We start from the raw sequence: 72,089 nt of genomic DNA, 5'->3' as shown, positions 1-72,089 counted from the left end.
GGGGTGGGGAGACAGAGAGAGACACGGGGTGGGGAGACAGAGAGAGAGACACGGGGTGTTGAGACAGAGAGAGACACGGGGGGTAGGGAGACAGAGAGAGACACGGAGTAGGAGACAGAGAGAGACACGGGGGGGGGGGGGGGGGTGGGAGACGGAGAGAGCTGCCGTCTCTGCTGCCGAGTCATTAGAGGCTTGCATAGAGACCCGCTGGTCGACCGGTCGAGGTTCCTCCCCTGCCTTCATGCACAAGGACACAAGTCAAAGCTTTGATGCCTTTCATCATCGTCGTCGTCGTCATCAGCCACGGTCAATCCACTGCTGGATGAAGGTCTCTCTAAGCTGCCGCTACTTCTCACAGTCATTGCGTTCTCGTGATCCACGTAGCCTCCTGCACACGAACTCATTCCATAGCTCCATCTCACCCCTATATACGCACACAGATACAGTATTTAGAGTCGTCATTTACGTATACTTGAGCGGTGTTTAAATCCATAGGCTTGTTGGCTTGCCACGCCAAATGTAATTCGGCAGCGACTCGTAACAGGGAGCGAACTCTGTGAACTGGTTCGACGCCTTCTTTTGAGCGCTCCTCGCGCAGCAGCCGGAGGCCCAGGCTCTTGTGGCACAAACGCTCCTGGTGTTGCCACGTGTTGTTGGCAAAGACACTCCCGTCGAAAACTATTGCGAACTTTTTTTTGTTTTAACAGGTAAGGCCCACCCAGCTACGGAGCTCGATTAAGTGGCTTATCACGTCGATTTAGCCAAATACTCCAAACGTACGTTGATTCTAAATGTGGAGTGTAAAACCGCGACCACCACGGGGAGAGAGAAATCCAAACACAAAATAGAACGGCGTCAGGGTCGTGGTCGAACCCACGACCTCCTGTATTCCAGGCGAGGTAGTTAGCACTTTTGTTGTCAAAAATGTGGTTTCGTATTACCTCCACAGCGCATGGCGTGGGGGATGGGCGGATGTAAATATTAAGATGACGCACAGACTCATGGCTATTTAATATATATTTTTTAAATATCAAACCTCGAGGCGACTCACCTCCCTCTGCCTTGTGAGTCACATGTGTACATTCCATTCCACATGCTGGTGCATGAGTCGACTTGTAGAGCCAACAAACCATTGGCTTCCCCCAACATGGTACTGATTTTATCGACCTCAATGGATAGGTAATATAGATGGAAGGCCACCAAGGGGATAGAAGGCCACCCCGGGGGAACACGACCTGACCTTGCACGTCTTTAGCTTGTGAGTCGCATGCGTTCACCATGTGTCACTCACCACATGTCACCCACCACGTGCTGGGCTCAGGTTTCGCTTCCCATTAGATTCACTTTCGAGTAAGTCCTCGTTTAACGTGGTCGACGCGTTCCTGAAAAGTGCAACATTAAGCGAAACACTCGTAGAGCGACAACAATTTTCCCATAAATAATGTAACGATAAAGTTTGGAGAGATACGATGCACGCACGCAGAGTTGAAGTGGCAGGACAAATCACTAAGGGTACGTCGTCGTGTTACTGTATCATATCGCTCAGCCGTGCAGCTTAAAAAAGTCGTTCATCATCGAGCACTCAGAAACTGTGTTATAACGGGCGCGTGCCGCATTTTCAGAGGTATTCCCGAATGGAAGAGCTGCTTTATAGCGAAAACGCATTATAGCCAAAATATGCGTTAAACGAGGACTCACCGTTCCCGAGTCCAATGAGCCAGAACAGACACCGGAACTACTTAAAGTAGTATAGACGTATTTACATGGCTAATAACCCCACTAAGTTTAAGAGATTATTGCATAATCCATTGTTTATTGGCCACATAGAGAATTTGTAACCGCTAAAATCATGCTAGCCCAGGTGGCACTGACAAATGAAGGGTCTGGTCTGGGCTCATGGACTAACATTACAACGAATGCATGGGATCGCACATAAAACGTCTCGTTCACCAAACCGCATTGACCGGCGTAAGGGGCCGTCCATAAATGACGTCACGCGATTTTGGACGATTTTTGACCCCCCCTCCATCGTCACACGGCGTCACAAAAAGTCAGACCTCCCCTCAAATATGACGTCACAAAGCTTTGCCCCCCCCCAAAAAAAAACATGCTTCAAATCGCCTTAAACTATTGTCATTGTAGTGCGTATTTAATGTCGCGCTGCACTCTGATTTTGTAGGAGAAAACATTTATTAAAAAGTCTATTTAATTAAGTAGAACGTGTTGTCTATATTTATTTAAAGTTGCACATTTTGATGTGACGTCACATTTCTCAAACCCCCACCCCCCCTCGTCACACATCGTCACAAATGTCTGACCCCCACCCCCCTAGGTGCGTGACGTCATTTATGGACAGCCCCTAATGAGGTATGGTCAAATTATATCCACGGATCCGTGAGGAGGTGGGGAAGAAGGAGGGCGGGGCGACTCTCATCCAGCAGTGGATTGACAATCGGGATGCATTTCTGCTTGTTCTATGCAGCAACCCCCCCCCCCTCGCGCATTTAGCTATCGAGGTTTTGCACCCGATTGATCGAGGTCAACTTCTGCCGATCGCGCCCCTGTGGCTCCACCATTCGAGGTCGACCGCGAGATTCCTGCCCGCATCGTAGCGGCACTGCTCGCGACGATGCTGCCGCGGAAGAAGGCGCTCGCCTCGCCTCCCGCGTGGACCATCGTGGGTCATGTCGTGTTTCCAGCCTTCGGTGCAGAGGCGGTGAGGTGCAGCCGCACGCGATTTTAAAATCCTTTATATTAAGTTCACTTGCTTGCTTGCTTGCGAGCTTACGACCGTGCAAATCTTTCGGTCGTTTTTTAACCCACTTCCCGTGATCCAATCGAGCTGACATTTTGCACACAGACTCGTTGTGCGTGACAATTTATTTTCGTGAATTTTTGTTTCAAAATTTTCCACTTTTTAGGAATGTTTTTTCTTCATATTTTATTGAAAATACCAATGTGATAAAAATGAAACTCTTACTCAAGAAAAACAGAAATGAATAATAAAATAAAACCGATTCCACGCATATAAAGAATTTATAGTGAAAAACTTTGTTTTTACGGGTTAATTTTTTATTCCTTTACAGTCCTGGACAAGGATATGTGTACAGTACTGTGCACTACATGCATTTGTTTAATTATATTCATTTAGCTTACAAGTTAACACGAGAAAATATGAACCATATTCCACATAAAAAATACAGCATCCCCTTGTTATTCGCGTGGGATACGTTCTGGAGATGCTCGCGAAGAGCACAATTCACGGATAATGATATTGGCATACGCATATCGTACGCGCAACGTCTGCAGATGCTTCTATCGCTTCTAGAAGTTATATCTCTCTTTTCATATCTCATCTCTTTATCTCGTCACTGTCTCTCTCATCACTTTATCGCATCGCATGCTCTCCAATCACATTTTATCTCATCACTTTATCTCTCATCAAATGATATCTCATGACTTTATCTCACCATTTCTCTCTCATCACGTTAGCTATTCACTTTCTCGATGCAGTCGTGTAGAGTTTCGGTTGCGATTCGCGGATAGCCAAAATCGCGGATAACAAGTTCGTCAATAACGAGGGAATACTGTCCTTGGGTTGATGTAGGCTAACATGAAACAAAAAGAGGGGGTGTCGTATTGTGAACGGTGAACCAAAACCGAGTTTTCCCATTTGCTTTTGAGTTTGCGGATGACTGTTTTTGCCAATTACGGCTTTTCTCAAGAACGTAACCCCCGCGATGGGCACGGATTTGCTGCACTCGCTGTACGTTGCCCTGGAGGATTGTGGGTAATACAAAATCCCAACAAAACGTCTATCTCTTCTCATTAAAACAACAAATGGCCTGATTGTACTGATTAGTCTCAAAACGTTGAAAGCCGGTCCAGAGTGTGCTACCTACACAAACAAATGCCAAAATGGGAAAACTGTGATCTGAAAGCATGATGGTCTAAACAAAAAGTTATATTTTATGGCAACCGCAAGGCTCTTGACTATTTACGCTTTTACTGCGTGCGGCATTTTCCCAGATCTCTCTTTCTCTCTTTCAACAGAGGCTCCCTCTCAAACGGCCCTCTCACTTGGTTAATCCCAAGTGTTCTCATTCATACCCGCCCATTGTTGTGTCTCGTGTTCTCTGCACACACGGACCGCCGCCGCGCCTCGTGCACTCCGAATCGCAGCCTTGGCCACAGCGCCTCTAGTGGCAACCGCCCGTTCAGCTCTCCGAATTGAAATTGTGCGGCAAACCGTCTAACGATTCAAACCCCCATCAAACAATCCCGCTCGGTCGATATTCGATGATTTTTCGCAACTCGTGGTAGCCGCTACGCGATTAAAAAAATCGAGAATTTTAAATAAACATTGCGATCGTTGTAGCGGCCACTAATGGCTGCGGTAAGAGTCGTTTGAACGCATGACAATGCAACGCATACACAACGTTAATATCGTCGAGTCTTACCCGGCATTCGAACCATGTATTATCTATATTTAGAATCGATATCATAGTTTCACCGATACTTCACAACACAGACCATTCTTTGAAAGTACGTACGCGGGCCATGCTATCAAGCTTATTTTTCGATGCAGGCGAGCGTGTTCGTAAACCCATCGTCACAATATCTCTGCTCGATGGTGCTCTTTTTCAGCCAGTCGACTTGTAACGTACAGCCGCTTGGTTTAATCCACTGCTGGATGAGTGTCTAACCCACGCCGTGCGAGTCGTGGGGTTGCTTGACCATACTTTACACCATGCTTGGCCAGTGCGTGGTTGGCGAAGACGTCGAGCAATAGTCATTGGAGCGCAGTACAGTCCAACAATTGATATTGCGGCAGCAGCAGCCAGCACGTGCTATATGCATGGCATTCGCCTTTTCAGCGTGGTTCAGGCTGAACCTGCTTAGCTTCTGACGAGATCGGACGAATTGCTCTTCATTTGGTAATGGGCTCTTCAACCAATATTCCATATTTAATATCCCGTTCTTTAATCCGGTGCCAGGACATGCTTGCGGTGAAGATAAATACCGTGCGTAAATGCATGACTCGTTTCACAGTGTCTAGATTGCTGCTGTGATAGATAAAGTGGAAGGCTGAAGTACTTTCTTCTTTTGTTTACTTAAATCAGGGTCCTTTAAAATGTCGGGCCCGTGGGCCGGACGTGACCGGCGAAGGCTCTCCGAGTGGGCTCCGCCGTGATTTTAAAGAGATGCCGCAGATGATTGAGATGAAAGAGGGGCTGTGGAAGAGATAGATGAGAGGGAGAGTTGTAGATAACGCGAAGATTAGCGAGACGAAAACGAGACAACAGACACACACACACGAGTGGGTCGCTTGTTTAGACGTTGCGATGCCGCGTGACGTCACAACGTCTGTGCACGTGGCGCGTGACAACCACGTGGCCCGCAGGCGCACAACTCATTTGATTGAGGCCCGTTGGGAAACATAGTTGCATAACCCTGGCTTATAGAAAGACAAAATTAATCTGAAAATCAAACATCTCGTAAATGTAGATACGTAGCTTATAAGTTTGAAAATACTTTTAATTTAGTGAGGTTTTCCAACAGAGGCACTCTTAATTTTTTTCTTTGCCCCCCCCCGCCAAATGGGTTAAGCACCACCAACTCTTTGCACCCCCCCCCCCCTTATTGTTGATATAACCAGAGACGGCCAATGTCGCGGAGCCGCAGCGGAGGTAGGAACCCGCGCCTGCCATTCTCTGCAGTGGACATCGGTGTCTGATGAGACAAGAGGCGTCTTTGTTCAGGAGGCCCGGTCGCCTTGCCGAGCCGAGGAGGGTAAGCGACAGCGCGAGGTAATTGCTAACGCTATAAATTACAGCGTCTACCGAATAAAATCCCTCCCTCCGTGCGTTTTCTTTAATAAAAAAAAATCCCAGTCGAAACAATTATTATATTACCGTATTCTCAGGATTATAAAGGCGGTCCCGAAAAGTGTCTCCCGGTGCCCAAGAAAGTGGTACTATTTATAAAGTCGTACTCATCTGGTCACACGCCTACACACGTAAATACACAACTCTACCGGATGATAAGACGCACGGTTAACTGTCTTTATTCTTAAAATACTGCGGGGTGTGGGGTGGGGGCGCGTGTTATAATAATGTAGAGAATGCGAAAATATCATGCGTTGTAAACTCTATACACGATGGCGAGGCAGAGGATGCTTCATCATTGCCACGGTGGCAAAATGTTAACTACCTCGCCTGGTATGCAGGAGGACAAGGGTTCGATCCCGACTCTGACGCGTGCTGTATATTTGGAGTTTACGTGTCTCTCTCCCCGTGATCGCGTGGATTTTTCTCCGGGTCCTCCGTTTAGAGTATTTGGCTGCTATAAGTGTCCACGTGATAAGCCACTTGGCTGAGCTATCATTTGTGGCCAGGTCGCTTCTGAAAAAGAGCTATATGGCTCGGTGGGCCGTACCTGGTAAAGTGTAAATAGAATAAATAATAGATCATTGGGCACAGCTTCATTGCGAGATTGATTTGAGTAAAGATCGGAGGAGGGGACAACGTGCATCCTGCGAAGGGACCGCCATGGCAACGGAAACTCTTTGGAGGTAGGCTTATTATATTCCATGTAGCAGTCGGTCCCATCATCGGTCTTACCTGAATACACGCAGGTAGGGAATGGTGTGTGTGTGTGTAGGGCGTCGTGGAGGTAGTTACAGCAAGGGGCACAGACATCGTGCAAAGTTGAGGGTGGCTTCTGTCATTGTTCTTCGAAGGAAATTCGTGCAAAGGGCAAGAGACGAGGGGCAAGACGGACAAAGAGGAGGAGGGCACGGCTGAAGATGAGGGCAGCATGAAGGGAGGAGGGGGATGAGGGCGGTGAAGGGGGAGGACTGAGCGGGCCAAGACGTCGAAGATGAGAGGGTGGTGATGAGAAGGGGACGGAGAGAGAAGTACGAAGCTCAAGTGAGATGCACGGAACAGCATCTGTTTTCACAGGAGGCGGAGGGAGAAGGGAGGGATTCAGAGTGAGTGTGCCCACGCAGCCATCACGTGATTTACGGAGGCCTGAACTTATTTAGATGTAGAGATATCGTTGTGGCGTGTAAATTGCATGTTCGCTTTTCTAAAAGCAGTTCGACTGGCTCTTGTACGGATTTTATATGGATGATAATATCCCAGTCCACCTACAAACACTGCCCCAGGTTTAAATACTCCGATGTGTTCTCCAGCTCTCTGTCTGTGTCCGACTTTTGTTTTGATCAAATTCGTCTTGAGAACTACGCAGGCGTCTTCATTAAGTTATTGAACAATACTTTATAAAATCAATTATCATCGGTTATTATAATGTCAGTGCTATTAGAAAATCCATGATGATATTTGTATTTATTTATGTTCATGCCTTTAAATTTTCTGGAATCCAAGTTTAAGAAAATATCGTCTAGCTTCGTTGTAAATGGCCAAATCTCCCAATCTCCTCTTCTGATTTCTATACACATTATTTGACGATGCCGTGTCGCCATTTTCAAAATGTAATTCTCATCAGCCCCATGGGGTTAAGTGCAGTCCTCAACGCTCACTAACTCGACCTCTCTGGCCTCTTTCTGTTAGTGTGATTTGAAGAAAGGCCATAGCCCAAAAGGTGACCGATTGAAAATGTTTTCTTTCAAGGCCACAGCGTTGTTGACGAGTACTTTCTGCGTGTCGTCTCAGTACGGCTATTTCATGTTTAGCAATGCCTGTGATAGTTTTTATTTATTCGATATTTGGTACTCTTTGGTTCTTTCGGTAAAGTCACGTAGGTGACATAATAATAATAAAATTAAATAAACTAAATTAAATCACGACGTTTCAGAAGCAACACAAGCCTCCGTCATCAGGTAGGTCAGCCACAGCAAGAAATGATGACGGAGGCTTGTGTTGCTTCCGAAACGTCGTGATGAAATAGAGTTATTTTTTATTATACTTTTTATTATTATTATTTTCACCTCCGTGACTTTACCGAAAGTCACGAAAACTTCAAATCTCGATATTTGGTATTTAAAGATCAGAATCACAATATTAAATGCATTTTGTTGTTTGGCATTGTGAGCGGGCCACATGGTATTCGTGGAGGGATATTGAATACAAATATCAAACACAGAATCATTTGTGGTAAAACAGGCCACAACCAGCTGATGACTCAGACCAATGGGAAGCGGCCCATATCTATTTTTGCACGTTTAAGCACATACTGCTCCCCATTTGGTTGATGTGGCAATGCTATTTCGTTTTTTTCGTGATTAGACAGGCCGTAGTGTGAGTTTGTATTTATTAATGTATCGATTTTATGTTTGCGATCATCTGTTGGCAGTGGTGCATTCGCACAAATGACAAAGACACATCAATACATTCGAGATAATCTCTCCGACTATGACGATGGGTCATTACCCAAGATGTCACCGACATTATCTCCCTGCCATGAAGACAGGGCAATTGCCCGTGACGCTGCTCATATCATCACTCTGTTACGTGGGAGATCCATTGTCCGAAACTTCGCCTGCTTGATACATTTCCAACGTTATTAACGGACGCGTTGAGTTTTGTTGTTGTTGTTGTTGCTCAACACACAATAGCAGCGCCCACAGTTTGACTACGCAGTTAGTCGCACAAGCCGAGCCGGAGAGGGCCTTGCGTGCACGGCGAGGCGGGGTCGGCACCGCCGCGTGACGCACGCCTCCCCCCTTTGTGATGCGAAGTGGGCGGAGGAGACGCGGGGCGATTGACGGCGCTGATTGCGACGTGGACCCGGATTGCCGTGTATTAGAGCCATCACTCGCATGGCTAATTAGGCGGCGGGGGGGGGGGGTATGGGGAGCTGGCACCACCCACCGGTCGGGGCTGTCAGGGGCCCTGCGTGAAACGCCGCCTGGCACCCAGCCTGCGTAAATGGTAAATACACTGCGGGTTAGACGCACGCGGCAGACAGCCGGACGCGGCTTTTAAATGAACAAAAATAAACCCCTCGAAGGCGACGATTGCGGGTGTTGAGTTGGTACGTCGCACGTGTGGATGCATATAGGGCTTGTATAACGAGGGTGGGGGGGGGGGTCAGAGCGGTGGCACGGTGGTTAGTGCACTGCGTGTTACGAACACGGCGTACTGAGCCATTTTGCTTGGTAACACAAGCGTAATAACGAGCACATCAAGCAGGCCTCTCCCAGGTGGATGACAACTGCTGTGTTCATTCATTAGCGTGCTGTGATCTCCGGCTCACCGCGCAGCGATCCCGGTCTACTTGAGTTCGATCCAAGGCCGCGACTATGAACAACACCGGTGGCGATTGAACATCTCAATCTTGATTTGAAGCTTTCGTGACTACAGGAATCCAAACTTTTTGCTTCCTTCGGTAAAGTCACGTAGGTAGAAAATAAAATAAATCACGACGTTTCGGGCGCAACACAAGCTTCCGTCATCAGGTGGGAAAGCACGTGACTTTACCGAAAGAACCAAAGAGTAAGTGAACATCTCATTCACTTCTGACATGTCCCTCCACACCAACAACCCCCCTTCACCAACAACCCCCCTTCACCAACAACCCCCCTTCACCAACACCCCCCTTCACCAACAACCCCCCTTCACCAACAACCCCCTTCACCAACAACCCCCCTTCACCAACAACCCCCCTTCACCAACAACCCCCCTTCACCAACAACTCCCCTTCACCAACAACCCCCTTCACCAACAACCCCCCTTCACCAACAACCCCCCTTCACCAACAACCCCCTTCACCAACAACCCCCCTTCACCAACAACCCCCCTTCACCAACAACTCCCCTTCACCAACAACCCCCTTCACCAACAACCCCCCTTCACCAACAACCCCCCTTCACCAACAACCCCCCTTCACCAACAACTCCCCTTCACCAACAACCCCCTTCACCAACAACCCCCTTCACCAACAACCCCCCTTCACCAACAACCCCCCTTCACCAACACCCCCCCTTCACCAACAACTCCCCTTCACCAACAACCCCCCTTCACCAACAACCCCCTTCACCAACAACCCCCTTCACCAACAACCCCCTTCACCAACAACCCCCCTTCACCAACAACCCCCTTCACCAACAACCCCCTTCACCAACAACCCCCCTTCACCAACAACCCCCTTCACCAACAACCCCCCTTCACCAACGCGCACTGACCAGCATGGTGAAGTATGCGCTGTCCGGGGGAGGTGGGCACGAGATGCCGAGCCCCCCACTTGTTTGCGTCATCGGGAGGATGCGAACCGTCTCATCTATCGCGTGCACTCCCCGGCAATGGGTCGTCTCCGCTCTTGCGACGAAATGGAAAACAATCGCCCGAGATTCGCCTCCATGTCTCGGTTCCTCCCGTGTGGCGACGGCTCGGCAGCGAGGCATCCAGCCTCGCTGCCGAGCCGTGTTTAGGCCGCGCGGCCACGCGTGGTAGTAGTAGTAGTTCTAGATTTGAAGCTTTCGTGACTGCAAGGATTCATATTCTTAGGTTTTTTAGGTAAAGTCACGTAGGTAAAAAATGTAAATTAATAAAAGTAAAATAAAACAAAATAAAAAATCACGACGTTTCGGAAGCAACACAAGCCTCCGTCTTCAGGTGGAACCGTCACAGCCAACGACAGCTGTATCAATTAGTAGTAGTATATATATAGTCTCGTGTCTCTTAGAGTTCTCTCCACTTGATACAGTAATTTTGCAGTGATGGTGCCACCTGAATACGGAAGCTTGTGTTGCCTCCGAAACGTCGTGATTTAATTTTATTTTATTTTTACCTAAGTGACTTTACCGAAAAAAACAAAGAGTATGGAACCTTGCAGTCACGAAAACTTCAAATCTAGAATTAGTAGTATAACTATAGATTATTTTTTGTTTGACCAGGTAAGGCCCACTGAGCTACATGGCTCTTTTTCACAAGCGACATGGCCTCAAAAGGTAGCTCAACGAAGAGTCCTATCACGTCGAAATTTATAGCGGCCAAATAGTCTACGTGCGTGCATGCTTTTTTTTTAAATGCGGAGACAAAAACGGGAGGAGAAAAATCCACACGACCACGGGGAGAGAGAGACACTGCACATTTCAAATATACAGCAGGCGTCAGGGTCAGGATTGAACCCACGACCTCCTGTGTGTACCGCAGGAGCTGCGCCCGTGCGTGTCCGCGCAACGGGGCCTCAAAGGGGCACTTCCAAGTTCAAGTTGATGTTGTTACTCTCTGGTTCTTTCGGTACTCGACTTTATCGCAAGAACCAGAGTGTATGGATTCCTGCAGTCACGAAAGCTTCAAATCACGATTGATGTTGCTAATCCCGTGCAGGCGAGAACTCGAAAGAACCAGGATGAGTCTCATTTGCAAAGGGTGACCTTGCATTGGACAATACATTTTACACGAAAGAAAAAAAACCAATAACGTACAGCAATTAAGTGGATAGACATCGGAACGACAATAAAAAAACAACAACAACGGCGTTATACGTGAGAAATCGACAATATTTTCACAAACTGTAGCCTCAAGGCGTCAGATCAAGCAGATGATGTTTGACTGGTCATAACACAATTACAAAATTTAAGTTACAAAACCATAATATACATGTAGAGGGTGACTATTGTACTAATATGTAAACGGACAATTATACGTGTCAAATGCACCTAGCCTGGCACGAGCACTGCGGTGATATAACCGTCACTTTAGTGGCGATGGCTGCTGCTGCGGCTGCTGTTGTTGTTGCAGGGGGTTGCCACTCGCTCCCTTTGTGCGCCCAGCCCACGTGAGACCCCGACTCGTTCCCGTGGCAGGGAGGCATGGCCTCTCTCCCTTCTCCTCCGCGGAGCGAGGGGCAGAGCGGTATGAAAAGAGAATAAATGGTTTCCAGCGCCGAATTGTGTGGGTAATTGCACACTCTTTCGTGCCATGCATGGGGAGGGAAGGGAGTGCGGTGGGGAGGGGGTGGAAATAATAAAATTAATGATGGGCCCCTCGGAATTGTAATGCAAAGTGGGGCGCGCTCGCACACAAAACGAACGAGGCGAGTTGGATTTGAAGCGCACCGCAGCAGCGCGCGGTGCAAAGTACAATTTCCATTCACGGGCCAAAAAACTGAACGCAAATTTCGTACTCGTGGTCGCGTGGGCGGCCTCGGGGCTTTGTTTACAAAGGGCGGTGGGGGAGGGGTGGGGAGGAAGAACTCTTCCCCCTTCCCTCCCTCCCTACCTCCCTCCCACCCATCCACCTCCGATTGTCCACGGCCACATTCACACCGCGGTCTCATCTCGGCTCCCATGAATGCAACGCACGGGACGCGATTACGGCAATTAAAGCCATTTCCCAGGGTTAATTCTGAGCCGAGTGGGAGGTGATGGAGAGGATAAGGAGATGTTTAAATGAAATATTCCGCGTCTCGCGAGAGCGACAGCGGCAGTAAATAAGGATACACCTGCGCGGATTTAATGAGCGAGCAGAAGATAATTGACGCGCAAAACTTGAACGTAGGCGCCCGGGCGAATGAGCAAAATTACACCAACAAAAACACACTACACAGATCCCCACGCATAGCGCGCTCACGACCGCTGCTTCTTGAATCGCAGTGTTTGGCAGTCGTCCGTTGGTGCAGTGACACGTGCAAGAGATATAACTCCGTACGTATGATTTCGCGACCAATATTCTGTCTTCGTAATTTGTTTCTTTTGGGGTTGGATCGATGACGGACGCTTGTGTTGCGCCCGAAACGTCGTGATTTCTTTTATTTTATACCTACATGACTTTACCGAAAGAACCAAAGAGTTTGAATCGTGTTAAGAAGTGTACAGTTAATTAGTGCTCTATAGCACCCAACATGGGCAAATGTGCCGAATGCTTCTGTTTTTTTCATCAAAACCAATCAGTTTTGAAAAGCAGGAAAATAAAAAAATGTGCAGACGCGAGGGTTTCGCCGCAGATTGCATCCCAGCATCACCGGGAGTGAGCAAAAGCTCAACTCTCGCGAGAGCTTCCTGAACGCTAAAGCCGAGTCGCAATGTCCCAGCGAAACGTCGTGCTGCGACATCGTTAACAAACAAAAATGCTGCTCGCTTTTCAACGCTGAAAAACAGAATCGATAGGCACGTTTGTTCCACGCGACATCTTGATTTGTTTGGCTGTGTCGGGTGGTGGAGGGTGCACAGCTGGTGCATCTGCCAGGAGTCGTCTCAGTCAGTCAACCCGTAACACCTGAGTCTGTCCCGCGACCTCCTTCTAGCGAGGCTTCGACACTTCACGCGACAGGCTTCAAAGTGCACCTAGCCGGGCACTAGCGCCGTGGTGACGTCACCACCACTTAGTGACGAATGGCGGTTGTTGTCATAGTTCTGACATTATACCTACACGAGCGAACCCAAAAGTGAACCGACTATGAATTATGGAAGGGCTCTCTTTGGACATCCAATGGTTGGCATTTTGGCGCAGTGAGAGGCGGTTTGTCTCGTCAATCAATACTGAGACTCAAACCACGACTGAAGCGCACACTGCTTCCCTTTCCTTCTTCAGTTTGCTCACGCCGACACTCGCAGAGCAAAGATTGTGAGTCTCGGGTACAAACTCACAATAAACTGAAGTTGCAAGCGAGTCGCATGAGAGAGAGATGCGTGTCCCTGTGTGAGCGCACGTGACGTTTTACACGATCTTCGGTTAATTCCCGATGTGTGTTTGGCACGATGTCCGACGTTTCGCTCCACGTGCTGGGAGCTATTTCAGGTACGACCCAAACGCAAATCACAGAGCCACCGAGCACAACCTCGACAAAACAAGCTGGTATTCACCTGCAGAGAATACCAGCTTGAATTGACGACTGTTGTTTTATCTGTATTCGTAAACTAATATGTTGGTATTGTTTTATTCAAAAGAACCTCTATTAGAGTGATGAGTTACAAAAACGTTTCGTAAGAATATAATTAGAAAAAGGCAAGTTAGATTTCTTGGACGTGGAATGAGAAAAAATGAACCTGAATATTAACATTGTTTTGACTGGGAAATTATAGGCACAACAGTAGCTGGAAAAATACAACGAATTCAATTGTATATAGCAATATCAACAATTGGATGCAACTGGTAGGAGTATCTGATGCACAGCTCTTGAGTTAATGCCATGGACAGAGCTGAATGGGAGGAAGGTAGTGATATCCGATGTCTTTGGGATGAAATCGGCAGTGTTCTCATGTTTATTGCCATGTTTTTTGCTATATTATTTCAATGTAGCATGTAACACTTATCATCAAATGCGCAATTTTTAATAATGCAAAAAAAACACACAAGTGCTTTTAAAAATTACTTATCAGTTTATTTGGTGTTTCATAATTGATATTTTGTTAAGGCCCACGTAATTATCTCACCAAATGTGTGTCGTTTAGACCTCTACCTCCCGACACAGTCAAACACGTGATATTGTCGAGTGTACACGCACTTAACGCACACAGCCATTATTGTTTCAGCTCACAACCGAATTCATCAATTGGACTTTAAAATCATTAAAATCCACGAAGTCAGAATAACCGTGTCACCTGACCCGGATTCTTGAATTAAGTGTCATGGGCTCACAGGGACAACCAATGAGAGTTAAGCTAATATATTAACGATTTACAAATTAAATGTTTGTAATTTATCATTTATCTGGGACAACGATTACCATTATTTTCATTGTCAATCATAGCTACTCAGGTATATACTAGCCTGTAGCAAATATGCTAACTGAAGGCTAAATTTAGAGTTAGCATTATGACAATAGTAGATTATTGTAACACAGGCATAATAACAAGTACATCAATTTGGTTGGAAGCATGATATTAACCTACTTGTTCTTGGTTCTTTCGGTAAAGTCACGTAGAAGGGAAATAAAAATAATATTTAAATAATATTTTAATAATATTTTATAATTTCTCTTCTACGTGACTTTATCGAAAGAACCAATAATATGAATCCCTGCAGTCACGAAAGCTTTAAATTAAAATGTAATACCATGTTTCCAACGCACAGTTATTTTATGACTATCAGCTCAATTAAAGCATTTTTTCAATATTTTTTAAAATCTCAATGGATGCCCTCATTACTCTTTGCCCATGAAATTGGTTTTACAGAGCAGTTTCACACTGTTAGAGTCAACTTGGTGGCACGAGGTTGATTCTCATACCACTGATGTTAGCCGTGAGTGGGACTCAATGAGAATGAGAATCTTTATTTAGACTGGAGGAGGAATGTAATGAGCTATGAAGCTCTTCCTTTTACATATGTCCAGTAGGGGCAGGTCAGAAGGTCACAGCAATACAAACACCGAGAGCGGTGCAAAGTATAGGAAAGGTAAGCAAGTCGCTAAATAGAAACAAGCAATAAATAAGGTATACACGTAGACATTGCTAAAGCGTATCAATTCCTGCCGATGTTTCAACAATAAACGCAGGTGTGCTAGGCTCATAGCACAGTGCGCTAACCACTGCGCCAACCTCCCTTTCTCCTCCAGTCGGCGAACTTGATTTCATTTGATTTGCAGATGTCAGATTGAATTTGACCTTTCTCTTTCAAGAGGAAGGGCTCCTGATTTACATACGCAGCAGAGACGGCCTCCAGGGGACACGGGAGTTAAACTATTGGCTACAGTCGTAGTTTCATGGCTAAGGCGAGAACATTACACCCATGGTAAAAAAAAAAAATTGAGCACGTAAAGAGAATGATGCGTTTCTTTGTGCAGCACAATTAAGCCATTTGCCGCAATTATAGTGTAACAAAACCCTCAAAGTAGCACTCTACGTTAATTACCCTCAGGGATAACGCCGCGTGAGTGCGAATTTGTGCTCCAAACATGAATGATCATTAAGTGGAGAAGATTCTTGCGTTCATTAAAGAGGGCCCAAACAAAAGGGGGGCACAGAGAGAGAGAGAGAGAGACTTCAACGCAGCAGGTTAACAAATGGATTGCGCCATTGTACCTCAATCGCTTAGCCCCCACCCCCCCCCCCCCAAAAAGGGGGGGGGCAGGCGCGGCGGCATACGAAGTCGCCTTCGTTTTTGTCGCGCTGCACCTGGGCACTAGACTTGTGTTCGTCTTACTTAAAGCAATCGTCATCATTTAAATAAAGACTGCGGGCTAAACAATTAGCGCGTGCAATAATATAGTGGCCCCCCCTCCCTCCCTCCCCACCCCGTGTGTAGTCGCACACTGATTAGTGGCGGCGATGAGCCGGGCTTCCCCGCGTGAACACGAATGCCGCCTTAGGAGGTTCACGGAAATGAATGTTACATCTCACGCTCGAGGCCATGTTAGAGGACGCCATGCGTTAACATTGAGTCGGCGGTGCAAGTGGTTTCGTGCGCTGATTTGCGTTATGAAACCGGCGGACTGAGTTCGATTCCCGGCCACGGGCAACATCAGGGCTGTGTTGAGTAATTTCTGTGCTGGTCCTGAGTGCCCCCCACCACCACCACCACCGGTCCCCACTGACTTGTTAATACGCAGGAGGCTTTGGCGACCAATATTATCCATAATAGAGGTGTTTGGGTTAGATCGCGTAAATATAAATGTGTCGTTAAACCCGCCACCACCCGACACAGCCAACTAGTAAGGTTTGTCATGTAAACAGAACGTGCCAATTCGTCACTAGTACAGCACACCGGTGTGTTAGAGAGTAAATGTTGTGGATTTACCTCCAACACAAACGGTGTGTTGAGATGAGCTCGCATGCAGGAGACGAGTGAATTGTTGAATCAGCCGATGATTGATGACAGCAGCTTGCCCAGGCCTTCGTCCAGCAGGGGATACATCACGGCTGCTGCTGCTGCTGGTGGTGGTGGTGCTGATGATGATACAACAACGTCGACCTCCTTTCTATGGCTGGGACATTTAAACATCAACTGCTACCAATGGCAAACTGAGTGGCGGTGACATCATCTAGCTTGTGCCAAGCTAGGTGTACTTTGAGGCCATACCACGTGATAAACGCTCACCCAGATATACATGGACACTGTGTGTTTTTCTCATTATTTTTTCAAACGCATCCTTTAAAAGAAATATTTGAGACCACATGATATACATATATATGTTTTTTTATTAATCCACGATCATAACCGTGAGAAATGGCGACAGCTTGGGCATGCCTTCATCTAACAGTGGATCGATCATGGCAGGCGTGGTTAATGACAGCATCGTTGTTGTGCTGTGCCCTGCCAAGTGGAGAAAGCTGTACAGGTTGGAGTTCCATCGCTGGAGAGCCAGATTATTATGACGCAGTATTCATTATCACTCAATGCCTCTCTCCCACACACATCACACACATAAACCACATACACAACACACACACTACACACACTACACACAAAGATCCCCTATATAGCCTAACACACTGTTGGAGCAAGTGCTGTTAGCGAGCACCTATGAAGGCCGGCACGGCACACAAGGCGGTGGGTGGCCAGCACTAAGCCCGGCCGTTTTTGTCTCCCCAGTGGCGATGTTTGCACACCACATCAGGTACTGATTTGAGGCTGAGTCGACCTGGGGGAGGTCCAGCACCGATTCTGATAATCGTCACTGGTGTTGTCCGTGAGCGTGAATCGAACCCGGGTCTCCAGGTTTGTAGCGCAGCTTGGTAACCGCGACACTACCACTCCCGACACACATACGTACACACAGACACCACATACAACCACACACACACGTACACACAGACACCACATACATGCGCGCGTGACCATGTTAGGTACTAATGCAACGACATCATCTCGCCCAGAGACACAATAATTTAAACGCGGTCGCAATGGATTTTACTCAATGCTCCCTCTAAAAAGCTTTGCTCATTCGCAGAGTAGAAGCTGACATAATTCTTACAGTTATCCATAGTTTCAATTAATCGTTAGGATTGATTGCATTCGCTGAAAAAAGGTAGCGACGATTGGAAGAGGTCATAAAATAACGAGGGCATCAATTTCAACTCAAATCTGCGTAACTTTTTCCCGCACATTTAAAAGCTTGGATAATGTGATGCAAATTGCACGATGCCAAACAAATAAATGAATGCTCTTATGACACATTAAAGTGTACTATTATACGGCAATCTAGGGCTTGCGCTGCTGTACAGCATCATGACATTAATAAAAAAAGAAAATGTACAAAAAATAGATTATCTCAAATATATATATGTATATGAAGAAACGGAGCATTTTGCGCCTGAATTGTGATGCAGTGAGAAGACAAAACTGAGAGCGCGAAGTGACTGCGAAATTCTGAAAGACGAGCGCGTCGGCTATCGCCACGTGTGTAATTCATCTTGTCATCCGCAACTGAAAGGATGAACTATGTGGCCGTGCCCAGCCATCGCTTCTGTCGGCAGAAGATTTAGTTTTGAAGTGGCTGAAACATTGCCGCGTTGAAGACAATGCGTGGCACTTTGTGCTGAACAAGAGACGCCTCTTGCGGCAGCGGCTGCACTGGGACAGGGGCGGTACATGAGCCAAGCTGCTTCTGAGATATGAGCCATTGTCGAGATAATTACGCGCAACTGATTTCTTTATTTTTAAACATATATGCGTGAATGATATTTAGTGCCGCTTTTCGCCGTAATTCTCCAGCTTTATGTGTCCGAGACATTGACGCTTCATCGTCCTTGATTTGTCGACGTCCGCTAACAACATTGATCTCCCTCCTTTAGCCTCGTTATATATGTTTTCACCGTAAGAATGCAGCAATATAAAAACTCGGCCACTATCTATTCATCCGGAGAGTATTTCCATCATAATCGTGACATTCCTCTTTACTGACATAACGCAAAACCGCGTGACATCACCGCCGAGGTCGGAGGTTGGGCCTCACTGCTCCGGAACCGGCCATGATGACAAACAGATGGCGCTGAGCGTGACCCCTAGGGGTCACATGTTGCCGCCAAGTGGAGCGGCGGTCTGATCTTGGGCTCTTTACATTGCCTGGGGCATTTGCAGGCAAAAATCAGTGTGAAGCACGCCAGGCCACAAGCCAGGGCAATTTTTTTTCTCGCTTTCCCTGGTTTCCTTAATCTCGCTTTTATGTTCGCTGAACGCTCGGTTAGCACGCAACCGCTCACTTGCGTGGCCCTGGATCATCATCTGCTGCCGCTGTTGCTTGCTGTTGCTGCTTTCTGCTGCTGCTGCTGCTGCTACAAGCCGGCTTTGCGAGCTGCTGATGGGAGTAAAGTGGTGGCTTGAGCGGCAGGAAATGGCCAATCTCCACAACATGCCCTCCCCACACGCAACAGGAACCGCACGCCCATCACGGGGCATCTCGGCCGCGCGGAAGGTCATGCCGCACAAGCGCCAGATCTGAGCTGCCACGCTCTGGCTTTAGTTGAAATCTTATTTTATTCAGGATTCAACATTTTGCGCAAGGTTTCATACGCATCTCAACTTGGAGAGGTTGAGAGACGAGCTTGTTGTTGTCATTGTCTTAACGCTGGGGTAAGCAATTTTATATTTGTTGTTGTTGCTGAGATGTTGTTGTTTTGAGTGAAAAAAGCTTTGGAAAATGTATTATATTGATCATATATATATAAAGCCATCCACCATGATGAATCAAAGCCTCCCCAATGCAATGCCATCCCTCACGATCCTGCGATATCATACAAACAAAAATCACACCTTAAAATAAATAAAAAATGCCCTCTCATTAAGGGTGCACAAAACGAGAAAGGAATAACACAACACGTGCACTAATTTCAATGATTTATCCTTATATTTCAAATTTCAAACCCAGCATGGGTACATGTACATCACATTTTGTCGATCCATTGCTGGATGAGGGCCTTCCCTTGCTGCTGGGTTCATGTGGGTTGTCCCATGCCGCATGCAGCCTAAGGTGCCCGACTGAATGTGTATGTTCTGACCCGCCCTCATTGAACGTCTGTGAAAAAATAGTTTTATAGCTCATCGGATTCCCCCAGAATAAAAACTAAATATTCAGATTCTGATTGACACACGCGCCGCTCCGTGATCTCCCAAGTTCGTCGCACGCCGCACACGCAGCGTCGCCACACAAGAGCCGTGCAATAGCTGCCGCGCGCCGGTGGGAACAAGGCAGTTCAATCTCAGTGTCAGATTAACAACAAAAAAAAACACACTCGCGCTGATCTTTATCGCGATGCCACGAGACCCTGGGGCTTCCCTGGCCGGGCTGTCATCAGCTGGAACTGGCCTGGCTCCACCGAGGTCCCAGTCTTCGCGACGCGCACAAAGGAACGGCGCCCTTCTGATCACCCATCCGTCCCGCGCCCACGTGGGATAAACACTGGACCCCTTATGCTTTAGACCTCCCCTCCCCGCTCCTTCTCCCTGGCTATTTGGATTATTGCCTGAGATGTGGCGATATTGTACCTGCGTTACTGCTTAAGATTGTCGTACCACAGTGGCACATTGCGAGTTTAATAGCGTGTAGCATGAGCATTTTTTTCCAACTTTTACTTACCACGGCATATGCAGAGATTTGTTGTCCCTCCCCGGCACCTCCGATTAGCATGGTTGCCTACGTACGGTAGGAAAGAAGTTCAACATACGTACATGCATACAACTGTCCGATGGAGCGGTGGCGCAGTGGTTAGCGCACCACGCTCTGAACCTGGCATCCTCTTGTGTTTGATTTCCGACCGCGAGCTAACATCAGTGCCAAGTGATATCTGAATCGGCCAACACCCACGAGCCCTTCTCCAAACCCACACTAACCAGGGTGGTGAAGTATGGTCAAACGACCCCTATGACCAAAACGGTGCAGGGAGACCTTCGTGCAAAATGTAAAGTTGCAGCCGAGGAATCCCTCGCTCGCTCCATTGCAGGCTGAAGGGCCTCCAGCTGGAGGAAGCTCTCTGGAGAAGAGGGAATTTTGGCCTTCTCTTCCACACCGATCTCACAAAACGAGCTGCAATAACAACTCCAACAAAAAAAATGCGTACGGAAAGGTTACTCGTCACCACCTCTGCGTTGTATTTATTTTGATTTCCACGCCGCCCCCGCCGCCCGCCGCCGTTCGTCAAACGTACATTCTTCGACGCCTTTGAAGAGTTGCGAAGATTTGTTGCTCAGATTTCGTTCGGTGCCACGGCGGGGCTCGCCGGGGAGGGACACCCCCCCCAGCCCCCCCCCCCCGCGAGCTATCGCCCCCTTCGCGAGACGCTGCTTCGGCACAGCAGCCAGGGGCACAGCTGGCGCAGCGCGCATCAGCCCCGTGGGGCGGGCGGGGTGGGTGGGGGGGACAGGTGGGGCAGGTGTCTGTCCAGAACACACACACACAGAAAGACACCCTCCCAGTCCGGCAGGAACCCACCGATTCTGCGCCGGCGTTGCGGAGACGACTCGGACTTTTATTCTTTTATTTTTGTCATGGAGCAACGAGCATTATCGGCCCCCCCCTTCTCTCCATCCCTCCGCCCACCACCACCACAGTCGAAGCCTCCTCTCGCCGCCCCCTGCCGTGACACTCGAGGCTGACTCGCCCGCACCACTCGGCGTGAAGAGAGGTTAAAGTGCTGGGTAGGGACGCGCGCATTGTGGCCGTGTTTGGAGGAGCGCGGGGGGTGTGGGGGGGACTTCTGGGCCTTAAAACGTCGCACCTGGTTGCAGCAAAACTTGCCCGAGCGTTGCCATTTACACCGCCACCCCTTGAATTTGTCACATTCACAAATGCCTTTTCGGGTTAAGTTGTCCCGATTATTGTACTGCAGCGCCGGGAGATATTCGAGCCTGTGTATTTGTGTGTTGTTTTATAGCAGAAAAATACAGACATTACGTGCGTGGTGTGTGTTTGCGTGTTTGTCTTTGGTGGCGCGGCGGTTAGCGCGCTGCGCTATGCGAACATGGCGATCCGAGATCGATTCCCGCTCGCGGACATGAACCAGTCCTGGGCCACCTCAGAGTCCACTGAGCCCCAAATGAGTACCCAGTGCGATTTGTGAACATCGCCACGAGGGAGACAAATATGGCCGGGCGTGGTGCTGGCCACTCACTCCCTCGTGTGCAGTGCCGGCCTGCACAGGTGCTCGCTAACAGCATTTGTCCCCAACAGTCTACAGCATTAACGTCTGGGTCTTTGTCGCGTTGCATTGAGGCACCCGTATTGTTGGGGCAGAGTCACAACTGCCAAACACGAACTTGCAAATTCTAAATTAGCGTCTTGGAAATTCTTTTTTTAAGGTCATAACACGAACGTCAAAATTGGGGCTCATGCTTCCAGCTCGCGTGAAGAGAAAAACCAGACCCCTGTAGATTTAAATGCGAGGGTTTCGCTGAAGATAGACAGAACAGCTGTCCCCATTTCAACGCATTGTGACTCAGCCACGCTTTTAGAACGTAGCTCGCACGCGCACTCTGTCCTGCAATTAGGGCCCAGTGCATCCCTACAGCGATAATAATGACAATTTTTGATGTTACTCAAAAGGCCGTTCCTTTTTTTCTTTCGTTATTGTTATCTACTTCTTGAAAAAAAAACCCTATAAATAGTCCGATTTCAAAGGAGCACGACTTAGACACTGATTGCAGAAATCATCCGCGGTGCCCGTCATGCACTGCGATATAAAACGCAGCATTGAGCTCATTATGTGTTTTCCACATTTTTATGCAACTTGAAAAATGTTTGTCGCTTATATAACGCGTTACGTACACGATGTTTGGGTCGGCAGAATAGACACGCACGGTTAAGGAGCTTATCAGTGCAAAGATGTAGCTTTGTGTGGTCAGATTATCAGCTATTATACCTTATTACAGGATAAGCCTGGTAACGGCCGAGTGATTTTAATCAATGCTTCACTTTGGAGAGCGGTGCACGGAACCTCATTCGCTGGCACCAGTGTCCGCTGTGATGTTGCCAGTTTGGAAGTGAATGGCGTCAATTAGCGCTTGCCTTCGTTTGTAGCGAAGCACCCCCCCCCCTTTCCCCCCCCCCCCCCCAACCGGCACCCGCCACTCTTCCTGTCACCTGCAGGACGGTTGTCATAGATTCCACGTTTTTGTCGGCCAATCCCAGCTCGTTAGTGGACTGCACTAATGACCCGGCCATGTGTACGCTGCACGTCTAGAAACGAGGGGGACCATTCTTTCTCTCTTTCTTTCATCAAAAGGTCGAAGTCAACTCGACATCGACCACAGATCAAGTTAAAATCGAATTCACTCAGTGTGGGGAGCGGTGGTGCAGTCGTCTCACGCGCAGGCGCTATGAACCCAGCGACCCGCGTTTGATTCCCAGCCACGGCTAACGTCAGCCGTGACGTTTGAACCGGTCTCGTCTTACGCACGCCCCTTCACCAACCCGCGCTGACCAGCACGGTGAAATATGGACAAAAAGGCCGCATGTACGAGACACGCCATGGGGAGGCCTTCATCTGGCAGTGGATTGACCAAGGGCTGCAGATCCCTGTGCGAAAGGTGGCTCTGAGGATTGTACAGGCTGCTGTGTATATGGGCTATACGTGGGGGGGGGGGGGGGGGTGTGAGCATTGATTAGAGAAAAAGACTGCTCCAGTGAGGTTTGAAGTCTCCCCCTTTCTCTCCCCACCACCGTGGCCAGGCAGGAGCGCTGGGACCCGATCGAGGCTCCGCTACGATAAATAAGTCTCAAGTCGGCGCGTCGGCGATACACCGTCGAGCAGGTTGATGCCTTTCTATGCCCGAACGTGCGCGGCGCACACTTTGAAATGATCCCACGGGGACGGAGAGGCTGTCAAGTGCGAGGGCAAAGGTCAGGCTCTGGCTATAAATCTCCACACAACGGCGTTCATCAGCGGTTATTGAAATGTACGTGCAACGCGTTACGAATGGACATTTCACGTTCCCCAACTCAATCCGCCACGTTCAATGCGCGTGTACGCCTTGACAGTGTCAGGATGAAATCATAAATGGAGCACATTGGAAATCAAAGGGGATTGTGCGGACCTGTGTGACAAAGGAGGGTTAAGTTTTAGCTTAAAACGAAAATTCTGATGCCATGTGCAATTCATTAGCTATTGGGGAAAATTCATTTTGACGTAACGCGCTGCGTCCTACCCAGGCCGAGGGTTCTGCTGGACGTTTAATGCGTGAAGCGGCAGCAACAGCTGGGTTAACGCGAGCATCGAAGTTCACCACACTGCACTGGCATAATCCATTGTCGCGCAAACATGATTTTATATTTTAAAGAGGACGCTATGAACCTCGGATGCAAGTGAATGCATCTAAAGACTTCCTCAAATGCCTCCGTCAATTCCGTTAAACGCATCGCAAGTTAACTTCCTCCTATTTACTCGCGGTGAAAATGCCCGTGTATATAGCTGACACAAAAAACATAACCATTTGCACTGAATACTCGGTGGAAATATATGGGTTTCATAAGTGGATTGAATAGTACTGTATTTCTGAAAATGACATTGTTATGCAGTGCATTTGTCTCCCCACGTCAAAATAAGTCAGACCCACAGTTAAACAAAATTTATATTGGAAATCTATGTAAATGTTTTTTTTTCCAATGGATGTGTGTGCTATAGATTATCGCTCAGCCAAGTCACTAAAAATTTTCATTCAAAGCTTGGACCAAAAAAAAAAGCAAAACGCCGTAAACTGTTCACGATTGAGGATTTTATTTGGTACTAGTTTTTAAAGACTGCACGTTTGTGTGCAGGTTAGACAGGTTTTTTTTTCTTAAATCACCTAACCCAGAATCAGTCTGATCCTCCCGCTAATTCCTCCGTGCCGCGATGTTTATACGGCATTTCCACCTGGCCCGAAACAGTGCACACATCCTGATAAACACATGACATCACATATGTTCTCATTGGATGTTTTTCCCTTCCTGCATCGTGTTCTGGTTTGTTATGAAATTTCACTGGCTTGTCAGAATACACTAAACAAAAAGCGTTCATATCTCAAATCTTGTCTTTATCGTGTGATTTTTTTAAAGTGATCTCGTAAATATTCTCAAAAGTATCTGAAGTTATTCGCTTACATTTAAAATACATTTTGGTGAGACGTACACAACGTTGTATGCTGTAAAAAAAACATTGTTTACTTACATTTTACGCGTGGCATGGTTGTTAAAGGCACTAACGTAAGGGATAGAATGAGGTCCCCTATCCTAATTCTCCCACTGCTCATCAACTGCCACCTTGGCCCCTACGGCCAGCCGTGGGAGCCTGGATGGTGCAGTTGCATCGCCTACACTTCGGATAACTATGCCACTGATCTTACCTCTGGTATTCCTTACCAGCGACTTGTTGTTTCAGTGGACTCTGCTTTTAGAAACAAAGCAAACCTGCTCGCGTAAATTACTCGTGTTACCGTGCTTACCGAATAAATCATATTTTTAAAGCGTGGTCGTAATTGCAATTGATATAGTCTCATGGCCGACTTTTTTATTTGCCATGCGTGACAATTTGCAGGACTCTCACCGCCTCTTCCTATTTTTTTTGTGTTTCAGCCTCGGCGTAACTTTTTTTTCTTGAAAAAAACCCCAGCGAGAGGCTCCACGTGTGGCGACACAGCGGCACGCAACACTGCACAGGCCAGCCGCGTACCTGCCAGCAATTTGACAAACATTGGTCCCATGTGTGTGTGTGTGCGCGCGCGCGGCGGCGGCGGCGTGGTGCCCTGATCTGATGTGAGTTACGAGGTGCACGGTGCCGAACGTTGTATACGGTAGGGTGGGGGTTGGGGGTTTGGGGGGAGGGTGCAAACTCTGTCCATGTGTGGGGCTGTTGTGGGAATAATCTGCTGGGAGACGTCGGCGAGGATTAAATGGGGCCTGAAGCAGTTGCACGTGTTGCAGGGCCGGCTCCGATTTCCGTGGTTGCAATATTTGACATTGTATTATGTAAATTTCTGACGCCACGGGCAAAGCTGACGCATTGCTCGGAATTATGCTGAGCGACAGAAAGAGCAACACGTGGATCAGAGAACAAATATAAAATGGGAGACGTTATGTTTATGAAGGGGGAGTACATGGGTTTTAAGGAGGATCGTGATGGTGGAGATTGGTTATCGGAATGGGAGGCAAAGTAGGGGACGGCCCCAAACTGAAAACCAGATTGGAGGTGAAGCAGGAGTGAGATGGATTGAGGTACCGTACGTAGCCGACCGCGCTAAACGACCACGAGGAATGACAGTTGCACGGGGATGCCTCAATCCAACAATGGATTATTGATCATAGCCGATGATTGTGAAGGTGATGAAAGGTCATCATTTGTGCTTTTAATTGTCCATTCACTTGGATGCAAAACCACAACCATGCTCATCTTCGCGTGCTCTTCTTTGTGAGCCCATTGTGCCGCAGTGCAAGGCGTCTTCTTCAGGGCGCGCGCTTTCCCCTCCACACCGCTGGAGCTGCAAGGGCATGACGGGGCTCTGGGTGGCCGCTGTTCCACATGATTGCGGATGAGGAGGGCAATTTATGAAATGCGCCTGCCAGGAGCCAGGCAGCCTACTGTACCTGCCTCAAGGCAAATCCCTCTCCCCCCCCGCTCCCACACCGAAAAAAAAATATCTCTTAAGCATTTTAATGTCAAAGCTTCGCATGCTAATGCGGTTGATCTCCATAATTCACTTTTTTTTGGAAGCCCTTGCCAGGCAAGAGAGAGAGAGAGAGACCGGCGTGGTTGTGATTGTGAGTCACCTCCGTAGCTCGTGTAGGAAACTGCCGCAGTCTTCATGCAATTCGCAGAGCCAGTATCGGCAGAGGAAGGACGCCCCGGTCTCGAGCCAGCCGCCGAGAGTGGACTTGGTTCATGCAATGTTTGAACTTAAAATGCGTTTTGACAATAATCGGGTGTAAAATATATCTATTGTATAGGAAATTATGGCACAAAGCTCCCCACCCCCGGCTGGGAGAACCGTTTAGCAATTTGTCATATGAATAACAAACGGCGTACCGACTGCGCTAAAGCACACGCTGGGTAAACATCTGCGTCTGATTTGAGGCATTAAACCAGAGCATATGAACAACATGGAAAGTGCGTAAGGTTCCAAGCACAACGCCCTCTTTGTCTTCAAATGTTACCTTGGATGGTACTCGTGTGTGCGCCCGCAGTAGACTCGTGTTTAGAGAACACAAGACACATTGTGTGTGTTTTTTATGTTCACTTTGAACAAAACACTTGTGTTACAACGTTGGCCAGCGGTGCAGAAGCACAAACAATAATACAGAAAACAACTTCCATATTCGTCAATAACAGTGCCATGCAGGAAGAGGCTAATTCACGGTGTCTCGTAGGTGACATGCTTGGGCAACGGCCATTATTCAGTGGGTAACGTTTCAGGAAATGACCCTTCATCGCAGACAGATCACTATGTTGTGAAGAACCTTTTCCCGAAAAGTCACGCGTTATACAGGTACTATATATATATATATATTTGTTTTCCTTTGGGGGAAGTGTTCTTGACAAATGTGTTGATTTTCTGACTTTTTAAAATTAGGTATCAACACACACAGGACATTGTTGTTTCCGTGTTTTAATTTTCACAACAAGGCAATTACCGTGTCCAGACTGACCGCTTCAAAATGTGACATTGCATCCAGGGGCGGTGCTTCCTCCCGGAGAGATCCTCCTCTTCCTGCGTGAAAGTCTCTCCACTGTTCCCACTGAATGCATTTCTCCAAATCTGTACCACAGTTCAGTCTCGGTGCGACACACCATACATTGTGTACCGTGATCGCAGCGAAATTAAATGTACAATTGTTTTAAGAATGCGGCCAAGAAACACAAACGCAAACGCTCACGCGAAGGGCAGAACTCCACCTTTGCGTGGCCATAAAAAATACAGGGCCTCACCATAAATAATTCCACTCAAATTATAGGCTTGTGTCACTTTTATGTCTCAAAGTGTTTGCGAAATGAAATTTATGGGCCTCCGCGTTATTGGATTCTCGCGTTGGCAAGAGGCAGTTCTGCTGCAGCCTAAACATCATCCCGTGCCTTCAGATGATGTGACAGCAGAGGAATTACCGTCTAGACGCCGAGCCAGGAGCCCTGAGGCAACAGCGTGACCCCACAAACACTCACTTCCTCCGGACACACCTCCCGCCCTGGGGGCGTGGGGGGGGGGCATGCAGGGGGTAACAGCATTCTACTCGGTGGGATTAAAAAAAATAACAACATATTTAATATAACAAACAAAAAACTCAGAATTAATTTTTGAAAAGATTCCAATATCTATGTGACTCTAGGTACTTGCCCTTTACGTTGAAAATAATTTTAAAAGGCCGACTGCGCAAATTAAAACTGAGCTGGATTATTGAACTTGGCGTGGATGTGTTTTTGTCATCATAGTAATAATTTTACCGGTTTATAACCCGTACAGTATTCATGCAGCTATTCATAAACACCAGCCAGATTAAATAGAAATCGTGGCTTCAATTATATTGTTTGATTTGTCGAGAAGAAATTAAAACATAAACTGGAAATGGTGTCGAAATTCAATTACGCCCAATTTGAAGAGCTGCCATATGTCAAAGCCATGGTATTAATGCATCTACTTGCCCTTGTTAAATGCAGGCACCTTAGACTGCGTAGTACACGGTGTAAAAGTAACACAAGAAGGGTCTTTATTTTTTTTTTTGCATGTGACCTGTTTTGCTGGCAACAGGACTTTCCTGTGGGCTGATCAACTCCTCGGCAAGCCAATTTGTTTTGCATCATAGGTTCAAAGAGGTGTGCCACCCAGTCGAATCCTTGGCCACCGCTGCCTCATAAAGGGCAAAAGTGGAATCGCTGTGCCACAAAATTGCTGACGGGACGACGCCTGTAAAATTTAAATGGTCGCTCGGTATCAGAAGAGCGAGCACTGCCACTCCGCGTGTGTTCCAGTGCGCAAGCTGACATCATGGTGTGTTATGAGTATGGGCCAATGCGTGCCTACACACCTGACGCCGAGCCGGTTACTGCTCATTCCAGCCCCTGCCCGTCTGGCGGCAGGTGCTGGCGGCGTTCGGGATTAGTCGGCGCCACCCTCGAGAAAGACTTCAAAGGGGCACGGAGAAAGAAGAGGGGGCCGAGGGAGGCAGCTCAGGAGGAAAGAACGGAGCCAAGAAAGAGCAGAGAGAGGGGAGGGATGCAGCGACCGCTTGATCTGGGCCCATCCCACTGCAATACATCCCATCCAGCGCCATTCCAGACCACGAAATGAGAGCCAAATCACCAACAGACTTTAAAATCAGTGTGGCTCCATTTGCCCCTGCTTGCCTCAGATGTCTGGCTCTATACCATGATAATCCTGTCTCAAGAAAAAAATATACGAATGTCAAAATAATAAGAGGATGTAAATCTTAAGTTCTTAAATGCTACATTTTCAGAACTGTTTAATACTGTACCTGGAAAAGCAATGATTGTTCTATGTGTTGTGTGTTGGTGGTGTATTTCCCAAATCCACAAAAGTCCAAATAAATGCGATTCTTTTTTGCCTAACACTTTGTGCTAATATCTATTGATGCACAATATATCACAATTAAGTGTGAATGCAATTTCTATAAGTGTAGAACCTCAACGCCTTAAATGTGCTGCTTTTCAAAGGCATATGACTTGCTCTGCTCCACTGTTGCAGTAAGTATACACGGAACCAAGAAGGCAGCCCGAGGCCATTTAATTTGATCTCTATTCATTTTGTTTTGACATGCAAGCAGTGATACATTTCGTTTAGAGTGGTCATTGTGGTTTTAATACACATTGGGTAAATGTCACAGTGCATTAGCTGGGTAGCTATAAACTGTCTTAAGATGATCACGAGATATTTGAATACACGAGTACTTTTAAAACCGTACGTTGCAAAGTAATTCAGATCTAAACACGATCCTATTGATGCGTTTTGTTCAATTCAGTTATATAGCTATATTTTAAGACACTATTATAAATTTTGAAGACACTCGTTTTTAAGCTTCAAATCTAAGCTCAACCATACTGTTCAATGTGTAACTAACAACAGCTTTATAAGATGCAATGGTTAATTTCTACGATACTTTCAAAACGTATAGTTTCGTAATTAAAATTGTTGCCATTATCATTGTGCATTGCAGATAAAATGTCGCAATTGTGGCCTGAGTCGTTGCAGTGAGGCGTCTTACACACACAACGCAGACTGTGCATGGATCAGTGGTTAGTAGCGCACTGCACTAGGAACATGGCTCCCCGAGTTCATGGCCAACATCAGCGGCAAGTGATACTTAAACCGATCCGGGGTACGCACGCCCCTTTACCAACCCGCACTGACCAGCATGGTGAAGTATGATCAAACAAATCCATTGTCCCAAATAGTGTGGGAAGACCTCCATCCGCGAGTGTGGTTTTATACAACTTGGTCGTATATTGCACATTGGAAGGGGGCATATTTTTTTTAACAACTCTACCAACGTACATTTGGCTGTCACAATTCACTTTCATTGATCACAGACACCAGCAGCACTGACATTTCTGCACCTCCGGGTGGCACTAATCTCTGAGCTTGACCTACGGATTGAACCATCGAACACCAGTAGCCGCTCCAGTTTCCCCGCTCTCTATTAACCCTCGGGTGGCCATCTCAGTGCATATTTCAGTGTCTCTGAGGCGAACCGCGCTCACAGCCCGAGGCACACAATGGGCAAAATAGTGCACAGCGCTCGCAGCCACGCAAGGCGTCACTAATGACGATGGCGTATTATGGGGATGGATGAGAAGGCTCGCTGATGGCTGTATACACAAGTCCAAAGATCGTATCACGTGGTCTATCCCCAAACGTTTGAGTATTTGTCATGGGCTGGGATGTGGATTAAGAGGACATCACAGCAAGTGTGTGTTTCGTGTCTTGTTCGTTCGTTTCTCAGTCCGCTTGTCCTGGTGAGGGTCGCGGCAGCAGCGTGTTGAGTAGGACGGTCGAGACCTCGCTTTCCCTGGCGACAGACCCTAGCACTACACTACTATACACTACATTACACTACACTATACACTGCACTATTCACAGGCTCTAGCTCTTCCTGGGGAATTCCCAGGCGTTCCCAGGCCAGCCGAGCGACAGTCCTGCCAGCGTGTCCTGGGCGGGACGTGCCCGATCAAGTTCCACGGGGAGTCTGCCATGGGGCATCCTTACCATGTGCCCAAACCAGTGGCTCGACTCTGAGGTGCCTAAATCCACATTTATCTTTCCAGCAGCCGCGGCTGGTTTTTCTGTCATTTAATATAATCTGACTTTTTGACAGTTGTAATCCACAGCGAATAAACCGCCACGAAACAAATGATAACTTACAATTACTGCCGATAACCTCAATAGAAAGTTAAGCGGTTGGAAAAATGAAATCGAAATGACAGTAAAAAAGAAAATAGCCCATAATGTTCAATTGAGCTTAAAAATATATATGTAACAATAAAAATGTTTAAGCAATCCCAACTTCGCTCATGAGACACTGAATGTTGAAACCGGTACAGTTTTCTTAGATTTAACTAATTCTGTTGAAAAGGCGCACTGGCCAATGGGATGTGTACCAATACTTTACTATTTCATTTGAGACAATCTAGAGGGCGTTGCCTGCTTATTTGCAGCGAAAAAAATAATCCGCCGTGATATGGGGGGACCCACTCGCTCGCGGATCATATCATCGGCGGCACACCATGGTAGTTAATCCTTCAACCCGCTCTAAAAATGTCACGCCGGTGCAGTGTGCCGCGGATATTAAGATATGGATCTTAGTTTGACGCAACTACATCTGGCAGCTCAACAGAATTGCTTCATGCAAGCCGGAAAACTCATGAGATGCTGTGCGCCTCGAGTATTATTGTGTTGAACCAATGTTGCTTAATTAATGCACTCCCAAGAGGCCTCGTGGTTGACTTGAAGTAAATACTATGGGGACCTCATTTGCCAGTAAAAATATGATAATCGGTTCTTTACCCTTCTATCTGGCAACAAAACTGACACCTTTTTGCAAGGAGTCATGTTTGCATAGACCGCAATACCTGCAGTCAATAATACAAACAAAAGAACATAACTCTGATATTGTGCACTGTCCTTGAAGTTGATTGGTCCACACCCGAGACAGCTTTCCTTCGAGCCTAGTCTCATATGGGTTGGACCAGATGACGCCAAAAGGCGCACAACTCAAGGACAATGCACCATCAGAGTATGAGAGCTCGGGGCAAGCATCTACACTATGGGGACCTCATTTGCCAGTAAAAATATGATAAAGGTGTCAGTTTTGTTGCCAGATAGAAGGGTAAAGAACCGATTATCATATTTTTACTGGCAAATGAGGTCCCCATAGTGTAGATGCTTGCCCCGAGCTCTCATACTCTGATGGTGCATTGTCCTTGAGTTGTGCGCCTTTTGGCGTCATCTGGTCCAACCCATATGAGACTAGGCTCGAAGGAAAGCTGTCTCGGGTGTGGACCAATCAACTTCAAGGACAGTGCACAATATCAGAGTTATGTTCTTTTGTTTGTATTATTGACTGCAGGTATTGCGGTCTATGCAAACATGACTCCTTGCAAAAAGGTGTCAGTTTTGTTGCCAGATAGAAGGGTAAAGAACCGATTATCATATTTTTACTGGCAAATGAGGTCCCCATAGTGTAGATGCTTGCCCCGAGCTCTCATACTCTGATGGTGCATTGTCCTTGAGTTGTGCGCCTTTTGGCGTCATCTGGTCCAACCCATATGAGACTAGGCTCGAAGGAAAGCTGTCTCGGGTGTGGACCAATCAACTTCAAGGACAGTGCACAATATCAGAGTTATGTTCTTTTGTTTGTATTATTGACTGCAGGTATTGCGGTCTATGCAAACATGACTCCTTGCAAAAAGGTGTCAGTTTTGTTGCCAGATAGAAGGGTAAAGAACCGATTATCATATTTTTACTGGCAAATGAGGTCCCCATAGTGTAGATGCTTGCCCCGAGCTCTCATACTCTGATGGTGCATTGTCCTTGAGTTGTGCGCCTTTTGGCGTCATCTGGTCCAACCCATATGAGACTAGGCTCGAAGGAAAGCTGTCTCGGGTGTGGACCAATCAACTTCAAGGACAGTGCACAATATCAGAGTTATGTTCTTTTGTTTATATTATTGACTGCAGGTATTGCGGTCTATGCAAACATGACTCCTTGCAAAAAGGTGTCAGTTTTGTTGCCAGATAGAAGGGTAAAGAACCGATTATCATATTTTTACTGGCAAATGAGGTCCCCATAGTGTAGATGCTTGCCCCGAGCTCTCATACTCTGATGGTGCATTGTCCTTGAGTTGTGCGCCTTTTGGCGTCATCTGGTCCAACCCATATGAGACTAGGCTCGAAGGAAAGCTGTCTCGGGTGTGGACCAATCAACTTCAAGGACAGTGCACAATATCAGAGTTATGTTCTTTTGTTTGTATTATTGACTGCAGGTATTGCGGTCTATGCAAACATGACTCCTTGCAAAAAGGTGTCAGTTTTGTTGCCAGATAGAAGGGTAAAGAACCGATTATCATATTTTTACTGGCAAATGAGGTCCCCATAGTGTAGATGCTTGCCCCGAGCTCTCATACTCTGATGGTGCATTGTCCTTGAGTTGTGCGCCTTTTGGCGTCATCTGGTCCAACCCATATGAGACTAGGCTCGAAGGAAAGCTGTCTCGGGTGTGGACCAATCAACTTCAAGGACAGTGCACAATATCAGAGTTATGTTCTTTTGTTTATATTATTGACTGCAGGTATTGCGGTCTATGCAAACATGACTCCTTGCAAAAAGGTGTCAGTTTTGTTGCCAGATAGAAGGGTAAAGAACCGATTATCATATTTTTACTGGCAAATGAGGTCCCCATAGTGTAGATGCTTGCCCCGAGCTCTCATACTCTGATGGTGCATTGTCCTTGAGTTGTGCGCCTTTTGGCGTCATCTGGTCCAACCCATATGAGACTAGGCTCGAAGGAAAGCTGTCTCGGGTGTGGACCAATCAACTTCAAGGACAGTGCACAATATCAGAGTTATGTTCTTTTGTTTGTATTATTGACTGCAGGTATTGCGGTCTATGCAAACATGACTCCTTGCAAAAAGGTGTCAGTTTTGTTGCCAGATAGAAGGGTAAAGAACCGATTATCATATTTTTACTGGCAAATGAGGTCCCCATAGTGTAGATGCTTGCCCCGAGCTCTCATACTCTGATGGTGCATTGTCCTTGAGTTGTGCGCCTTTTGGCGTCATCTGGTCCAACCCATATGAGACTAGGCTCGAAGGAAAGCTGTCTCGGGTGTGGACCAATCAACTTCAAGGACAGTGCACAATATCAGAGTTATGTTCTTTTGTTTGTATTATTGACTGCAGGTATTGCGGTCTATGCAAACATGACTCCTTGAAGTAAATACTTTTTTTACGTGAACAAATAATATATTCGAGGTGTATTATCTGCCCATATATTTTGAAACACACATTCTCCGCAAGGCATAATTGTGCCCTAAATTATTTTGTTGCACCTGAATAAAATGTACGATTAAGGACAAACACATGAAAAATAATAATTAAATAACACGTTGAGGTATGAAAAAGGTCCCCAGTATGGCCTTAACAGACTGTTGGGACAAGTTCTGCTAGCGAGCACCTATGAAGGCCGGCATGGCACACGAAAAGGTGGGTGGCAAACACCACGTCCGACCGCCTTTCTCTCCCCAGTGACAATTTTTGCACACCATACACCAGGTATTCATTTGAGGCTGAGTCGACCTAGGGGAGGCCCAGGACCGGCTCAGATAATGGTCGTAAGCGGGAATAGAACGCGGTTGGCCGGGTTCGTAGCGCAGCTGACTGCTACAACAACAACAACAACCACTAAGTGGCGGTGACGTCACCACGACGCTCATGCCAGGCTATGTGCACCTTGAGGCCACGTGAAGTGTCGCTACGCTACACCCTCCCACACACACACACACTCTGAGGTATGACACTAATACCCCTCATTCGCCACTAAGTGACGGTGACGTCAACACGGCGCATGTGCCAGGCCAGGTGCACTTTGAGACCACGTGAAGTGTCGAAGGCTCGCTGACTTGTCACGGGACAGACCCAGGTGCAATGAGTTGGCTGACTGAGATGACTGGCAGATGCATCAGCTGTGCCCCCTACTGTGCCAACTTGCTATATTTTATAAGCCCGGTACTGCGCTCGTTGTTGTGACCGTCGCTCCTTTGCTCTCCGTTGTTATTGGAGGGCGACTGCCTCCAACTGACCAGTAGCAGCGTCCTTCACGAGCCTCTTCCAGAGGCCGATCTTGACACCGTCTTCGGCAAGTCCACTGAGTTCCACATCCTCCCGTACCGCATAACTCCATCTCTTCTCCAGCCCGTGTCGTGTCCGTTTAGTCCCCTCTATCAGGCCAAAGAGAAGCTGCTTTGGAATGCGATGGTTGGGCATGCGGGCTACATGATCCAACCAATGCAGCCTTGCCTACCGGAGGAGCTCACTGATGGGAATGTGTCCAAATCTTTCAAGGATTTGTGAGCTCCTCAAACAACCCAGCGTGCTGGTTAAACCCAGGACGAGATCGTAGGCAGGCCAGCCAACCGGCGCAAATGCTCCATTGGAGGGGTCCATGTTTCACAAGCAAAGAGAAGGAGGGATATGATTGTGGCCGAGAAAAACCCGAAGCGTGGTGTAGAGTGAAAAACCAGGTAGCTGCCATAGCATTACGCAGCGGATTAAAATATACTGTAATGCCGCCCGACTAATTCGGAGCGAAACCTTTGCTGTCAAACCGGAGCTGGTATGACAAAGGTGACGTCACCACGGCGCTTGTGCCAGGCTATGTGCACGTTAAGGCCATGTAAAGCTGGTGTGGAAAAAAAATATCCCCCGGTTAGCCTGAACAGACTGTTGGGGCAAGTGCTGTTAGCGAGCACCTATGAAGGCCAGCACGGCACGAGGGGGTGGGTGACCAGCACCTCGCCCGGCCGCCTTTGTCTCCCCAGTGGCGATGTTTACGCACCGCACCAGATACTCATTTGAGGCTGAGTCGACCTAGGGGAGGGCCCAAGACCGGTTCAAATCATCGTCACTGCTGTTTGCCGTGGGCGGGAATAGAACCCTGCTGGCCAGATTTGTAGCGCAGCGCGCTAACCGCGACACCACCGCTCCCCACACACACAAACACGCACGAATTCTGCCACTGCTCCTCCACTCAGCACGTGTTTCTCACCCACGTGTTTGCAGCCCGCACAGAGCCGTGACCTCTAACCCCACCCCGCCTACCGGATCCAAATCCGCCGCGTTCCCATTGGTTGGTGGCGCTCGAGATACGCCCACCCCGGCTGCGATCAACCAATAGGAGGAGAAGACTGTGGGTAATTATTCACGTGCCAATTTATAAACAAAAACTGTTCATCACACGCCACATAAAACACGTAACTCTTATTTTTACAATCTATCTCTGTGGACCTAAGTGCCACGAACAATCGCCCGATACGTGGTCTATTTTATATATAAATTTTAAAGGCTTTACACACATGGACACGGTGTTGGTGTTAATTCTGACGGCCGTGCTTGTTTACATCCCTTTGCCAATGCAGCAGCAGCATCAGCAACAACAATCACCAACGGCAGGGGTCGGCAACCTACGGCTCCGGAGCCGCATGCGGCTCTTTACGGGCTGCTTCTTGACGATATGTACGTATGTACAGCATGTACTCAGATGCATTGCGGCTCTTGAAATACTGAATTTTGTACCGAATTGGAAAGAAATGGCTCTTCTTGTTATTTTGGTTGCCGACCCCTGACCAACGGCAACCCGTTCGGGTGGCGGGGGAGGAGGTTGCAACCTTTCCGCGTGACGTCATAGCCGCAGCAAGTTCACGCGTTACATGACGTCATTTCGTCTGAGTGTGACGTCACGGCCCCGCCTTCCCCCCCCACCCGTGTAACATGTGCGCGGACATGGCGGCCAAGGTGACACGGAGTTTGGTGGCGAGGCGGGGTTGGTGACCCGGGGACGTCCGTCACGGCGTTTCCCAGCAGCACTGCAGCGACGTGGAAGCGACACGGCAACTTTCTTCACTCAACAACCTCGGGCCGTCTATTTGTTATTTATTCCCGCTGTGTATCGCTGCAGAGACGCGCGGTCGTACGAAGCCCCCACTTCGCGGTCACTAATTAAGCTGCAGTTGACCGCTAATTGACTCGGTCGAGCTGCTGGGCGCGCCTTGATCATGGTACGGGTATGGACGCCTCGCACACCCACACCACGCATCCATCTCATTACCCGCGATCACTCCACTCACTCCACCCCAACAGTTCACGTTCAACACTCGCATGCCGCCGTCACGATCCATACACACCGCAAACGCCGACACACATGGCTCTCATTGGAGGCATAATTAACAAATAGAAAAAAACTCAACATCCGGCAACAACACCGTGGTCTTAATAGAAACAAATATCTAACCGGCGACGTTTCGGGCAATGGCCCCCTTTCATGCCGCGACCACACACATCCCCCCCCCCCCCCCCATTACGTCAAAATCGGCGACGTTTCTGGAAATGGCCCTTCTTCAGAGGACATAATTCAGAATCAGAATATTTACTTGTACTGGAGAAATTCCATGAGCTATAAAGTTCTTGTTCACAGATGGTGCAGTTAAAAGCCATTTCTCGAAATGTCACCGATGTTGTTGTTACCTCTATAAAGGTAACCACCGTTTGTGTGTTGACGAGCTTGTTGAGTGGTTTTTATTTCGCTAATTGTGCTCAGTGCACCCACTGCGAACGCAGAGAAGCATCGCCACCAACTAATGTATTGGAGGCAGCGTAACAAGTAGGTTGACGACACCTGCTGCGTGTAAGTGTGTGATGGCTTTCAGGTGGCCTCCACTCGTATACACACTGTATGATGCATAGTACTTGTAGGTAAGGGATATAATAAAACTCCCTATTTAATCTGGGGCATGTAAGATGCATGCAAGATGCATGTCAAGGTGTAGGTGGGGAGCGGTGGTGCAGGCGTCAGCGCGCTGCGCTACGAACCCGGCGACCCGAGTTCAATTTCCGCTCACGGCCAACATCGGTGACGATTATTTGAACCGGTCCTGGGCCTCCCCAAGGTCGACTCGGCCTCAAATGAGTATCTGGTGCGGTGTGTAAACATCGCTGCTGGGGGAGACAAAGGCGGCCGGGTGTGGTGCTGGCCGTGCCGGTCTTAATAGGTGCTACTTGCTAACAGCACTTGCCCCAACAGTCTGTTCAGGCTATACGGGGGGTCTTTGTCTTGTATGTCAGGATGGTTACACGCATGTCAAATGTCTCCCATACGGATTACAAGACGCACTCCCCCCCCCCCCCCCCAACTTTTTCCTTGAGGGGAAAGTGTTCGTCCTATAATCCGGATAATATATTAACTCTTCTCCTCTGGGTCCCTGCCGAATTCATATCCGTAAGATTAATAAGGAAGTTATTCGCCAAACTGTAAATGCAGGACCCTGCTGGTGAGGATTAATGGAATAACTAAAGATTACCTGCTGAATTGTTTATAATAGGACGTGTAATGATGCTTGTGAGAGATTACATTGTAAAATGTCGTGGCAATAATTTGAAAGTTCCTTGGTCAAATCTTGCAAACGGCAAATTCTGGGTAGTTTTAAAACGGTTGGAATAAAGTTTGTAAAAGGTCACCGCACGTTTTTTGCACGTCGACAAATTATTGTTTCGGCGAACTTGCCAACATTATGACTGTCATCATTCCGTAAGTGTGTTATGCAATCTAAGCAGACCTCCCTGCAGCTGGTTTATATGTAGAACTGTATAGTAACCTCTGCCTGCCAGAAGTTCATTGACACAAAGTGTGCGGAGAGCACTTAAAGTTCACCGTACTCCCGTGTAGCTTTTGTGTGTACATTGACAAGACTGACATTGCACTATGGCATTGGTTTACAGTATATAACATAACAAAAAATACATCGGTGCAGACATTCAAATTACTTTCTCATGCCGCTGCTTGTGGTCGTGTCTCCACGGGAAGGAGCTTTAGAGAGCCCTGCCACAGGGTATTCGGCCTACTCTTCCTTTGACCCCATCACATACGCGACCTGCCGATGGGCTCACTGCGGTGTGCCCATGTGTACTTCGACCCTTGTTTGAAAACCCACTGAGATGGGTTTCTTTGAATGTGGAATTGTCAAAGTGTTGAATGTGTGATGCCAGTGTGGATTCATTGTCCTGACTGAAGAGTGTATGGAAGGTTCGCCTGTTACTGATGCACATACTGCACACTACACAATTCATCTGTCAAAGTGTTGAATCTGGAATGCCAGTGTGAATTAATTGTCCTGACTGAAGAGTGTATGGAAGGTTCGCCTGTTACTGATGCACATACTGCACACTACACAATTCATCTGTCAAAGTGTTGAATCTGGGATGCCAGTGTGAATTCATTGTCCTGAGTGAAGAGTGTATGGAAGGTTCGCCTGTTACTGATGCACATACTGCACACTACACAATTCATCTGTCAAAGTGTTGAATCTGGGATGCCAGTGTGAATTCATTGTCCTGAGTGAAGAGTGTATGGAAGGTTCGCCTGTTACTGATGCACATACTGCACACTACACAATTCATCTGCTCATGGGTAAGGGGGAGACCTGGCCTGTGAGTCATGAATCAAAATAATGTGTCCTGAGCCAATGTGACAATTAGTTTACCAATTTCAGCGGGCCTTGTCAAATAAAGAACGATTGCCATTGACAATGATTGCATGTATCAGTGAATCATTTGCCTGTAAGTTACTCCTTAAAAATCTCAAGTGATTTAGATTATTCACCGCTGCTGCTAGTCAAACTTTAAATATTACTTTGCCTTTCATTGTTATTATGCTTCAGATACTGCAACGATGTGTTTGACTGTGCGTGTGTGAATTGATTTCATCTCGCTAAATGAGAAATGAAGTAATATTTCTGAAATACAATTCACTTCTGCCGTCATGTGCTTTGTCACATGCCGTTTTGTCAATGCTATTGCCAATGTCAATGATGGTGTTGTATTACAGATTTCCGTCACGAAGCGAGCGGATGCAGCTGAGCTTAAAGCCGTGTTTAATAAGGTATGGCAATGCTGCGACCATTCTAAAATGTAAGGCATTGGTGCTTAAGATATGTCCATTTGTAATTTGCGGCCAACTTGACATTTGACGTGTTTGCAGGCTGTACTGTGTGTTTACTTTCACGATGTTCCTGAACAAGCACATGGAGTGAAACGTCAAGCTTCGTGCCGAACATCATGCTTTGGCAACCCGAAAACATCGCAGCTGTACAGTGCAATTGTGAAAACCCGCGTAGTAGTAGTGTCAGTTGTCTCTTGAGGTCTGATATCAAGTCAAGTTATTTACGTGTCAAACAGTGAATGTTTTTGTTCTCTTGTCATCGGTTCATGGAGTGCAACACTTATCAAATTCCCTCTTATCTGGTGGAGGTCAAAAGACTGTAAACAATGCCAAATAGTTAAACTTATTGTTGTGTTGTTGGCTATGGAACCTGTCTGTTTGGTTTGTACACAAGGCAGGAACGAGCTATGCCCTTGATTATCGTTTGTTTTTATTACCGGCCGTAACTACAGAAGTAAACACGGCCAAGATGCATGAGGAAGCATTTGACTGATAATGGCTTGGTTTGGCTGGAAGTGGAGCGTGTATCTACGCCTCCATTCTCGCTGACCTCTGCCGCAGTCTGCTGCTTCCGAGCAAAACGTGCTCCGGCGTATGCCATGAATTAAAGTGCCACATTTTTCTGTGATTTAATCTAATTTTCACCAGCGGTTATTGAGCCTGTTGACCAGCGGCCGTTGGGCTGTTTGGAGACGCGTGTGTTAAACGTGCCGGCATACATTGTTTATAGCAAACTGATGTGATGTTTACACACTGTACTTTGACATTGTCTCGTTACGTAAACTTTGACACGCGTTCATATCGCATGAAAGGTTACAGTACGTGATGACAACTGAACAGAATGAATGCTGGTATCTGGTATCGTATGTTTTGGGTGTTCGACTTGGCGTCACAAAACTGCTCCACATTTTTCAGGGTTTCAAAATTGTAGGTATTTTGAAATGTGTATATATATATTAGTTTTACATTTGACAATATGATTTTCAGTGTCACACTGTTTAAGCCTTATTTTGCAGCAAGCTTCATTCCCACCCAGTACTCCGTATATACGGTTTTGGGTCTTGAAAGCATTCATCCTTCAATTTTGACACCGAGTTATATTTATTTACATGGGTAAAATGCAAAATTATCCTTTGACTCATGAGGGATTTCCAAAATTACTTTACAATTGTAAATGCTATATCGGGGTGTATGCATTAGCTATAGCCTTAATATTTTAACTGCATTGTTAGTTTGAGGTACTGTACAAAAACTTATCTTACAATAAAAAAGGCTACAGTTCAAAGGACAGGAAAGAAAAACCACAACAAAGTTTCTCAAAGAGAGTCTTTGAATTTTTATAATTTAAAAATTAATACAAACAAAAAATACAAACTCTATAGCAGTACAAATTATCGAACGCCCATTCACGGTGCATTACGATCATGTGACCGCTCTTTCACAGCACACACATTTGTTTTTTTCTGCCATGCTAACTCAATCTTGCAGCAAAACTGCTCTGCGTATAATTACGCGTTAAACTTGAATGCAATGGTTATATAGATTAATTTTTTATGCATAAATTCCCACCAGGCAGCTTATCTGGAGTGCCGGTCCGGAATATTTTGCTGCAATAAAATTGTCCGTTCTCTTGTTCGTCACTCATTCCGGGCCCGTAGCTCGTTGCCTTCAGCATTCTCTCACACCCTCCGTGTGAGTGCAGTACGCGAGTGTCGAGCACAATGGAGATCGCTTCATGGCTCCAGCCGACTTTGTGCAACACTTCCTGGGCCTGCTCCGCCAACCCAACCACAATCCGCGCGCTGTGATCACGCTCGCTGGCGTAGCCGACACCAGCAAAGATGGGTGAGTTGAGCTGCCGCATCTGTGACTTATTTCAATCGCCCGGCGCCGTGTTTCATTCCGTTAAAAAAGCAAGTCTCGCAATTCTGCGACGTGTTTTTTTGGTTTGTGCCGCGTATTGATCGGCACGAATGACTCGCTGCTACGGTCGTAATATTTCTTCCGGAGTGAAAAAAAAAGGGCACTGTATTGCGCGTTACAATCAAATTAAGTGAGTAACCGAATAGCTACAACGGCGCACTGCCCTTGCGTTTCCATATTGCACGGAAACCACGAATGCAGTTGTCTTGCTCGCGGGCATGTTCCTTATCGCAACATTTCGTGACCCGCCCCGCCCCTGTCCCTGTAATATCGATCCCGCGCCCTGCCCCGCGCGTGGCCTCAGGCTCATCTCCTTCCAGGAGTTTGTGGCGTTTGAGTCGGTGCTGTGCGCCCCCGACGCCCTCTTCATGGTGGCCTTCCAGCTCTTTGACAAGCAGGGCAAAGGCGAGGTCACCTTCGGTGAGTGTCCCGTTAAGCGTTTCTAATGGGGACTAAACGGCAGGGCACGGCACCCTTGCCCTTCCCGGTCAGCACCCTCGACCTTTTTCTCGCTGCCTTCCTGGTCATCTGCTCTGTCCGTGTGCAGGAAACGCAGCTCGTTGGACGGAGATGTTTACAAGAAAGTAAATTAAAGTGTCGGCCAAATGCTTTTTTGGCTTTAAATGGTTTTGTTGTTGCGCCGTGGGTCATGTGAACAATTAATGTAGTCTGTTAAAATAATTAGAAATTGTCAACGTAGCGAGTGCAAAAATAGTTGAAGATTTTTATACTAATTCTTGTGTCATAGAATGCATTTTTTATGGAACTGGCATTTGCGGCCTGTCAGATGTGCAGCTAATATGTGTACCTTTTGTTTCTGCCACCAATAGCATTTTCTGAATATTAATTGGATTGACGCGTTTGACATGTCAATTTCCACATTTCCGCCAGGGGAACTTTTTCTCCATTTAAAGGGTTCCAGTGGGAGAGAAAAAAGTGACCTTTGTGTGCTTGTCAGTAATCCATCCCTTCTCTCGGTCGCATCAAACCCGATTACACTGCCAACTCAATCTTTCACCCTCCTTTAACCAAGGTTCTCCTCCTTATAAAGGACGAGCGGGTATTTCACTTGCGGTGGTGGGCCTGGGTGGGTTGAGGATCCAGTATAGTGCAGCTACTGTATTTATAGGGCTCGTCCTGCAGACTTTACTGCCCTCCTGCCAGCTGGTCTTGGGACTCATTTCACCTTGCGATGTACATAAAGTCGATGACAAACACGGCAGAGATCTAACCCTCAGGGTGTTTCTGCCTAAATTATAATTCAAGACTGGTTCGTGTAAAGCAGAAAAACATCAACATTGTTGAACACAATAAGGCATTGCATCGGGGAATTTTATTTTTGGACCCACGACCCCGAGCAATAAGGTCTCTCGTGTGTCCTGCATCCTCGTTGCTAGTTAATTACTGAAACGGTACTTTCGCGAGTTGCTTCATGTAACCGCTGTTTAATAGTATTTGCTCCTGATTGTGTGCAGTGGATGGGTTTAAATCTGTGACGCTCTGGGCTGATGAGCAGTGGGTAGCGTGTCGGCAAGGCCCTCTCAGGGCTCCGTGTAGAAGCTCATTACAGGCCGAGATATTCATACTGACATACCCTAACATTTCATTTTATGTATTCATTTGCGCACTTAATACAATTAGTTACAGACATGGGCAGTGGCAATTTAGTCATTAGTATAATTAGTGTAATTTATCCTTGACAAAATGACAATGCGGATACAATACTATTGACATGAGACTGGCGAGTGTGCTGTGACATAAACATGCAAGAAGCTGGAAATTATTTATGAAATGTAACTTTTTTTTTTCTTCTTCTTCTTTTGGAAGGCGATAATTCAGCGTTTTGTAAATGTTGGTTGTGTCTGGCAGACGGGGTGAAGGAGGTGTTCAGCCAGACCGACATCCATCACCAGATTTCCTTCAACTGGGACTGCGACTTCATCCGGCAGCACTTTGGCCACGACCGCACCAGGCGCCTCATCTACTCCGAGTTCACGCAGTTCTTGCAGGTATAATAAACGCACGCCCTCTCTGCATGACCTCTACGTCCCTGCTTGTGGAGGGGTAATCGTATGCTTATCTTTAAGACGAAAACGCGTACTGAACCACGTGCCGTTTCGTTTCTGCTGTGACTCAGTTTGTTAACGCTGTATTTTATTGCGCAAAAAAGCAACTGTAAAGATTTTCCGTGAAGGTAAGCTAGACGGCATTCCCATGCTCCCCTTGTCGCTTTTTCAGTGGCCTGTACAAATGTTCGCAACTGCCGGCGCTCCCAAGACCGTACGCTGCCTCGCCCATGTTTGATTGCGTCTAATGTTTCCTGCTGAGTTCCTTCCGGAGGTGTCGGGGAGAGCCTTTCACTTGTCCATTATAGTCCAAATTGCTGCTGTCTCTTGCCACTGAAACGTGACTCCTCCAGAAGCTGGCAGAGGGATTGGGTAGGGTTTGTGTGGACCCTATAAAGGGAGGGGGTGGGAGCTGGAGGGGTGCAGGCAGAGATGTAGGGTAAGGCTGAGCGGGGTGGTGGGGGGACAGGGTTGGGGGGCGAGGGGACGGGGGGGAGCTATGTGAAGAAGCACGGGTTTAAAATTACACCACCTTCGAAAAATGAAACCTCTTTCAGGCCACAAAATCAAAAACTCTTTAAAAAAACGTCTCTGGAGTTGCAAATGTAATTGTGACAAGCTGTCAACCTTTCCCTTGCACGCGGAGCTCTTTATCACTTGCAGGACAGTGCATGAAATGCATGGCTAAGTACGGCTGCAGTAATTGTTGGTGCAAGGGGGATTGCCACTTACGCATGTTGAACAAGAGAACAAGAGCACTTGTCGCTGTACACTTCATCTCGTGTAACAGAAACTCACGGTAATCAAGTACAGGTTTTCTGTGCAGGAGAAAAACCAGGTCTGTTTTTAATTAAGTGACACGTAAACATTCGCCCTTTTCTCCGTATAACCTGCTTTAAAAATCGAGTTGATGTTTTGCTTTTCTTTTTACAATGCAGCAGAAAACGCGGTCATATGATTTTGTACAAAAATAATTCATTCAGTGTTACGTAATCGGCCGCGAGTTGCCTTTTTTCCCGCAATGGTGCGAAATTAGCACGCGCCGCGAAAAGCTCTCAGCAGAACGAGCGAAAGCATTTGGCAGCCGTTACTACCGAGACTACGTGTTTCTCTACAGCAGCGTGTTTCAATTCTCTTGCACACCCTCAGCCCTAGCCTCCTTTTTTTTGTTCACTCTGCCACCACACTTTACGTTTTTAAGGAAATTGCCCTTTTTATTTAACTGGCAGTAAGCGCAATGAAATTAATTACGTTAAAATTGATGATTTGGACTCTAGTCAAAGACAGTAGTCTTGAGACTACCGTGGGTAAACATAAGGCATCTCTGGACATGAATTAATCGGGAAGTCAACTGCTGCAGGTTTTGGCTGCGCACTTATTTGAACCACAGTGGCAAATTTAAGTTTTATTTTTAGGCACTTCGCTTCTACCTTGTACAACATGGAAACAATGGGAATTCGTTGATTTCACGAGGCATAATAGTCAGTTATTACATAGTTGGTCAAATTATTACAAGACACCGACAACCATTCATTTCTTGTGGATCTCTCCAATTGGAAACGTTTCCGTGCACTGCAAATGTGTTTTGTTACAAGGTAACATAAACCTTTTTAGGCACAGTGCATTTGCAAAGTGTGTGTTCTTTACAGCCAAATGTCATTGATTGGTTTATAGGTACAGTAATACATAAATAAATGAAGAAAGCAAAATGTAATGAAGCAGTCTGAGCGTGCCTTGTGGAATTGTAATGGCCCTTGTACTTTGGGCTTTTCTCTTTGGCCCCACCGCCGTTGCTGGGAGTATTGATGACGCATCGTTGTGGTCCTTTGCAGATGTATTTGCGTAACTGCAATGGGACGGTCGTGCAATTCATGTAATAATCAGCATGTGGCTCTAATATGTATTGTATAATACAACATTTATTATAATTACTAATAACCCCAGAAATTAGAAGGCAGGAGATTATTCCTTTTGGCCGAAATGTAATAGTTAAACATGGACTCAAATACTCGGGGCTTATCATTGACGACTGTTTGATGTGGCATAGAATATATTTTTTTGTCATTCTAGTTTATCGAATATACATTTTTATTTTATAGTTCTTGCATGATCTTTTATGTGGTTAATTTCTGAGAACATGGTTTGAGCATGTGCAGCTGTTATAATGTGAGTTCAAGTACAGGTGTATGTATATATATATACGTGTGTGTGTGTGTGCGTGCCACACCCTGTCAGGAGGGTGGTCCCCTCCCCTCAGTGTTCTTCGAGAAACAGCAGGAAACCACTGTGGCTGCCATGTGACATGGCTGAACACTCACTGTGGAGGAGAGGCTGCCATTCCTCTATCAGGATCTCGACGGGTACCGACTAAAGCTCTGAAATATAGGAGGCCCAGTAGACCGGTTCTGCCTCCATTTACTACGAGGGGTGGACAGTCCTCCACTCGCGGCAGGGCACTGTCAAACAACAAGGAGTGGCTCTTTTTCTGAATAAAAGGATGAAGGAGGCGTGGGAGTTTGCCAACGAGGTTTGGGAAGCTGCGAGTTCCAGGATGTAGCCCTCATGCTCAGCCACCACATAATCAAAATCTTCTGTTTGGTTGAATAGAAATGGCTAAATGTGCAGTGCATTGGCAAGAGAAGAGCTGGGCTGATCAGGTACAGGAGGATATGGAGCTTGTCAATGATAGGTATCTTCAATGTCAAGATTCGTCTTTGTGTGGAGGAGGCTCATGAAGGACGCTAGTGGGCAGTTGGAGGTAGTCGCCCTCCAACAACGGAGGAGCAGAGCGCTGGGCAACCAAAACGCAGCGAATTGGCACAGTGCATCTGTCAATCATCTCAGTCAGTCAACGCATAACGCTTGCGTTTGCCCATGACCTGCCAGCGAGCCTTCAACACTTCACGTGGCCTCAAATTGCACCTCGCCTGGCACAAGTGCTGTGGTGATGTCACCGCCACAAAATAGAGTGGCTGTTATAATTTCAAGTCGATTAATTGACCTGATGGAGCGATCATCCCAGCTCGAGTCATTATGACTAACCGGGGGGGGGATCTTTGTCTTTGTGTGTGGGTATGTACGTGGATTGGCAGGAGCTGCAACTGGAACATGCTCGGCAGGCCTTCGCCCTGAAGGACGTTAACAAGTCCGGTACGATTCCAGCGCTGGCCTTCAACGACATCATGCTCACCATCCGTCTGCACATGCTGTCGCCGTTCGTGAAGGAGAACCTCGTGTCGGTGAGTAGTTCTCCGAGCGCCCTAGGCGCCTTCGTAAAAATTCCAATTGGTCAATTTCACAACTGTAAGCTTCCCGCTGGGAAAACAAAATTAATCCCGTTTCTGTAACGAGCCTTATACTGAGCTTGCACCCTTTTTTTTTAAGCTGTTGGTATTTTCTAATGCATGTCGTACGTGCGTTGAATCGACGGCGCTCGTTCTCCATGTGGGTGCGCAGGCAGCGGGAGGCAGCAAAACTCACCAGGTGAGCTTCTCTTACTTCAATGCCTTCAACTCGCTTCTCAACAACATGGAGCTGATGCGCAAGATCTACAGCACGCTGGGTGCATCGCGCAAGGGCGTCGGCGTCACCAAAGGTAGCTCGTCCGGTGCATCAAAAAGTCACGGAAACTTTATTCGCCCCGTCTCGAGATATGAATAACAAACGGTGCAGTGCACACGGGGTATTAATGATTATGCCCGATTGACAATTTCGTCAACCGTCATCATTAGAAGTTTGATTCGATTAATGAACCGATTAAATTTATTTATAATTTAATTGAAAGTAGTGGCTCCAGAGGTCACCCTCGTAAACCTCGGCGGTGGTTTATCCGCTTCTCTAACAAAGGCATTCCCCAAGCTGTTGCCATATCTCGCGGTCGTTTGATGTAAAATAAAATCCGTCTAGCATATTTGCAGTGGGCATCTTCTCGGGCCTGTTCGGGCCTTGGCTGGGGAGGTCACGTGCACCAAATGCTTATAACGTCTACGAATCGAAAACAATCGTCTCTTTTAAGTGCGCAATTTGATGGGACGTATCGTGGGCATAAGAATCGATTTTTATTCAGTGAATCGGTGTATCGTATGCCTAGCGGACGCTTCATATAGTGGTTATTTTAAAAAATTCGGTGGTGTTAAAAGAGTCCGTTAATGTGAAATGTCCTTAAATTGCTTATATAGAAGGAAACGTTTGCTGATATCTGTTATTGTCGTAGAGTTATAGGTTTCGTCAGGTGGTATTATTTTTTACATCTTAAGCAAGCATGTTACACTTTTGAGCTGAAAAATCTAGCGGTATAATTTACATGCGAGAGCATCACTGACCGGGAGTGTGTTTTCCTTCTTCTCGCCGAGTGTGACTGAAGAATACTCCTAGTGCAGTGATCATTGTTATCACTCGCACACAGCAGTGATATGTGAGACCACACTGCTTAACATTTGATAGTCCAGTTTGGCCCGTGCCATTACATACTTTGCACTCGTCGACTTTGCTGCTTAAGCTGTTGTTGTTTGCCTTTGATACTAGCCATAAACCGAATACAATTTTCAAACAAAGAAAGGGGCATGGTTTTAGGTACTATCTGGTGCCATTTCTCTCTACGTTCAATGTTGAATGCAACCCGTATACTTTTCTTCACAGAGGAGTTCGTGCTGGCAGCTCAGAGGTTCGGCCAAGTGACTCCGATGGAAGTGGACATCCTGTTCCAGCTGTCTGATCTCTTCGAGCCAACGGGGTCAGTTTAATCGGCCAAATCCCTCGTCGTTGCCGAAACCTCTTGTTTTATTTTCATGAGCACGCTGTGTTCAACCACCAATGCCGCAGGTCAAGGCACTCCTTTTACTGCTTCTTTCATCGCACTGCTCTAATTTGAAATGTCCTCCCATTGTCTCTCTTTTTCCCAGTTATTTTAATAACCTCGCTGAATTCAAGAAATGCATTGACTTTTTTTTTTGCCCCCCCCCCCCCCCACCCCCTTCAATTGTGCTAAATGTTGCTGGCCGTATGGCATTTTGGGCCTTGGGACCTGTGCTCAGCAACCGTGATAAAAAAAAACGGTGACAAACTTTGCCGTCGTTGTAGTAGTACCGCTCGCTGCTGTACCGCTTGCTGTTTGCTGTGCCGGTGTGTGCAGTCGAGTGACCCTGGCAGACATAGAGAGGATAGCTCCCCTCCAGGACGGTGCCATGCCTTATAACTTGGCTGAAGCCCAGCGGCAGGTAAAGGACACTTCGCCTCTCCACCTACATCTTATTTGTTTAAAGCATCTTTCCCCTGCAGTGCAAACAAGGTGCAGCTTATCCTTCATACAACAGTGGTCCTGATAGTGCGGGGAGGCAGGTGGATGAGCTACAGACAGACTCATTATACCCGGGCATTCCAGGATCAGCCGCTGGGTCCATTGATTGCTGGTAACCATAGACCCACTCAGACCCTAACATTGGTGGGTGTGCGAATCCAAAATGTTAGAGGTCTGCCCATAAATTTTGGAGAAATGTTGACCCCCCCCCCCCCCAAGGCATGAGGTGATGCTCAATTGTAGGTGCGCCATGCGGGAGGTCTGCATCTGACAATCTGCCACATTACTCTTTGGCTGTTTGACAAAAGGCTGAACAAAAACCCGCTGGCATGAGGTGGTCATTTTTGTTATTAATGGTCCACTGGAAACTGCTGTACACAAGGGGGTTTGAATAGTGACCACTGGTGGCCGTAAATACACACCGCCCCAGTGCTCAAAGAGAGAGGGCTCAAGTGTTGCTGTGTGCTGACATGCTTTTCTCGGGTTTATTTGGTGTCTTAACTGTCATCACACATTTATGTTGGCTCACTGTTTCCTCGAATTTGGATTCGAAGGGAGAATGCGGGTTGCACATCACGTACAAACTTTGTGCCATTCCACTGCTTGATGAGGGCCTTCCCATGTCGTGCAGTTCGTGGGGGTTAGTTGACCATACTTCACCATGCTGGTCAGTGCGGCCTTGTAAAGGTGGGGAGCGTAGAAGTACATACGTTACAACAATGGATTTTACTGCACTGCCATCTGCTGTGCACCGTGTAGCCACACGCCCTATAACAACCTGGTTATGCATGGTGGTCACCCATACCAGGCTCAGAACAGCTTAGCTTCTGAGTTCTCATGAGATCTGGTGCATTCTGGGTGATTTGGTCACAGGTGACGTCTACTTTATTTGGAACGCTATTTTGTCGGGCTGGGTGGGTGCACCTCTCCGCTAACGCAGCTGGAATGTCGCGATTTCAAAAGGGCCGCACCTGTGCGGTGCGTTTGTGTGAAGCTGCCACAGGTGAAAATGTGACCATCTAGAGACAACCGCTCAACGCTGCGTTCAGAATAATACACATCGGCGGTTTCCGCTTTGATATGTCTATTATGGTCTCTTCAGGAAAAAATAAATGTGCACACCTCTTAAATGACAGCAGTGCGGTAGTACATGGACAGCCCTTTTGTCACTCCGCTACTGAATGACGGCCTCCCCATGCCATGCGATTTGTGGGGGTTATTTGACCGTACTTCACCGTGTTGGTCAGTGCGGGGTGGTGGAGCGTGAAGAGAGCGAGGAGGGGCCATGATTGCTTACGATATCATTCATCGTTGATGTTAGCCTTGGCCAGGAATCAAGCGCAGGTGGGCGAGTTCAGAGCGCAGTGCATTGTAACATGTTTTATGCATACGAGCTCTTGAGTACTAATTCCTCATTACGTTTGTAGAGGATCGCTATTTGTCGATGCATGTTAAGTGGTCAAACGATCGTTGCAACTTATTGGGCTGGGTAGAGGCACGTGTTTTGCCCAAACAGACATTTTCCAGTTTATGCTCCAGGCTAAACCTGCTGATCTGGCAGGGTATGTGTGTGTGTGTGGAGGTGTATACCGGCACTTCCTGAAACAAAGGCTGAAAGGCCTCCAGACATCTGTTGGGTGGGCCATCCCTTCGCGTTTCATCCCTGCAGGGCCGTGTTCCCACAGTAAAACCTGTGCGCGTTTGAACTCAATCTATTTTTGTTATTTGGCTGCTCCTCTCCACGAACTAACCCTGCCTACCGCCCACAACACCAAAAACCGCTCTGATGCCCCCTCCTCCGCTTGGCCACCCTCCACCCCCACAACCGCGCCCCCCACCCCCGGGCAAACTGGGAGGATTACAGGCTGCGTGGCAGAGGAGCTTACCTGCCCTCTTTCTCCGTGCAAAGGGGACCTGCATTCCTGTAGGGCAGGTGTGCTCACGGGGCCGCGTGCGTAATCCCGCTCGCTTTTACGTGGAGTCGCCAGGCAGTTAAAAAGTTTACAGTGGCCACATTAACTGCTGGACTGGGTTAGGATAAAGGGTCCTTGGGGATATAAAACCAATGCCCTCTAGCTAGGGAGAGGTTGCACTGTTGTTTTTTTTGTAGTGGTCACTTAGTTTTGTGTACCTGCCCCCCTCCCACCTTGCTTTGTAAACGTGTTGTTTGGGAAGGGTTTTATCCCATTTGTTTATTTCACAGAAAGCTATGTAGTGTGGAATTTAATTGTTTTATATTCAAGTCCATTATACAGCCCCGGGAGATTTTCCTACCCTATGAACTAAGCTGGTAAGCACCTGATTTTGTCGTATCTCGCAAGATGAGCAAATTCGCGTTTGGGATGGGTGACCACCATGTTATAAAAAATATGTTATCGGCTGCGACGGGAATATGTGGTAGGATGCAGAGGGCATTGCCGCTAAATCAATGTTTGTATTGTACTTCTTCGCTCCCACATCTATGCTCCCTGCCTTCACCAACCCACGCTGACCACCAGTGTGGTGAAGTATGGGCAAACAGCCCCCACGACCCGCATGGCGTGGAGAGGCACGAACCCAGCAGTGGTTTGATAAAAGACTGTACGTGCATATGTACTATGGTTTTGTTTGTTATTAATACCGTATTTGATTTTAAGTAACATTCTTTTAATCCCACGATGCTTTGCTAGCAAGCCTCAGACAAGTCAAGACCCATTCTCATCCAAGTGGCCGAATCTGCCTACAGATTTGGTCTGGGCTCAATTGCCGGAGGTGAGATGGGAACTTCAATTGCCACTCGCCACGCATTCATTCAAAGATAAAGACAAACACGGGGTATATCGCATTTCATCAACACAACGCCGTGGAGCACGCGCACGTTATAGCGGAGCTCGCAACCGCTCGCGTGATTTATTTTTCCACGTTTTATTGCGCGGAGCTGCGCCGCTTACGGACGACGCCACATGCGTGGCCGCCGCGTCTCGGCGCGGCGGCAAACACGATCGCCCACGCGAGCTGCCATCGTGACAAGCGTCGTGTTTCGTTACGTGGGGCGTTTTTTCCCCCTCCGCGGTCATTTCAACTTATTTATTTATTTGACTCGAGTGCGTCTGTCACTACGCGTCTAGTATCCTTGGCTCCAGCCAGTCTTGGCCCACAGTGCCACAATGATGTCCTTACAGTTACCCCTCTGTGCATCGGCTCGCTCCATCCAAAGGGTCATTGTTGTATCTGGCACGGTCCTGAGAGCCAGACAAGTCGTTCAGAATGCGCCTGGGAGTTTGGACTCTTGGCTCGTGAATATATAGTTTCAGGTCGAGTTACTGAAATTATCTTGCTTTGCTTGTTATGGTGCATTTTTAGATGTACTGTATAAAGATATGTGTGTGCCCACACACGCATTGCATGCCTGCACATATCGATGACAAATAAAATGAAAGCTATTTAGATTGTTTTTTATTTGATGTCACTTGATGATGACTGTTGTCTTGTTCATCTCTCGCTTAGCACCTCGATTCGCTGTCATTTTGGTTGTAATTTTTAATCCTCTTCAAATCCTTGTTATTTTGGTGCTTTGTGTGATGTGGGGGCATGTGTCATGGGGTGTGTACGCGGAATGCTCCAGTGGAAAGATGTTAACTGCCTCGCCTGGTATACAGGAGGTCGTCAATTCGATCATCTCGAGTATTTACCTGCTAGAAATATCGACACGATAAGCCACTTCATTGGGCTATCATTTGTGGCCAGGTCGCTTCTGAAAAATAACTATATAGCTTGGTGGGCCTTACATGGTAAAATAAAAAATAGTTTATAGTGGCGTGCTGAGGATGTGCGCGTGTGTATGTGGGTTACTTGGAACGACGTGTATGTGATGTATACATGGCGTGGACTGTGCGGGGGTGTGTACCTGGTGGGACCGTGTCATGGATACATGGTGTGGCTGTTGGTGGGTGTGTACATAATGTGGTTTGTGTGGGGTGTGTGCATTGTGTGGCTTGTAGAGGGTGTGTACATGGTGTGACTTTTGATGTGTGCACATTGGGTGGCTTGTTTATTGTATGTGTAGTGACGCATTCAGAGACACTAGGAGTAGAACGCACTCTATTATCAGCCTTCACAGCTCACAAGGGGTAACTACAGCTCTCAGTCAGGACAACCGCCTGACTGACGATGCCGAGAAGGTGAAGACGTAGATGGCGACGAAGACTCCAGCAGCACGGCGAGGGGATCCCACTCCAAACGACAGCCCCGAGCCTTTGCTCGGGGTCCCCTTTTAGCCTCCCAGCGTGGCCTCGCTCCGCCCTGGCCACGCCCCTTTCTAGAACTTACTAGCGGGTTCCCGGGCTTCCCTCACGTGCCCCCTCTATCACCTTTCCCCTACATCCCTCTCTCTGACTTGTCACGTGACCTGCTGACAGACAGGGCTGCTGCAACTGCAGATCCCCTTCTCCAGTAACCCGCGCTATGCTACGTAGTGACCCGTTCCATGTCACTACACATGTACATGGAGTGCGATGTGTACATGGTAAAGTTGTCAATACAATTATTCACAATATGACGATTCTTTTTCTCGTACCTTCGTAATTGCATTTCACAATTGTATCGTCTCGTTTGTGTGCTTTGCTGTACTTCCAGTACACGTTTGGATTCATGAATTATTTGACTGCAATTCACTCGCCATGAGCCTACTATTAAACAGCGGTTTGCACATTTGGTGTGTTGACGTGTGTGACACGTGTACGCACATAGCGTGACGGTCGTACACACAGCGTGGGGTGTGCGCTTGACGTGCTACGTGAAGCGCGGTGCCTGTGCCTGTGTGCCTGTGTATGTGACGCGGTGTGCGGGGGGCGCCCGTGTGCCCGTCTTGTAGCGGTGGGCGCCACGGCCGTGTACCCCATCGACCTGGTGAAGACGCGCATGCAGAATCAGCGCTCGACCGGCTCCTTCGTGGGCGAGCTCATGTACAAGAACAGCTTTGACTGCTTCAAGAAGGTGGTGCGCTACGAGGGCGTCTTCGGCCTCTACCGAGGTGGGTGCACTCGCACAAAGGCAAAGGTCGCCCAGCGTGGTCCTTACAAGACTGCTGCGGCAAGTGCCGTTTGCTAGCACCGGTGAAGACCAACACGGCACACGAGGGGGTTGATGTGGATAGCACCATGCCCGGCCAAGCTTTATTTCCCCAGTGGTGATGTTTACACACCGCACCGGGTACTAATTTAAGGTTGAGATGACCTAGGGGGGGAGGGCCAGCACCGTTATTGATATTTTGTGACTGATTTTGGCTTTGAGCCGGAATCAAATTCAGCAGGTTTGTAGCGCAATGCGTTAACCACTGCACCACCACTCCCCACACTCCTCGGCACACGCCACTCGCTTGTGCACGTATACACATACAGCCGATTTGCCAATCCGCTGCTGAATGAGTGCTTCCTCACGCCTTGCGGGTAATGATGGTTCATTGAGCATACTTCAGTGTGGGTTGGTGAAGGGAGCGGCGGGGCCCAGGATTGGTTCAGCTATAATTCACCTTTGATGTCAGCCATGGATGGGTATCAAACTCAGCTCACTGTGTTCATAGAGCAGCACGCCATCTACTGCACCACAGGGAGCACAGATGTGGGAGCATACTCAACTGACTTATGTAATTTCTACTGTATATACTTTATTTTTAGTGACTTGTTTACCGTTTCTATATTTTGCACTGCTATTCTTTTTTTTGGTGTTGTTTGTTGTAACATTCTGATCCGCCCCTACTGGACTGAAAAAGAGCTTCATGGCTCATAGGATTCCTCCAGTGGAAATAGTTTTTTTCTGATTATGACTTTGTCACATTGTGTTCTCTGTTGCCCCCAACGTAGTCTTGCACTAGCCTATTCAAGCACTATCCTGCTTAACTTTCGAGGTATGCTGAGATGGAGTGCTTCCTCTGTGGTTTGGTCATGCATGTACCTGTGGCTAAAAACGCCGGGAACAGTCGTATCCATCAAATGGTCTCGACAAGCCGAACTGCTTAGGGGGCACACCTGACCATTTGCCGATGTGGAATTGGGTGGCAATTGTAGCTTCGAGTGGTGACACTGCCACCTACTGCCACCTGCTGCCACAGCCTTGTCCATGCCTTCGCGAGTCCCCGTCACGCGCAGGATGTGGGTGTGCTCCGTGCATGTACCTGTGAACTCATCCGCCTGCCAATAGCATTTGCGCTGAAGAAGGACGCGTTCACATGATGGTGATGTGGTTTATGACGGGATTTAAATGCTATTTGCGTGCATGTAAGCGTATTTTAATTAGACATCCATCATGAGATTAACCCACATTTAAAATATACTTACATCTCTCTGTCAATCCGTTGCTGGATGAAGGCCTCCCCACGATATGTTGGTCATGGCGCTTCTTTGACCATACTTCACCACGCTGGTCAGTGGGTGTTTGTCAAGGGGAGAGACCCCAGGACCGATTTACATATCACATGCCGCCGATGTTATCTATGGCATGGTGAAATCCATGCTTGGAATTACACTAAGAGACGGAAGAGAGAACCATGGATTTATGAACACGTTAGTGACATCATGCTAACTTTCGATTTAAAGCTTTCGTGACTGCAGGGATTAATATTCTTGAAGGGAAATAGTAAAATAATTAAACAATAAAAATTGTATTTCCCTTCTACGTGACTTTACCGAAAGAACCCAGAATATCATGCTAACTGTTCAGAAAAGTAAGTGGGCTTGGGTAGGGCACGTTGCTACAAGGGGTGTTGACTGATGGTCAAGAATAATGTTTGAGCGGCAACCTGGGAATTTAACAAGTCGGGAATTCGTGTGATGAAATCAGCTCGCATGTGGGTACTAGGCAGATTCGTGTCATCGTAGGACGACGAGAGATGGTGCCGGCTTGGGGAAGCCTTCATCCAGCAGTGTATTGACCATTGCCGATTACGATATTAAATTCGGAAAGTCGAAATAAATTGCCCGCTCGCTTTAAACAGCTGGAGCCGTGGAATTGGTGAGCGTGCCGGGCGCAGCTCCAGAGTAGCACGGCGCCCACGCGGCGGACTGCAGTTTGAAGGGCCACTGTGGCCGTGGCGTGCCGAGCATTTGACGGACAGCTACGTCCTGAGGGCTCGGCCGTGGGTCGCTGCCCACTCACCTCGCCACTTACCGGCGGCCGTTGTGCGCCAGAGAGCCGTGACGAGGGCCAAACACGCTGGAGCGCCTCTCTGGGGAGAAGGAAAAATGTGCGCTATTTCTCGCGGGCGAGCGGACATGCGTGCGTGCTCTGTTTTCACCTGCCAGTCGCACGCGTTCCCCCTGTGTCCCTGCTGATGGACAGCCGTGCCGGGCCAATTCCGCACACTGCACATTTTCAGTCGTTGTGGATTTTTTTGGTTTACTTAAAAGTTGCTTGTGCAGCATTTATAGTGCGTTGAGCATAAGTAGTTAGACAGGATTATTTTTTATTTATTCACTTTATTTTAATTGTTATTTTTCTAGATGCGTGACTTTACCGAAAGAACCACAGAATAAAGAATATAGTTGGACAGCTTTATACACACGAAAAAGCTTAGATGTGCATTAGTCAATCATTATGATCAGCCGTGCTCTATGCAATGCTCGATGAAAGCCTCAGCATCTCCAACATTATTCTTGGTCCTGTGATGCCACAATCCGTCTCGCTCTTGTACTACAAGAGTTGATCTCATCACTTCCATTATCCCGGTGATCATCCTCTTGGGCACGTGCTCTTCCCTTTATCTGCCCATTTGTCATCAGTTTCATCCATCAGATGTCATTCTTAACCGTGTGTCCTGCCCAAGCTGAATCTTTTTTCACTTTTTTCCATATTTTTTTTTCTCCCATTTTCTGTATGTGTCTCATCCACGTGTCGGATCTCTCTCATGGTGTCTCATATGCACTTTTTTCCATATTTTTTTTTCTCCCATTTTCTGTACGTGTCTCATCCACGTGTCGGATCTCTCTCATGGTATCTCATATGCACTGATTGAAAAGTTGTTCTTTAGGCACATTTCTAAATGCACTTCATCCTGCTTCCATTTGCCTCGTTACTTCACAATTTATATTCTGGTTCGCCGATGATTATTTCCTTAGATTGTTCGTACACCCTTGTGTGTATCCAGTTGTGTCCCTCAAACAACGTGATTTTCTTCCAGTAAACTTGTCTGTATCCTTGGCCCAACTTTGCAGCCTTCTTTGCTTACTTGAGTCATAGCTCTATAAAACGTGATCAAAAGCAATGGGCCGTGTTACAACGTGAGCAATTGCATATCCAGGAGCAAACTTTGTTGTTGTTGTTGAAACAGAAGTATAACTACCATCTCATCTTCAAAGCAATGTGCGTGCATATTTTATTTCACGATTTATTGTGATTGTGTGGGTGTGCATTATATAATGAAACCTCCTGACTTTGTGCGGCTGATTGACCTTTTTCGCGGAGTGCCTGTGGTTTCGTGCGCATGCTTTTGAGCGTGCGCTCGCGTTCGGCGTGACGCCGCGGCTGACTCTGCTTCCGCGTGTTTCTCTCTCTCTCCCCCCCCTTTCAGGTCTCATTCCTCAGCTCCTTGGAGTGGCTCCAGAAAAGGCCATCAAGCTTACTGTAAGTGGCACAGTTAAATGGAGAAAGAAATCATTGCTGTTGTTTAAATTAACAGTGGCCGAGGTCACGCTGCGTTCCATAACGTTCCTCGCCGGATAATGAAATCTTAGTTGCTGTGTAATTTCCCTTGGGTTTCTGGCTAGAACGTACATTAATTACGTCAATTTGTAGATTAAAATTGAAAAAAAGAAAATAAATCAGAATTTCATTAATCTAGCTTACGGACTGAATTAGTTTATTGGCTCACGCGGCTAAAAACTCATTATGTCAAAGTTTATTTTTGAACATGAAATTGCACGTTGCTTTTTTTCACGTGAAAATCTGCACTATGTTAGACGTGTGCATCGTTTTGAGTCGGCGTGAACCCACCTTTGGGCACGACGGGAGCTCGCGGTGTTGGACGCACATCAGGCAGCGTCTGAGCAGGCTTGGGGAGAGTGAGCGAGCGAGCAGACGGATCTGCTGGGGAGGAGCCTGTGGGCTTGCGGCTCGTAACGAGGAGTGTCGAAGGAAATCCACCGGGACGTTACCTCCTTTGCCCTGAACATATTTTCACGTTTTTCTTTTTGTAATGAGAAACACACCCTTGGCCAGGACGTGTTGTGCCTTATTCACAAATGGATAGGTGTTGTGCGTTTTACTGCTTGCGTGCGTTTGTTTCGGTAACAGAAAAGTTGGCAAAAGTTGAATAAAATCACAACCTGGATGTGTCACGTTGGACTCTTAAAGACCTCCATCAGGGATGCAGAGGGCCTTCTATCTGACCTGTGACCCCACTTATTCCGTGTCATTTATATGGCCTTTCTCATATAGTTGTAGTGACTGTTAAAAGAGCATTCATTTAGGTGGGCCAGATGGCTCACAGCTGGTAACACCGAGAAGCCTAGGTTTGAATTTGGGCAGCCGCCTCTGATTAAACTGGGTTCTCGAGTGTAGTCGGTTGATGGTCTCAGTTTGTCACTAATAACAGTGAAAAAAAAATCACAATAAGTTTTATTCTGCAATTAAGTTGGCCAAGTTATGCGAATTAAGAATATCAGTTTGGCTGCCATGTGACGAATAATTACTCGGTGGTGGAGTGAGTGGGAAAGTGCTGGCTCCCCCCACTGTTGGAAAACACAGGTCACACTATGGGATAATCAGAGGCAGTTCTGTGATATCTACTTATGTGGCCCTTTCTCTAAAACAAAGGTTTTGTATGTTCTGTGAGTGTTGTGAAGAGATACTTCATCTCATGATATGACACCAATAGTGCAGTTGGGATAAAAAATGTTTTTTTAATATGCTTTTGAAAATGTAAAAAAAATATATTGATTAAAGAAAGGGGACTAGGGTTGCTGTTGGTGAAGTTGTGAGCCTGTGCGTGCTTCTGTTGGTGAGTTGCAATACAAGTCACCGGCTGGGCGTTTCTTTCAGATGAATGATTTAATAAGGGATAAATTCACGAAGAGGGACAACTCCATCCCTTTGATTGGAGAAATCATCGCCGGGGGCTGTGTGAGTATTGGGTGTCACCCCCTTCGTGACCTATACACCCCACTCTTCTCCCCCACCCCCACCCCCTACCTTCCAGCCCCACCCTTCGCTTGATGCTGAATCTGGCTCTCACCTAATCACTGGCATTCTTACAGAGGCACAGAAGGTTTATAAAAAGCGAGCATTCATGTACCCGAGCCATAAATACAACTTAAATCTGAAGCGAATGCAGCAAAATTGCATCAAATTTGGCTTCAGAAAAGGTTGCACAAGAAAAACTTGTATACTGCGGGAAAGAAAATAGTAATTTTGCTCGCAATCCAATAGTGTTTAGAAACAAACGTTTTTGTTTATATTCTATCTTTGTACTTTTTTTTATTATATGATAGCTTGATATTTACTTTGAAGTTGTATAAGATGAGAAAACCTGTGTAAGGTTTGGTAGAGCAGGCTTATCAATGCTGGGAATGTCACAGGTAAACAGAGGCTTCATTTAGTACAACCTGCACAATAGAAAGACAAATGTTGAAAGAGCTGTGACTGAAAGGTGCCCTTTTTCGTGGCTGTAATCAGCTGACCAAGGTTATGACCTCTGACTCTTCAAGGGTCACTGTGGTTTCATCAGCAGTTCGCTCGAGGGCAGGTAGAAAATGAGAGGTGGCCGGGCATACGAGGTACGGCGAGATACGGGCGAGGGACATAATTTTCAAAAGTCTGTGGCCAAAACTGCCCTCTTCTAACCTTCCACCCACTGCAGCCTCTGGTTACCCAACACACAAAACGAAGACAAAGATCCCCTGTATAGCCTAAACAGACTATTGGGGCAAGTGCTGTTAGCGGGCACTTATGAAGGCCGGCACTGCACACGAGGGGGTGAGTGGCCAGCGCCGTACCCGGCCGCCTTTGTCTCCCTAGTGGCAATGTTTACACTTTGCACCAGGTACTCATTTGAGACTGAGTCGACATGGGGGAGGCCCAGGACCAGCTCAAATATTCGCCACTTATTGAGCGTGAGTGGGAATTGAACTCAGATCGGTGGGTTCGGTGACCTGACCCAGCGTAGCCACGCACGCGCGTGCGTGCGACCATTGGATGAAATGACAATCGGACAAGGCCTTCGGGCAGAGTTTTCGAAGCAGCCTTTAACTTGCCAACGAGATGAGCCCACTCGGGCGGGCTTAATTTTTAATTAAGCGCAAGGGGTATTTGGGGATTGGTAAAAAGAAGTTGAGTCGCTGCCCCCCCCGAAACCCGCGGTTAATTTTCCTTTGTAGTTTTAACGGCGCGCACCGGTGAAGAGGGACATTGTAGTTTGGAGCGGATTACAACGCTCGGCGGCAAACTAAGAGCAGGTTATCACGTTACACAGCACCTTGCTTAAACCTCGCCTAAGTCCACCATTGTCGGCAGTGCGTTATTGCTTAGAGAGGCACTACATTTTCTGACCTCCGCATGAACTCTGCGTTGAGGGGGAGAGGCAATAAACAGAAGTGTTGGCGTGTCCCTGCCACCAAAGTAAATTTATGTACTTTAATTTCGTGAAAAAGTTGCACGTTATAATTATGGTGCCCCGTGCCTTGACGTGTTTCTTTTTTAAGAAAAATTCAGCTCATTACCTCGAAGCCGCTGGCTTATCTCGGATGTCGATTACTTAAGGACGAGGAGCATGTCACTTTGTGTACAAGTTGTCTCCCAACATAATCGGCAAAAGAAACAAAAGGAATATACTTTTTTTATAACAGAGTTCCCATTACAAATTTGACTAAAATGCAACTTGGAGATTTTTTATTATCTGCTGCTTGGTGCCAGGTTGAGTGGCATCTTTCCACCCATATCTTCGTTTATACCGGAAGATCGACCAGCCTTTGTTACGACGTCTGTCGTGTAGACGGGAAACACAAAGCCTGAACAATCAACGAATAACGGGGGCAACCGGGCGAAGGTTTTCGTCTTGGCTCTCTACCATACGAAACGAGAAGCGTAGAGGATCTTGTGCAGCCCAGTGATGCTCAATCCCTCCATGTGGGCACAGGCGGGTGGCTCCCAGGTCATTTTCACCAACCCGCTGGAGATTGTCAAGATCCGCCTGCAGGTGGCTGGCGAGATCACAACGGGCCCGCGTGTCAGCGCCCTCAACGTGCTGCGTGACCTGGGCTTCCTGGGCCTATATAAGGTGATTGACCCCCCTCCCCCCGCTGCCACCCCTTGTCGTTCGACAAATTGTTACAATTCGGGGTCTGGTTCGTGTCGCCTGTCACGTACGTGTTTTTTTCGTCCCAGCACATTTGCATGTAATTTGTAATTTGCATACATCTTAACCCTTTCCCGTTCCGAGACGTCTGCAAGTTGTGGGGTGGGTCCCGTTTGTTGCGTTGCTGAATCTCGGAACGTGCAAGGGGTTCGGAGTTAATTTTATTGCGAGAGGCATAGCGCCGTTGTTTCTAAAGACATTGTACTCACCGCAGAGAACTGTAGCGACACGACCGCACTCTATGATAGCTGGCGCTAAACCGTGCCACACACCCTCCCGCATGACCTTGTGGAAGCCTCGGTATATCTTCCGACCTGAAGACGTATCGATAAAGTTATTTATTTGGCAAAAGGGTTTTTATTTAGTTTTGCATATGTGATGTAAAGGATTATCTTGAGTGTGAGAATTGATTTTAATGGATGGATCGTCACCCACCACCACTATAGCCAACAACCTTTAACACTTTGAACAAAATACTGAGTGTTGATATCACAACAATAGTTTTTCGTACATGCCTGTACCAGAACTACAGCTGGTCACTACTGTTTCCCTGCAAGCTGAGACAAAAGTTTGTTTATTTCCACACGTGCACACAGCATGGCAGCCTGATTGCGGTGCTATACTGCACGAACGCAGCGTGGAACGCCCATGGTCACCCGGCACCAACGTCAGAACATTCGCGCAAGGGCACACGTGTGTGCAAAAGAACGCGAGGGTTTAACTTTTTTTGATTGGTGCACGAGTCGCCATTTTTTTTTAAATGGCTCGTAGAGGAACCGGAAAATAAAAATCAGGTGTCATTTTCGTACTTTTCTCACAATCCTGTACTCCGAGCAAAAATCTCACTTTTTTCCGTAATAATAAAGCAGCAAGATCATATGTTTGTGAGGTTTTTTTTTCATGTTCTCTAGGTTTTACAGAATGTGGCGAAATATTGACATTAATACGAGCATGAATTAAAAATGTAAGACTACGTTTTAAATGAACCGTGTCAATCTTCTGTATTTGTTACTCCCAACTCTTTGGTGTCACTATTATTATTATACGTCTTCCAAAAATCTTCTGCCGTTTCAATTCAATGTCCATAATAGCGTTTTTTAGGTTAGATCGCGTAAATATAAATGTGTCGTTAAAACCTGCCACCACCCGACACAGGTTTAACGACAAATTTATATTTACGCGATCTAACCAAAATAAACCTCTTGTGGCTAATATTGGTCGCGAAAGCCTACATGTTAAATTAATGAAATGTATATTTATTATGCGTAAAATGTCGTTTAGCCAGTTACCAAATATTGTTTCAGTGGCAACGGCCCACAGCGGCCACTATCAATAGAGTTAATTTTGGGGATGGAGAGGAACCCAGCCAGCAGCCAGCCTGGTAACTTGAAGCATAGATAATTTGTAATCGAAGTCAATATGATTCCTAATTTTGACCGTGGATTTATTTTTCCTTCACTGTATTTCACACTGTGCGAGTTTTTTGCGGTTTTGTCAGCGTTGGAGAACAAATCGCGTGCGTCTGCCTCTCTTTCCACACTGATGCCTCACCATGTATGCAGGGTGCCAAGGCGTGCTTTCTTCGCGACATCCCCTTCTCTGCCATCTACTTCCCGGTGTATGCGCACACCAAGTCGAGTTTCGCAGACGAGAAAGGCCATGTGGGGCCACTGCAGCTGCTCACGGCCGGTGCCATCGCAGGTCAGCAAGCACGGGTCGGGGTGCGGCTCCACGTTCAATAAAAAGGGCCCGCTCACGCATTACTCACGTTACATTTTAAACGGCCGCTGTATTTTTAGGAACCGCCATTTAATATTACTGATTTTTTTTCCAGTTTCACGCAGCTATAATTTTACACATTGGCCATACGTGAAAATATTGTTTACATTTCTGTCAGAGGTGTAAATTGCGTTGGGCCTTTTGACCGGCCCGCCGTTGCTAAGACGCGCCCTCCATGTTAGGCGGTCGCGACGGTACGTCCGACCACCGCGGAATTCATATGCCGCCCTCAGTCTCTCTCTCTCTCTGTAGGCATGCCGGCCGCCTCCCTGGTCACTCCGGCCGACGTGATAAAGACGCGTCTGCAAGTGGCGGCGCGTGCCGGCCAGACCACATACAGCGGCGTCATAGACTGCTTTCGCAAGATCCTGAACGAGGAGGGCCCTCGGGCCCTATGGAAGGGCGCTGGAGGTACGGATGAACTCTGCCGCCCACCAGGTCGTGGCGAATGTACACGCCTTGCGTTGAAACGCGTTGCTGAAGGGCAGCTTCGTGCGCGTGGGACGCCAGCTCAAGCTTCAAAAATGCTCAGCGTTTTGTGCCTGCAGTACATGAGAGCACGTGGTGTATTTTTTTTCTTCATGTAAAAAATATATATAAGCGTGGTTAAAATTGCCCTGCCATATGACTGATATTCGTCGCATGACAACCGAACTACTTTATTACACTTGTCAGAGCTGGAATTTAGCCAAATTAAGTTCAGATCCAAATATGATGGGTTTTTTCAATACATATACTGTCATTGTGAATGGAACTGAGAGGATCGACTCGCTGGACTTGATAATACAGTTTAATCACAGGCGGGTGCCTGAATTTAAACCCAGGATTCTCAGCAGTGCCATCTCAACGTTCTGACGAATTCTGAGCCACCAGGTCTTCCTCTAAATTATTTGCCTGAACGCTGCGCCCAGTTTCCACCGTAGCAGAAAGCCTCGAACCCTGTTAGACGTGTGTGATTTGTTATCGCCGCTGTCGCTTGCGCTGTTCGAAAGAAAAGACAAATTTGGCTCCCCATTGTCGCGTTTAAACTTCTGAGTGTGCATTAATCCGTCGCCTTTGCTAACGCAAGTCGCACTGTTGCTCGCAGCTCGTGTCTGCCGCTCGTCTCCGCAGTTTGGCGTCACTCTCCTCACGTACGAGCTGCTCCAGCAGTGGTTTCACGTCGACTTCGGTGGCCGGTACAGTGACGCACCATCGGGGCCCCGCACACCGTTGACACCCCCACTCTGTTATTTAAGCGGAAGCGCTTCCGCTCTTATTCGTGGGTCACAATTCCTCAAGCTGTATTTTGCCCGTGTGTTTTTTTTTACATTTGTATAAAAAAAACTGCGATGTGTCAGAAGTTTCATTGATTTATCACCAGGGCCTGTTACGAGGAATTGCTTAACACTTGACCATAGGCTTCTGTCATGTATTCATATAAGTAGCGTATGGCGTAGTGTTAGTAAATACAGAGCAACGTTTATGACAGTTACACAGTTGATATAGAGCTATTGAAGTTGGCATTTTTTGTTTCGTTACTTACCATTTGTAGATTTAACGCAGTCCAAAGTCAGCCGTATGAATGGGCACACCACAGTCGATCGCCAGGTCGCATCTGGTGCGGTCAGGTGTGGATACTCCCATCTCTTCCAATAAGCCTGGCCTGCATGGAGGAGTAGGTCAAATACCCTCTAGAGGGGTTAGCTATGGCTCCATCTATTGGAGGCCCCTTCTGTCAACAGTAAAGTGGGTAATACATTCCACGGCTGTACCTTCACCTTTTAAAATCAGTTTCATGTCGAGCATTTTACTTGTCGCCATTAAAATAGGCCTTGGTTACCATGCACCTTTAATCCGCCTGCGAGCGATGGAACTGCTACGCGTCACCGATTTCTCCCATTGACGCATGTTCTCTCTGTCCCCCCCTCCCGCCCCTGACCGAGCAGAAGGCCAGAAACGGTACCCAAGTCTCCTCTTGCAGATCTGCCTCCAAACCGGGTCGACCACATTGGAGGCTACCGCCTGGCACATGCCACCTTTGCCGGCATCGAGAACAAGTTCGGCCTCTGCCTGCCTAAGTTCCGCGCGGCTGGAGGTGGTGGCCCCACATCGGCTGGCCCGGTGGCTTCGGTGGCGCCCCTCGCTGTGCCCCAGGCCTAGGTGCAGCTGCTGCTGGCGCCCTGTTCCATTTGCGCAGCTGAGCCTTCTCATTAGTTTGTGGAACAATTGTTTCACCAGTTGCAATGGTGGGTTATACATTTCCGTCTGTTCTTTGCTCACTGGTTGGAATAGTACGTATATTTTCAGTTTTTGATGACCAAGTTATGGTGTTAGTGGGTTATACATTTCCATTCATTCTTTGCCAACTGGTTCCCATGGTGGTTTATCCATCTTTAGTCAATCTTTGGTGACCAGCCATGCAATTATTTCAGCAGCCAATTGCAACTAGAAATTCTTGATGTACTAGAGCATTCGTTTGTTTGAGACACTTTATATCAGTGGATATTTCCACCTACAGTAAAAACCCTTGAATGATTTATCTTGTGAGTACAGGTGAACCTGTCCCATGCCTGTCACATCTATTCGACCAGCTGTTGGGATCCGCTCTGCAATCTGCTATCGTGATCTTACCTCTGTTAACTGTGCAGAATGCTGTCGTTTTAAGAGCCTGGGATTAATTTTTTGCACAAGTTCTGATGGTAAAGGTTTGTAAGCAATTCAAATTCTAATGAGAATGTATTTTACTCGAGAACAGAAAACAGAGTGGTAACCATATGTGAAAAAATTATAAACTTTTTTTTCCTACTCAGACCGGTCGGTGTGTTTGCGCGTTTTGTCCTTGGCATTGATGGAATTATCCTCTGCTGCTGTGTTTTTGTCTAATAACCGCACAACTTGGCTTTATTGGGTCAGCCAAAATAGTGATTTGACTCATGGCAGAAGAAACTTCCGTCTAACAATGCCTAGTGTGGTACGTACAGTAATATTGCACACAATGCAGCTGATATTTTATTTCAGCACAATTTGAATGTAATTGTGAGTCCGTTTCATTGTTTTAGTAAAAATGTATTCCGGCAAATTCATTTAGCTTGCGAGTCCCCCCGCGCGCCAGCATCTGTGTGTCCGTTGCACTTAAAACTGGACGCGCAGAAGTTGCAAATGTATGCTGAAGACAGGGTCATTACGCACTTGAGAACGCGCGGACCACAGAGGCCTGCTGGAGAAAATTGTAAAAATGTGTGTGCTGTTCAGACTTGCACTTGTGAGCTCGTACTAAGTGCAAGCGTGTTAAGGTCTGGCTGCCTTGTTTTCCATCCAAAGGACGTTCCTTTATAAGCTGCCTTGGTTTGGGAGACTAAGAAATGTAGGCCTCATTGCTCCATCTTAATGCATAGAAAGGTACTTCTCAGTTTATTTTTTATTTTCTATGGGTGGCGTCTGCCTTGAATGCTGTACAACAACTCACAAAGCCACGGTTGCAGAAGATCAAGGCTTCACGTTGCCCATGGCCGCTTGCAGTGAATGTGTTTTATTGTTGTGTCCATTTCATCTGCTACAAAATCTTTACAGTTGAAGAGTTTGTGTTTTAATCTTAAAATGTTCCGATTTTTGTCTTCCTTTTCGTCACGGTATATCTAATCAATATGTTCTGAATGTAAAACACGGAAGCACCTTGTAGGTTTCTTCAAGCAATATATAAATGTTCTGTTAAAATTATTGTTTGTGATCACTCTGTAACCTCAAGTTCTTAATGGGCATCTTTATGAATGCAGTTGACATCGGAAACAATGCACTGAGGTTCGTTATGGAAATATATCAAGCAGTTTTAACCCTTGCGGAGGGTTATCTGAACAATGATTCGCCCAGTATTCAGCTGCTGGCATTCCAGCCTAACAAACATTTCCCATTTTTATAAATGGTTATTGTACCTCCTGCATTCTTCCAGAATCTCTTGAAAGTCCACAGCGGCGTTAACCTTAAAGCATCCGTTGTGTATGGCGAAGCCACTTTTCTCACTGATTTGATCTCCTTTGTCACGAACGTGATCTGTTCTCACGAACTTATAAATGCACATTCTAATGAAAACAAGCTGAAGTGCCGTGTCTCTTTGGTAGCTTAGCATTTCATACGTTTGATCATAAAACACACCACAAACCATTGTGTTGACTTTGGGACCATCTAAAGCACAGTTGTCAAAAATACAGACAAAAATAAGTGAATTATGTAGCGAGTGGTGGGTATATTTTTTCATGTTTCAGTACAGACTTATTCAATTGGATCCGACCAATCCACGTGACACCCGCTGCCCTACATTAATATCTAAAATGGCTCAGTTGCAACTATTCACCTAATATAATTGGACTCCCAACTCAATGCAATGCAGGATCTGGTTCGGCGATGACATTGCAACGTGTCCATATAATCTGGTATTTAAAGAGACGCACTGAATATTTTTTTATGGACGTTTTGAGCATTTTGCTTTGAAGATCAAATGTTCAAAATGTCTTTTGCCAATTAAACCTAAGACGGTGCCCTCAGTTGTAAAAAATAAGCATATTCCCATAGAAGCATAGCATTGGTTGCTTCCTTTAGTTAACCCTATATCCTTCCATGGTTGCAGAATCAATTATATGGTCATTGGGTTAGGCTTGTCTGATATATATTTTCCCCTAGTGCCAAAGATTACATTCAAAGCAGTGCACTGTGCCTTACGAGGATTGTGATGCTGTCTTGACACGTACACCGTTGCTTGTTGCTGGGTTTTTGTTTTATTTACGATGTTGCCTCCATGTTTTGGGGCGTTCCGTGCTCTCCCTGTCTCCGAAGAATGGATGCTATTGTTGAGTGCGTTTTGCGTCAGAGGGAGCCATTTCCAATGCAGTGCAGTGACGCGTGGGATTTGCCATTGTTGCGCCGGGCCAGGCGAATCGTAATAGGAATGGCAAAACGTAGACGTTGATAATTACCGAGGACCTGTAGCTTCCGCACCGAAGTGGCATCTCCGTTGGCCGTTTTGTGTTACAAAATGGGCTCGTGCAGGAAGCCACGTTGCCTCTGCATCTGGATTGAGATCAAATAAATACAGTCAATACGCCGCTAATTTTTTTAACGCATCCCATCAGCCACCACTGCCTTCTGGGAGCATTATTTCCCCTCCCAACAACATTGGTTTAATACGAGAACTCTTGGAATGCAGTGTCAGCAGTCAAGCTTGCTTAGACGAATGCTGATGGACTGCCTAATTTGTATAGGCAAGGACGTATGGCTCCTGATTCGACGCAAGGGTTTTGTTTTTATCCACGTCACAATGATAATTTGCGTCATTGTGGAGTGTATCTGAGTTTATGGATTGAGTTAGGTGTGTTTTATGGTCAGTAATGACTAGTTAATGCTGCTGTTGTGTTACGGTTATCACACTGTAACTACAATGTAACTACAGAAGGTTGCTGGTACAATGTCCCGTCAGCCGCAGTTAAAACAATGGTGCAAGTTTCCTAAATTCTCCAACCCCCCCCCCTCATCTGTCCACCCAACAGTATAATGGGCACAGGTGGCGGTGGGGTAAAATGTGGGAACTGCCACCTCAACCAAGACATGGGGAGCAAGCGTGGAGAAGTAGCCCACAATACCCTTGAGAGGGGCTGCCTATAGTGGAGGCCCTTTCGCCAGCAGGAGTGCGAGCAAGCAATTGCAGGGTAGCGCCTTTGCTTTTCAGAATCACAATATGTATTTAAACTGGAGGAATCCGATGAGCTATGAAGCTCTTTCACAGATTGCTTTTAAGGCACGGAATTGTGGCTTGCAATTACATTTCATAACAAGTTTAATTCCATCTTCTCGATTTAAAGCTTTCGTGACTGCAGGGATTCATCTTCTTGGTTCTTTCGGTAAAGTCACGTAGAAGGGAAGTAATAAAATAATAAAAATAAAACATAATAAAATAATTCTCACGACGTTTCAGAACCAAGAAGATGAATCCCTGCAGTCACGAAAGCTTTAAATCGAAATTTAAGTTTAATTTCTCATAGGAACATAAAAAATGCAGCTGCGGAAGTGCCTGGGGTGCATGTACACCTGTGTGGGTGGTGGTGTGTGGGTGGTGTTAAAAAAAAATCATGGCCCTGTCACTCAGCAGAGGTCCAGTATTTTGGTAAACAGATACTATAGCAACGTCGGTCGCTCTCACCTGTTTTTTTCTATCGCTGCCGTGCGCTATGCTGGCATAAAGGTGATACACGAGTTTCCAAAGCCAAAAGCTGACATTTAACAAACACCCCCCCCCCCCACGCGTAAACCTGAAGCGGTTACGCACGTGTTAAAGCAGCTAAGTAGTGATTTCGCAAATCCTCATTTTAATCACTTGTGGAAACGACTAGTTGTGTCAATATTCCTCAGAACTTCCAGCAAATGTGAAAACTATCACTACTGTGATGAGCCAAGAATGTCTGTGTGTAACGCGCGTGACGTCACTCCACATGCCGCACCCCCCCTCATTAATATTCATGAGCGGGTGGATTTTTACACTTACGCAGAAGGTCGAGCGGAAATTATTTTTCTTTCGCAAATTCGCTTTAAGTTTGACGTTTCTTTATTGGAAGTGAATCTAATAAATAATTCTACACAGCAACAAAGTGGATTTGGTGTCTTTATTTCTTCAGCACTTGAGACAAATTGAAGGTCAGTTATTTACAGTGCTACATTGAAATGCAGTGAAATGTTTGATGACATACTTTTGTGCAAGATTCACTGTCATTAAATTTACACAAGATACAATTATACTCTGAATCTTGATTTGAAGCTTTCGTGACTGCAGGAATCCATATTCTTTGGTTCTTTCGGTAAAGTCACGTAGGTATAAAATAAATAACGACGTTTCGGGCGCAACACAAGCGTCCATCGTCAGGTGGGAAGCATGGTCTGCTGCTGAGGCAGACTGTTGTAATTATACTCTGCTCAATTTTTTCGTAAATATTACAGCTTCCGTCCTAGGACGGGCAAACCAACTAGTATGACAACAATACACGCGTGTGTGAAAAAAAAAATGGCGATCCATTTATAGATACCTCACAAAAGGAATATATTGTTGAGAAAGAATGTATTCTCAAAGCCTCTGTACGTCTACAAATCTCATTGTACGTATTAAATCGTTTCACTTGCCCGTAAGACGTGGCGTTATCTCTCGCAATATTCACTCAGTTGAGTAAAAAAGTTGACGGTCGTTTGAAATCAGTGGGGTATCTGCATGAATCCACCCTGTAACATTAATCGGCAGAATGCTTTAGCTTTTTGCTTTGGTTTGTTACAATAACACTTCATTCTCGCGAAGTGAACATATTGCTGCTGCTGCTGCCGGGTCTTTGGTTAAAAGCCGCCCCTTAAATGTCAAGTCAGCCGGTCAGTAAGTAAATAATTGCGTCACACGAGTTATGCCTCGGTCGCCGCCAGCGACGTTCGCCCGTGATGGGCGAGCGAGACGCAACATCAGAGAGGCGCGGGGAGAGAGTGGGACGCGCTTTCTTGTTTAGGGGGGGGCGGGGGGTGTGGGGGGCCCTTAGTAGCATTTTTGCCTTAAACGTCGCCGCGTTTCACAGTTGAGCGGCGAGCTGTAATTTGTGGCTCCTGGCGGAGCTGGGAAGCTGTAATTAGCCACGCCGGGCCCCGTTGGCGCATGGTAGGCGGCAGCTATGCACAGTCTGCCTTTGACAGAGGGGTGGACATGCCCACCGCCACGAGGCCATTGCACCCGCGCGCCGTGGCTTCTTCTCGCGTCTGCCACGATCTTGATAACGCGGTTGATTTGACTGTGAGTGGCGCTCTGGTCAGCTTTCTCGACTTGCAGTTGCAAGCTGGTAGATGTCAGTTCCTGGTTTGACGGTCGACGTGAGTCTGCAGTTCTAGCGAGCTCAAATAAATATTTCATTGAACATTTACAGCCTTTTGTCAATTCACTGCCGGATGAATGCCTTGCCAAAACCTGCCGGTCATGCACGTTGTTTGACCGTAGTTAACCACGCTGGCCATTAGGTGGAGGAGACCAGGACCAGATTAGATATGACTTATTGTTTACGTTTTTATAAGGCGTAAGCAGACCCAATAAAGGACTTCAGAGCGCCACTTGACACTGATGTTAGCTGTGGCTGGGAATCGAACTCGGACGACCGGGTCAACGGTGGTCAGCGCCCTTCTAACGGCTTGCACTCTATGCGGGCAATCCCCCACTTATGAACGGGTTCCATTCCTGAGACCCGTGCGTAGGTCAAACGGTTCGTTATACGGAACACACAAATGTACTGTATTTAACTGCACGTATGATCAGTGTTATGAAATGTATTGTCTTGGGTCTTTCGGTAAAATCACGTAGATAGGTTCAAAGAAAAGAAAATATTTTCTTTGAACCTATCTACGTGACTTTACCGAAAGACCCAAGAATATGAATTCCTGCAGTCACGAAAGCTTTGAGTTGTTATGAAATGTGTTACAGTTTAACAAAAAAGGGAATCGTGTAAACTAATAAATCAGAGAATATTGTACATTTGTCTAAACAAATAGTTCCACGGTTTGGTTCGCAAGCGCGAGTTGACGTTCACAAGTCACATGGTTAATAAGTATAACCCGTTAAAGCAAAGTTTCTCACTATAAATCCTTTATATGCGTGGCAGCGAACTTAATATAAAGGATTTAACAATATATTCGCCT

The 72,089-nt window shown here is 46.9% G+C and overlaps 1 protein-coding gene across 2 annotated transcripts; it reads left to right on the top strand.

The window, feature by feature from the left end:
• The first annotated feature begins 36,315 nt into the window (after positions 1–36,315).
• On the top strand, positions 36,316–70,024 carry LOC133344767 (electrogenic aspartate/glutamate antiporter SLC25A12, mitochondrial-like). Of its 2 annotated transcripts, XM_061554906.1 has the most exons (19): positions 36,316–36,546; positions 36,826–37,088; positions 39,911–39,964; positions 41,727–41,869; positions 42,252–42,367; positions 43,817–43,956; positions 47,106–47,252; positions 47,470–47,608; positions 48,652–48,745; positions 49,145–49,229; positions 51,979–52,060; positions 54,162–54,320; positions 57,852–57,904; positions 59,321–59,401; positions 61,413–61,553; positions 63,194–63,332; positions 63,663–63,821; positions 64,498–64,588; positions 65,339–70,024. In XM_061554906.1, the coding sequence occupies exons 2-19, from the start codon at positions 37,086–37,088 to the stop codon at positions 65,550–65,552; spliced, it is 2,040 nt and encodes a 679-aa protein (XP_061410890.1). In that variant the 5' UTR covers positions 36,316–36,546; positions 36,826–37,085; the 3' UTR covers positions 65,553–70,024. The 2 variants fall into 2 exon arrangements, with proteins under 2 accessions (XP_061410890.1, XP_061410891.1); XM_061554907.1 differs by lacking the exon at positions 36,826–37,088.
• The last annotated feature ends 2,065 nt before the right edge of the window (positions 70,025–72,089 follow it).

Source organism: Lethenteron reissneri, chromosome 20 (assembly GCF_015708825.2).
Source record: "Lethenteron reissneri isolate LAM-NWPU_2019-01 chromosome 20, ASM1570882v1, whole genome shotgun sequence".
Classification (NCBI taxonomy): domain Eukaryota; kingdom Metazoa; phylum Chordata; class Hyperoartia; order Petromyzontiformes; family Petromyzontidae; genus Lethenteron; species Lethenteron reissneri.
This window is presented reverse-complemented; position numbering and strand designations above follow the sequence as displayed.

Coding starts and splice junctions, on each gene's coding strand:
- LOC133344767 (XM_061554906.1), top strand. Junction 59,402..61,412: donor AAATCATCGCCGGGGGCTGT/GTGAGTATTGGG, acceptor ATGTGGGCACAG/GCGGGTGGCTCCCAGGTCAT. Junction 61,554..63,193: donor GCTTCCTGGGCCTATATAAG/GTGATTGACCCC, acceptor CCATGTATGCAG/GGTGCCAAGGCGTGCTTTCT.